This window comes from Notothenia rossii (assembly GCF_949606895.1).
Source record: "Notothenia rossii genome assembly, chromosome: 10".
Classification (NCBI taxonomy): Eukaryota; Metazoa; Chordata; class Actinopteri; order Perciformes; family Nototheniidae; genus Notothenia; species Notothenia rossii.
In genome coordinates this window covers 43,315,342-43,387,430 of record NC_136908.1, presented here as the reverse complement: position 1 = coordinate 43,387,430, position 72,089 = coordinate 43,315,342, and the positions used below count along the sequence as shown (strand labels likewise).

Sequence of the window (72,089 nt, the reverse complement as noted above, 5' to 3'; positions counted from 1 at the left end):
GCTATCTTGTAAGCTTTCCATCAGTGTACTCAGGAGACTCCCTCAAAGCTTACAAAAGCTTGGAGGCTTACAAATGGTGTCATTCCGGCTTCGTAAACAACATTCAACTGTGGAGTCTTACATCCAAAAACTTCGGCATCATCACTGCAAGGGTAAGTATTAAATTATTCCAGTTTGATAGGCAGTGTCACGTTAGCATTGTTTGTTTATTAGCTTGTCTAGCTACGGCAGTGTCACGTTAGCATGTTTGTTTATTAGCTTGGATAGCTACTGCAGTGCGTCTGAAACTAGTTTGTATTTTTGAACGTACTCAACCAAAGTGGCTGGCGTTTTTAACCTTTATTTATCTATTTTTGAATTTCATATATAGGTTAATCACTCCCAAAGGCTTAATGAAAGTCAACTAAAGCCATGGGTGGTGGTCAGGAACGACGGTGTTGTGCTGGGAGCCCACTGCAACTGCACAGCGGGACTCGGGGAGAGCTGCTCTCCCCGAGTCCCGAGGAATATTTTCAACACGGGTTTGTTTACCACTAGCTTGCTACAAGCTAACTGGCTAGGCTGCACCAGAGCCACACTTGTTGAGTTAAAAAGGGACATCACAGAGTCCGTTAGCTATAATAACTGGGTGCTAGATTCTACTTCGGTAAAAATTAAACTGACCAGAAACTTTTTGTAGCATTGTACTGTATTCCTTCACCCACCTGATATGAAGTGATCACTGCATAAGCGAAAGCAAACGGCCGGGGGTTCCCATCTTTCAGTCTTGTTCAGACGGCTCCTGGCTCTTTTAATCGCTGCGATCCACTTTTCCCTCCTCTCCGCGTCTTTTGGAATGCGATAATAAGATACACCTTTCTTCTTCCCACGCCTATTTGTGCAACCTGGTGCACAGCAGTTATCCACCATCCTCGACAGTCTGCCAGTGCCTGCCAATGAATTTACTGACGCGATTACTGCCAAAATGGCTGCCCCCTTCGTTTCTCGTCACGTGACCAGCATATGTGACATCATCCGCAGGAGCTCTATATAAGGTATATGTATATGTTTCTGTTTTCAAAATACCAAACAGATCATGCATTTTAGCCATGCCTCATTTCGCTCCATTTGCTGTTCTCCTGCCCTGTTTTTGCAGGGGGCTGATTCTGTGAGCTGCAGCTGACCACGCCCCCCTACAGGAGAGGGGAGCGTGCTCTGATCAAGTCAGAAGAGGGGGAGGAAAATTGATCTCCGTCCTCCATGTTTTATTATATTATTATATAGAGTCGTTATTCATTTGTTTTAAAGCTCAATAAATAACAAAGAAGACCTTTGTCCGGCACTTTTCTAATTTTGTCCGGAAGATTTCAACTTTAATGGACATCTTGACCGGCGAAAGAAAACCTAACTGAAACTCTGCCGCACGGTCCCCTCGTTCCTTGGAAGAGGCGGAGAGGTGGGTGTTTGTCATCTGCTGGTGGACTAACCTGAGAGAATTACAGTGCTTGCCTCGACGGGGAGGGATTGCATTTAATTACAGCAGCGGGAGCAAACGCTTGCCTCGGGGAGGGAGAAAAAGAGCCACAGCGGAGAATAAACAGAAGGGCAACCATGGCAACGATGCGCGGGAAGTCTTCTTCGCTGCTTTTGTGGCAGACTACAGCGCCACTTACAGGCCTGGCATATGTACTACAGCGTCTCCAGCGCTTTCGAGCGGCAATGGCCGGCCGTGGCCCAACCCCACATTCCCCTGATAGGTGGAGAGTTGGCCCAATAGCCGTAGCGCCACCGTCCTGACGTCAGGACAGTGTTCAAATCTGGATCAGTCTGTATCAGATCCGTTGCAGCCCCTTTTTTTGAGATTTGGGTATGGAGGAAAATAGAGAGGGTTGTGTTTTCTGAGACTTGGTCAGTTCCCCGGAACACCGGGGACACATATTCATGTATAAAAGACGTACAAAAGTGCATTTTGCACTATAGGTCCCCTTTAAGTTAAAAACCAGGAATCATTTCATACAAAGTGTCCTTCTAATGCAGGGGTATCAAACTCAAATACACAATGGGCCAAAATAAAAATATTGCTACTAGTCGAGGGCCGGACTGGTTCAATGTTTATTGCAAAACTTATTGAAATGAACTTATTGCACATATTAAACTTTAAATTATTGCCTATAAAAACAACATTAAATAATCAGTTGCATTCATTTCTTATGGTTCTATCTGCAGCTTTTCCTCAGTCATTTCTTATGATTACATTTTTCCACAGGCCAACAACAGCTTCAAAAAAACTGTTTCCCTCAAAGAATAAAACAAACATGCCTTGCTGTCGTGAGAGAAAAAGCGCAGAAGGAAACATCCATTGAAACTCAGTTTGCTGCTCTGTGATGCTAGTTCAAGCCAGATACTTGGCTTTTCGTCTTGGATGAAAAGTTCATCAATGTTTGGGGTCAGGCTCTGAGCTGAGGAGATCCTCAGGATTGAGTGAAGGTGTGCGTGCAATAGACCGGCTGGCCAGATCTAATAGTAATTTCAAATTATCCTGCGGGCTGAAATTAAATCCACTAAGGGCCTGATTTGGCCCCCGGGCCTTGAGTTTGATACATGTGTTCTAATGGCTGTGATTGAGTGGATATTTAAGCAATAGCTCACGACAGGCCGTGGTATATGCTCATTATATCACAGCTAAGGGGCGTGGTTCGGCCCGACGCGAAGCGGAGGGTCGACAACCCCCTTAGCTGTGATATGAGCATATATCACGGCCTGAAGTGAGCTATTGCTTTTATAAAACGGTTACCAAGTGTGGCAATATGAAAGAAAAATACACACTCTAATTTAAATAGTTTTTATTAGTAAATAATGATGTTCAAAATGAAATAGTCCCTCCGTTGCCTTCTGCACAAAACATAGTGCAAGGTGGTTGCTATGCAACAACACTAACAGCAAGCGAACATATTAGACAGAGAGCGTTGATCCATTATTTGGCTGTTTATTTACATTAATGTGTATGTTGCTGTTTATTGTGCATCCACTGAAAAACTGTCCAGCATCAGTAACATGGCTTACGTGGTCACTTGTATATGTTGAGGTTGTTCGAGGCTGTTGCTTGGTGTGGCGAGAATATTGCTCCACTTTCTCCAGTCCCCGAGATTGGGCTTCCAGTAGCTCTGGAGAGAGCTTTCGCACCTGTGGCCACTAACGGTCATAATTTCTCTGCTTTGTTTCAAGACCCGCATCAGAAAGCTTTTGAATGGTGATACTTTTCCAGTTGGTTTACCTGCTTTACCTTTTTCTGGAGATAGGCACTGCTCAATCCACTCATCCATACTATAGTAAGACCCCCCTGGAGGTCGAAGTTAATCTTAAAAGTTTCCATTTTATGCTTTGTAAGTTTGTTTCGTAACGGAAGAAATTTAAATATATTTATAAAACTGACAAGTCAAATCAAGCAATCTGATTGGTCGATAGCGTTTTTGCGGACCTCTTTGATTACAGATTTGAAAACATCGTTGCTTGCTTTAAAAGTAGCACAAGTCATTATGTTAAACCTTCAAAAGTATCTAGATATCCCTGCCCTAATGCCAAAGGAACTGCACACTGAATATGTTTTGCCGTTTGATGTCTATGTCCAGACCGCTGCGTAAAAAAGTAGGGCTTCTGCCCCGTTACTTCTCCGCTGCTTTCTTGTTCCAGTATGAAAAGCAAACTGCATGCAGTTTGCCCAACGGTATACTGTTTTTCTCAGAGGCGGGGGGATACTGACTTGTTGTGAAAAGTAACTTACAATTCTACCCGTGGTATACGCTCAGTATATCACGGCTAAGAACCAATCAGATTGCTTGATTTGACTTGTCCGTTTTATAAATACTAATAACAATGGAGGATAATTATTAATATGTTGTTTGAAGGAATGTTAATTTTGACTTGTCATACAGAGATACTATATACTAATAGAACAGCTTTCAGCATTGGCGAGGACTTTTTTTATTTTCAGGCCGTCTCTACAGGTTTACACTGAGAATAAATAAGAAAAAACATTCTGTTACGTCAAAGGGAAAATCAGTAAAGAAATCTTATGTTTATTTCACAGAAACCGTGTTGCAACAAAATTGGACTTATTCTCCAGAGTTTAACAATCCCAGTTGTAATCAACATCCCTGCAAACCAAACATCCCACATCTAATTTCAGCAAATTATGTGTTGACAAATATTACGCTGGGAACAAATGCATTTACATATAAATTCGAACCCTAAACCTGCATACAAGTGCTGCAATATGACTCAATAATTTAGACTAATGACTGCAATAATAGCCGAGTTTCTGTAAAACAGCGTCAGTGGGATCTCATTTCCCAGTGGCATGTGTTCCCAACATGCTGACAGACGGCATCAGTCTTGTGTTTATTTCCTAACAGCTTACAGCAAATGTGTGAAGGACAATCTTAGCGCTGACTACTGACTGCTTTTTTCATTTAAAGCACATTATTGATCCAACTTTGGAAAGATTTATATGGAGTTTTTTGTGGACTTAATGCTACATGTTTATTTATATGTTATATCTGGCTATTGTAATGAATTATAGGATTCTTCTTCATTAGTTTAGATTTATAAATCTAAACACATTGTATTTCCATTGAGATAATCAGATTATCCCTTGTGTTATGTTCACATTTAGCACCCTTTGGCAATGTTCAGGTCAAATTGACCCGGGACATATTTCAGGGTTTAAAAAAAATACAGAACTAAATTCAACATGCACAATTCCTTATATATATTGTCTAAACTCATTCCCCAACACTATACATGAAATATATGATTAGTTTTTGAATATACTCTTTGCTAGATCAAATTTATCAATGGAAGTGTCCATCGTTTTTTGTGATAAAAATGTAAGTTATGTAAAAAAAAAAAATACACTGTAATAAAAACTAGGTTTACACATTTACAAATGTAAATGAAACATGTTTTCATTAAGGTTTATTATTTTTAATCTGTCATATAATAATCAAAGCCCTGAAGGAAATAAAGCAATTTAACAGCAATTGAAAAACAAGAACCACACATCCAAAATTATTTGCCTGTGAAATATATAGAGATGATGAAACATCCATATAAATGAGATAGAACAGATAAAAACACAAAGCAAATAAAAACAATTAACAGTCACTATTCATAAAATACAGTATATCCGAAAAATATATTGAAGAAGGGACGCTGCAGAACATCATGTGAGTCAATGGGCAAGTCCGTTTAGGAAACACATGATGTACAGAACGTCTTTGTGTGTACAGCACAGATGTACTTGTTGCAGTTGCTGCATGTAGTCTGTGTCTTGGAGTCCTTTGAGGGTCCACAGACCTCACAGCGCTTCCTTTTGCCGGCACAGGGTGCAATCTAGAACAGTAAAATATGTATTAGTTCAGAAATTGTTTTCACCACATCTCCTAACACTGGAAAACACACACACGCACGCACGCACGCACGCACGCGCGCGCGCGCACACACACACACACACACACACACACACACACACACACACACACACACACACACACACACACACACACACACACACACACACACACCACTTACTTCAGGCACTGCAGGTTGTGGTTGTGTTAGCCGTGCAGGTGTAGCGGCAGGAGTTGCCACCATCTTCCTCAATATAGCAACAGAGGCTGGGTTCCTGGGCATGTGTTGTCTTCGCTGCATGTGAGTCGCCAGTGCCTTGCCAAGCTCCTCCAGAAAAATGCGTCTTCTTTGGAGCTTCTTTTGGTTCCATTCTGGGTTTATTGCCATCCAAAGTGCAAAGGCATTGTAAGCAGAGACATCCAGGATGTTGTAGAATATCACAAGTGGCCACCTCAAGGTCCTTCTTTGGCAGCTGTAGCAGGACAGCAGCTTGTCCAAGTTATCTACTCCTCCTTTGGTGGCATTGTAATCAAGTATTATATCTGGCTTACGGTCCTCATGGCCACTGATCTTTGCATCTCTGTGTAACGTGCTCATGAGAATGACATTTCTGCCCTTTTTTGGTATGTAGGATACCAGGGCAGTGTTGTCTGTGAACACAAAGTCTGAGGAATGAACTGGCCTTTTCTTCACCGTTAGAAGATGAGGAGGAAGCTCTGTCTTTTTTTTTCGTACTGTTCCAATCATTGTGACTTTTCTTCTGAGAAGTTCTTGTCCCAGGCTGTGCGATGTGAACAAATTATCGCAGGTGACATTGTAGCCACTGAGGCCCTGCACCATGTCAAGCACCACTCTTGCCCCCTGGTTTTTCTCAGGCACTCCTCCCTCTGGCTTCCTTGTATAAGTTTGCATATTCCATGCATAGGATGATACAGCATCGCAGGCAGACCAGATTTTTATTCCATACCTTGCTGGCTTGGAGGGAATGTACTGCCTGAAAGGGCAGCGGCCTCTAAACCCCACAAGCCGTTCATCCACAGTAACATTAGGCCCAGGGTTTTAGAGAGATGGAAGCCGCTGCACCCACTTGTCCCACACTGTGCGGATTGCTGCCAACTTGTCCCTCCGTCGTCTAGCAGGTCTGGTTTCCCTGTCATCAAACCTGACGATCCTTGAAAAAATATGAAAAGTCTTAAGAGACATTGTTGCCCTGAAAATGGCTCTCCCTGTTTCAGCATCCCACAGACTCTCAGTGGACTCCCCTCTTGACCTATACACACCTGCAAGAATAAGGATGCCAAAGTATGCATGCACATGTGTAATATCCAACTCTTTCCATTCCTTCCCAAAAACCTGTCTCCCCTCAAGGTTGGTCATGTCCAATATGATGTTTTGTATTGAGTCTGGCATCAAAAGCTCGAATGATGACTTGATGTCATGAACATGCGTCACTGCCATTCGTGTCGGCCCGGGTACCATCCTTATTATATTTGCAGACAAGCGAGTGGGCTCACTTATTGGGGATGAACACCATTCAATCCTGCCGTTCTTTGACATGTACGGTATGTCTTCACCTCTTCTCCTACTGTGGCTGGCTGTGGGGGTCCTTGAGCGGCTGGCTGTGGGGGTCTTCTTACGACTGGCTGTGGGGGTCTTCTTGGGGCTGGCTGTGGGGGTCCTTCAGCGGCTGGCTGTGGGGGTCTTCCAGCAGCTGGCTCTGAGTCAAGTTCATCTTCCAATTCGCTGTCAAATTCTGAGTTTACCTCCACATTATCCTCATCTTCAGAAATGTCTTCCTGTTCCACTTCACCATGTTCTTCTAATGCATTCCACTCACTCTCATCCATTATTAGCTCCAAGGCTCTCTGAGCAGAATATCTTTTGGCCATTTCGCTGGTAGATAATTGTAGTTCTGCACTATACTGTAATGTGAGGTTATGTCTCTGTTTAGTCCCTCCTCCGGCCGTGCAGGTGCGAGGGGGACTGTGCGGGAAAATGTGAAATGTTTATACATTTCTGGAAGATCTAAAATGTTTATAATGTTTTAGGATAGTTTTGTGTACATTACATTGCATTTAGCTGACACACACTACAAAGGGTAAAGATCAAGGGAAAACAGGATCAAACAGCTTCTCTATGCATACAATTGTGTGTGTGTGTGTGTGTGTGTGTGTGTGTGTGTGTGTGTGTGTGTGTGTGTGTGTGTGTGTGTGTGTGTGTGTGTGTGTGTGTGTGTGTGTGTGTGTGTGTGTGTGTGTGTGTGTGTGTGTGTGTGTGTGTGTGTGTGTGTGTGTGTGTGTGTGTGTGTGTGTGTGTGTGTGTGTGTGTGTGTGTGTGTGTGTGTCTTTAGTTTCTGTGTTTCTGTGTGTTTTTCTCTGTCTGTTTTTCCTGGTATTGTATCCGGGTCAGATTGACCCGAACCTCTTATGAAGGACATAAATGCGGGTGGGTATTTTTTCACAAGTGGAAAAAAATAAAAACAATTCCACATGCCCTTTACAATAAATAAGCCCCGGCCATTGAGTTTCAAGTTGAACGAAAATATCCTTATATTTTTTTGTTATTCATTGAAAATGGAAATCGGGTCAATTTGACATTTAGTTGCACAAAAAACAAAGCAATTGATAACATAGAATTTGTAACTATAAAAACATATATTTCAGGTAAATTACTTGCTTTACCTTTAGGAAAATGTTGTTTATATTCTTATTAAATACTTGACAAACGTATCTTAACCCAACTAACTGTGGAGGTGTCTCAGAGCTTGATGTATTAGTCATTTTAAATGGCCAACGTTTTATAATTAGGTCTTGACAACTGAGCCACTTTCAATTTTCTAATAAAGTCAGAAAAAAGCTGGTAAGTGGACTTTGATTAAACTTGATTGAGTCCAAATGTGGTAAACTGTTGTAAAACATAGTTTTCGGCCTTTGTTGTGGATATTAGCAGCCTGACATCACAGAGCTTCTGACAGCAGAGTGTCCTGGCAGTGAGTGTGTGTCGGCTCAGTGTGTGATGTGAGTCCACGGGTCACTGTGAGGCTCTCTGCTCCTCTAATGAAACTGTAACTGACCCCTGGGGATCTCTACACCTCCATTGATTGCAATTTAACCTCCCCTGAAAATGTATGCTACGTTAGATTGCCCCCTTGTATGATCAGGTTTTCTTTAACAAAAAGGGATTAAAAAATAACAGGATCTGTTGGACATGTGAGCGTGGAGCTGAGGTGTAAAACTGTCAAACATATCTCAAACTAAGAGTCAAACTATCTGACAGCAGATCACTTCTTGTTCCACTCTCTGGACCAGATGCTACAACATATGGTTTCTCAGGCTTGTTGATAGCGCCAATTATTTGTGTTTTGTTTTGAAGCCGTCATCTTATCACCCAGCTCATTATTCTCAGTACAGTACATGGTAAATGTTTGGTGACAAGTGTGTTGCGGAATTCTGAGCTTAATCGTTTATGTTCCTGGGATTTTGGGGAAAAAACTGCATTTGCAAACACCTGGACATTTGATTTGCAATCATGATTTGGCTATCCAGTAAATATTGATGATAAAAAAACTGCAGCTATTTTCAGTGAAAAGGATCTGATACACCTGTTGTGTGCTAGCAGCCCAGCACCTAACATCTCAAACAAAAAACGACCTTATGAACGATAGTGATGCGGTTTGCAGTTCAAGAGCTGGCTACAGGAGTTGCTGAGGATTAAAGCATAGTTTGTGGTTATTTGAAGCACCACGGGTTGAGGCTCCACAGATGCAGAGCCGGGAGCACTCAAAAAACACCAGGAGCCTCATTTATAAAGGGATATACACTCAAAAAATGGCATACGCCAGTTTCTACGCAATGTTTGCGATTTATAAAATACTAACTTGACGGGAAAATGTGCGGTCCTCCACGCAAACTCTAACCCATGCGTACGCACTAAGCACAAAAACGGGAGAGACGGGAAACTGCGACACCATTGGCAGAAGGAAGAATGGAGAGAAATATGTGGAAATAATACCATAAATAAAATGTTACCTCTCATTTATCATATATGAAGAATTCATTTTCACACAATGATTAAAGCCAATCTTTGGGGGGGGGGGGTAGGGGGGTGTCCTGTCCCCGTTACAAACACAATGCCTGAGGAAGCTTAAGCTATGTGTATTTTTTTTGTCATTAACCTTTTTTCGGACCACTTATTTATTTATGTTGGTGACGATCCGACCTCCATGCTGCTACTCTGGTTCAAACTGCATCCACCAAACAATATGATTTTTCTCGACCTCCCCAAAATAACAAAAATCTGACACAGTGTGAGATGTCTTTTTTAGCTGTTCTGTCATCATTTCCTGCGATCTTCTTCCTGCAGTCAGTCAAAATGAATGAATGAATGGGCGTTTCTTTGACTATTTATAGGCAAATATTGGCGTTACGTGAAGCCCGCAAAAGCTGCGCCGTATTTCGAGTTGATTGTGATTTATAAATGGAAACAGGCGTAGGAAGTGCCGTACGCACTTCCCTCGCCGGTACGCGATGTTTTGTGAATCGGAAAATGTCAGAACATTTCTGTACCTATTTTTTTTATTTCTACTACGTGAGCAACCTTCCCACGTGAATCCTACGCACGGCGTTATAAATGAGGCCCCAGAGGTCATATGAAGAACATTTAAAAGATACAATAAGATACAAATATAATAAAAATGAACAATATTGGCAAGTATATATATATAGTAAGGCTACAAATTCAAAATACAAATTTAAATTGAGACTAGCATCATACAAATTCACAAAAGAAAACACATTGAATTGAATTACATTATAATTGTGAAAATAGCTATTGTGTATATATATATATATATATATATATATAGTTTTTTTGCTTATGGTTGAATGTTCTAAGTCGCTCTGGATACAAGCCTCAGCTGAATGAAAGGTAATGAAAACCACTTATGTAACCAGCTCATTTCCATGGCCAAACATGCCGAAAATGAATCCAATATTGATGGACCCACTTTATAATCCAAGTCAAATATTGGCAACAACAAATGTATATAATGAAGAGACTGCAAACTGGAGCACTTTGATATAGCATTACAACAAATAATTGAAGATCTGAAAAATTATTTATTATTTTACATCTTAAAATTATTTGATTCACGTAACAATTTGCCTCAGTCATGTCGGAAAATAATGTGCCTGTCAAAAATTCCCAGGTGCTGGACCAAGCGTGGTGAAAACAGAAAATGAGATGATATGACTTTGTCTTTGCTGGTGACATAGGGAGCCCATGCACCTGGCTGGAACAGAAGTAAAACAGAGTGCACTTCCATTCATTAGGTCACACACCACACGACTAAATTAATGCTTATGTTTCCCTGTCTGCTCCCTGTTAAATATCTACTGCATGATAAACCCTTCCCTCCTACTCCTCTCATCAACAGCTGTCCATTAATCCTCTAAAAGCTCGCTCCCCCCCTTCCCTTCAAAGTGCCATACCAGCATCTGTATCAGATTTTTTGGAGGAAAGATGTTGCTTCAGGAAGTCATTTGTTTCCTTTTTGCAATCCACCCCTCTGCAGGACCTTCACATGCCCAGCAAAGGCAATCGTTAAGAGCTTCTTTTTTTTCTGCTGCCATTAAGGTCTAATATATCAGCTGTGCAGTCAATTGTACCTGACAGGCAGCTTCTTGAACTTGAACTGGGTCGTCTGGTGACAGATAACATGACTGTTTGTTCAATTTCCTCCTCTGCAATGGCATCGCTCTGACGTGAGTTATTATAAATCACTGTGGATGCGTACATCATGTATCTTGTCAGCGCGGGGAGAGTGGTGCGCTGTGTGTGTGTGTGTGTGTGTGTGTGTGTGTGTGTGTGTGTGTGTGTGTGTGTGTGTGTGTGTGTGTGTGTGTGTGTGTGTGTGTGTGTGTGTGTGTGTGTGTGTGTGTGTGTGTGTGTGTGTGTGTGTGTGTGTGTGTGTGTGTGTGTGTGTGTGTGTGTGTGTGTGTGTGTGTGTGTGTGTGTGTGTGTGTGTGTGTGTGTAAGAGACAGAGCAACAGTACAGTTCGGGGAAAATAAAAATGGGAAAGGACAAATAGGACAGGTAACAACTTGAGCATGTGTGCACTTTATTTCAGTCTGTGTGTATTCATGATGGTTTCCTGAGTTTCTTCATGCTGTGTATGTACATCCAGGTGTTTGTGAGTGTGTGTCTTTGTGCCCCTGGTGACCTTACACATTTATACAAACTGGCAGATACATGTAGTGAAGTACAAAACCTCTCACTAGTGAAATGAAATGTCTTAACTCAGGTAAGGTACTGATACCTTTAATCTAAATGCAATACAAGAGTAAATGTACTTAGTTATATTCCAGCACTGGAGAAGCACATCTGGAGCTAATAACAATATCGCTGGATGACTGGAGTTAATAATCAGATTCACACGGTTTCAATGAGTCTAAATACTGCTTTTATTCCATGCTTACATCACATCATGCAAAGCGATGTGGATAAGTATGTGTTTCTGAGGAGTCATTTGACCATTTCTCCTGTTTTTAAGAAACATTTGAAGTCATTGTACTCAGGTTTCCTGCAGGTTTCACCAACTCAAATGTAAGACTTTTTAAGAGCTTTATAAGACCACTTTGAATAGAATTTAAGACCTACTTCACGGCAAGAAAGTATGAGGGAAAATTGCTATGAAAGAAGAAATACGTCCCATAATTACTTTCAAAGTAAATGTATTCACGTTCAACATAAGAACGATGACTGAACATAACAGCATAACAGTACACAGAACTGTGTTAGACATTGAATGTGTGTGTGACAAGAGCTGTCTTCTGAGCTCTGCTGCCTTGGCTACAATCTTTCACCATTGCTGTTGTAGGATTGGTGTTTAGCTACGGTATTTAGCGTCCACAGCACCTCTGCTTTTAGGGTTGACGTAGACCCAAACGTCGCCCAGCAGCAGTGGCCGCGTTAACCGAATATTTTCCGTGTGACATTTTTTTTTAACAATGACGGAAAAATCTGAAAGGAGTCTGTCATTTTCACGGATTAGAACAAACTCGTAACAGCGCAAAAGCTTCCCCGCAGCGAGGCTCCGGTGTTACGCCGTGTCATACATGCCCTCCAAAAAGGAAATTATATTGTTTCCAAACCGTACTTTGCCATACAAATCATTGAAATGTCTGGGAGTTTTGCTTTATGCTGAGCGCGCTCCTCCTCCTTACTGGCTGGGTGTTCTCCGATAAGGGGCCGGGGGATGCAAAGTTAGTGATTACTGGTTCCATGTTGATTTATTTCAATACAAATAATTGGGGGGAACTGAAAGGCTATTGTTACAGATATGGGCATCTGTTAATGCCTGTTATATAGTGACGCCTGTTGGCGCTTTAGTAAACAGCATGCTGACACAGGCTTACACTGTGATGTACTATATCCGCAAGCGCGGGAATATACATGTGATGGAGTTGTGAGTTACGGAATAAAGCTGCAGACTGAAACATGGTGTCAGAAGCAGTCTTCTTGGACTAAAAGCTCAAGAAAACTCACGTCATGACGACAAACAGTATTCCGGCACCCGAGGGCATGCATATGTCTGGTGATATAGCCAACAACTGGGAGGTTTTTAGAGCAGAATTTGAGGACTTTTTGCTCGCTACGGGTTTGACCGAAAAGACGAATGCGGTGCAGGCAGCCACACTGAGACGGCTTATGGGGAATGAGTGCCGCATATATATATGCACAACGTCACGCTGACCGAGGAACAAAAGAAAGACCCCAAAACAATTTTGGATGCGTTGAGGGATTATTTCAAGCTGGCAAAAAATGTGATTTATGAGAGATACACGTTCGGGTGCTGCAAACAAGGACCGGACGAGCCGATAGATTGATAGCTTTATAACAAAGCTGAGGGAAAAAGCATCATCATGTGAGTACCATGACCTGAAAGATGAACTGATTAGGGACAGGCTGGTACTCGGTATTGCCAGCGAGAGCACTAGACGGAGACTGCTGCTTGAACGGGACCTAACGCTGCCAACACCTGTGGAGATTTGCCGCCTTGCAGAATTGACGGAGTCACACATGAGGCTTATTGAGAGCCCGCAGGCACAGGCGGACAGTTAAGCCCGGCGGGGACCCTGTTGTTTTTTTTCACGACACTGTGTCTCAGGGGATCTTAATATTTAAGAACCTATTAATGTCTTATACCAGATTAACGGAAATAATCTCAGCTAACTGACGATATAAACCATTTTTACCAAAACAAAACACAAGTCTCAGAAGAAGCATCTAAATGACCCCTTCGCGAAAAATGCAAACGGACATTGGCACAGAACTCAAGATAAAAGTACCCTTATTACTTATCGTAGCTGCACATACAAGATATCCGATTAACGATGAGGTTCCACAGATTATTTAGGTATATAGTATCATCACTGAGTGATCCGAACTCAGTGTTTCCCCTAGGTTTACTGCCTTGGCAGGGTGCTGCTAAATTAGGATAATTTTTGTTATCCTCTGGAGCAGAGAGAGGAGCTGTGGATTATTGTTATTGATATCGTACAGTAACAAAGTATTTGTACATTAAAAAGTAATAAAGTACAGTGTTACACTGTACTGTATTACTTTAATTCAAACTGTATTCCCTTCTTATCATGTAGCCTACACTTCTTCCTTTCATTTATACATTTAAATCACCTGACTACATCATATAACATACCTGCAGCAACCCTGTGCTGCTGCTGCTTCTCTCTGACTCATCCTCTATTGCTGGATGCAGCTCCACCTCATCTGATCTCTGATATGAAAGCAATCGCGTTATGATCATATTGAGCTATTGGTGTGAGTCTAACATTAAACAAGCAGTCTGCTTGTCATACATTGCTGACGATACATTGTAAGTGGCAATTTGTTGAGTCACTGCCGCTAAATGCCGGTAGCATCAGGCTAGCAAATCCTGCATTAGCCTCACATCATCAACAAGTGACAGAACATCTAATTATCCTGAGCTAATTTACTGAATAAACCAACTCACATCTCCTGTCTTTTTTTTCACCCAACTCATTAGACTATTCTTCTGCTGGCGTTTCATTGTTGTTTTCTGTCAAATTCAATACTGTAGTTCAAAACTGCGGTACCTGCTAACCATCTGAGAGCTATTTTTAGAATGCGCACGCTACATTCGTTGTCGCGTTCGAGCGCGTCCACCTGGGCAGGCTGTGTGTGTCCTTCTCCCGTGACGATAAAGGCTTGCGGTTAAAAAATAATAATAAACAAATTTGAAACTGGGGGGGACACACAAACGGGCAGACAACAGAGCTCGGCACAATAATGCAGATTTGTTTGACTTGTTTACACTTTGTTGTTCTCCTCCTTTCCTCCGCTCTTGTCTCTGATTGTGAGTGTGTGCATTCGCATGTGTGTGTGTGTGGGGGGGGGGGGGGGGGGGGGAGCGGAGCCCCGCCCTTCAGAAACAGAGCGGAGGGAGAATGTGAATACGCAAGGCAGTGGATACTGAAACATGCACATTGGATAAATAACATAGGCGTTTAGTTTATTTAATAAAAGAGCACATGTTCAATGAGAAAAGTGACCGTAGATAGATTACTTCAGTTGCAATTTTGTGCTTTATATATATATATTTTTTAAATAATTATAAATTTAAAAAAACACCTTGAATTTCAGGCAGGCTCCGTTGGCAGGGCGCAGCAATGGTAGGGGAAACACTGGAACTTGCGACAGGGGAAGCAAAGATAGACATCACAACACGTACCTTTACGGAGCTTCTAGGGAGATCGTCTCACCGTAGCTGTTAATCTGATCAAAAGACGTGTTCAATGGCATTAAAACGAGAAAAAACACGGCTGAATCGGTTAATCCATAGGTTGATAACGTTTCTGGGAAATAATTTGTCTTATTTATAATCCATAATTCCATTTTTATGTAAAAATCGCAGGGCAAAAGTTAGCTGCTAATGGTAGCCACCAGAGTGGCTGCTGCTTCCGGTCTTGGCTATGCGTCAGTCTAACACACGCACATGACCAAATAAGGACTATGAGTTCCCCTCGATTCCATTGGCTCTGATGGTTAGAAAGAGATGTCAAAATCCAGCAGGGGGAGCCAGAGATATGAAAAATCCACCCAAATGGCCCCAGAAGAGGTTTTGTTTTTGCTAAATCTGTCTAAAAAGGTCAAATATCACTTGTTTTGCATCAATCTTGATACAGGGTACTTAGTATATGTTGTACTTTGGATTCCAAAAGCGTTTAGTCTGCTAACCCATCATCCAAGGTTAGTTTTCACTATAAGTACAAAATATATTTTGGACGGACACTATAATTTACAGTTTTTTACCATCTATATTGAATCTGACTTTTCTACATCCAACTGACAGGTTTATCATTACGTTGAGAAAAAAGATTATTAATTTAACCCTTTTAGAAGGGAAGATATGGTCATTTGTTCTGGGAATGTCATTTTCGAGCCTGAAACCTGAAAAACAGGCTCGGGGCTTAACAGGTTAATGCAGAGCTAAACGCTAACTTTTAAAAGTGGTTGCCAGGCTGGCAACCAGCCATCAGCTTTTGGTTGCCAAAACTGAAAATACGGTTGCCCTTTTTATTCACCTTATATTTTAAATAATTAAGATACTATACAGTTATACATCAACTTAATAATGAAAATGTGACACAAAAGAAGGTTCAAATGCTTTACAATAAGTAATTAGCACAATTATTTTAAACCTAAGTGGTAGTAAACTTGTCCACCCTCAATTGCTGGTATACTAAATACCAGTAGTGCAGCTGTTCTGTTCTTCGAAGATCCCTCACAAATGAATTGAGCAAGTCACTAGTTTCTTGGTCATCCGTTGTCTCCCTTTCAAATGTGGGTTTTCTTGACCTTTGTGCTGACCCCCACCAGGGGCGGATCTAGACAAATATTCATGGGGTGGCAAGAGGGTGGCAGGAGAATTTCAGGGGTGGCATCCCCTGGCAGAAGTATATGCTGATTTAATCGCAGTCATATCAATCAATTTTAACTTTGAAAGCCACAATATTGATATTTTAACTCAATAACATTAGGTGACATTATTGTGGCACATCAGTAAAGCCTTAAATATAAATATATAAGGTGGCACACGTAATTTAATGAATGAATGAATTTTAACTGAATGAGTTGGTTTAATTCTTAGACCAGCAGGGGTACCAAATATGCAGACTGCTGCAATAAGTACATTAATTAACTGTCTCATCGATGTGTGTCTGTATGAATATGATAATATTAACAATCATATTATTCCTATCAGCTGTCAATCACTGTTATGATTCACATATTCAGTGTTATTATTAAATAAACTATATTTTTTGGAGGAGTTAATGATGAACGTTCCTCAAGATGCTTGCTCACCCTCCTTCAAATTTGAAAGACCAGTAATTACTATCATAATTCAAAAGAATCAAAGGAACAGTTCAGCGCCCCACAACTTCATTGCAAACAGTTACAACCTTGACTTTACATCAGAAAGAACAAACATTAAAGAAATGACTAACTGCATCAGTTAGGGTTAAAAAAACGCGTATTCAGCTAAAACATACATCGCTGCAGTTATTATCCAGTGGAATATCCGTACCTACTGGCCTAGTTAAATCAAAATGGTTAACCCTTTCTTGGGGTCTGGTCTGGAGTTTGGGGGTCCACGAAGCCTCCAAAAAACTCCTAAGAGACGCAAGGCCAGGGTTCCGCGCCCAACCGCCATGGTTCCGGCTCCAGCGCCAGACCCAGCAGCCGTGGCTCTGTGCTCCAGTGCGGACCCACGCAGCTTTGCTTCCATACTCCATTACCTGGCTTACACAGCCAGGGTCCAGGCTTCCGCTCCGCTCCCAGCAGCCATGGTTCCGGCTCCAGAACCGGACCTTACAGCCATGTTTACGGCTCCAGAACCGGACCTTACAGCCATGTTTCAGGCTCCAGAACCGGACCTTACAGCCATGTTTCCGGCACTAGTGCCGGCCCACACAGCCATGTTTCCGGCTCCAGAACCGAACCTTACAGCCATGTTTCCGGCTCCAGAACCGGACCTTACAGCCATGGTCCCGGCTTCAGTGCCGGCTCCAGTAACCATGGTCCCGACTCCGGCTCCTCGTCACCTGCTGACTCATCGGCCAACGCCAGCTCCTCGTATCCTGTCGGTGTACCGGCCAACTCCAGCACCTCGTCTCCTGTGGTCTGTCCGTCCGACGCCAGCTCCCCATGTCCTGTCGGCAAACCGGCCGACTCCAGCACCTAGTCCGACGCCATCTCCCCGAGTCCTGTCGGCGTACCGGCCGACTCCAGCACCTCGTCTCCGGTTGGCTGTCCGTCCGACGCCAGCTCCTCGTCTCCTGTTGGCTGTCCGTCCGACGCCAGCTCCCCGTGTTCTGTTGGCGAACCAACCCACTCAAGTGTCGTTGGAGGTCCCGCAGACTGCCTTTCTGCCGGGGGTCCTGCCAACTCCATGTCTGTTCCCGTTGGAGGTCCCGCAGACTACTCTTATGCCGGGGGTCCTGCCAACCCCATGTCCTGTCCCGTTGGAGGTCCCGCAGACTACTCTTCTGCCGGGGGTCCTGCCAACCCCATGTCCTGAGCCATTGGAGGTCCCGCAGACTGCTCTTCTGCAGGGGGTCCTGCCAACTCCATGTCCTGTCGCATTGGGGATCCCGCAGACTGCTCTTCTACCGGGGGTCCTGCCAACTCCATGTCTTGCCACGTTGGAGGTCCCGCCGACTACTCTTCCGCTGGGGGTCCTGCCAACTCCATGTCCTGTCGCGTTGGGGATTCCGCCGACTGCTCTCCTGCCGGGGATCCTGCCGGTCCTGTGTCCTCTTCCATGGGCGATCTTGCCGACACCGGCTCCTGACCGGCCTCCGGAGCTGTCTGGTCTTCACCCCTCCTCGGACTCTGCCTTGCCCCCGGGCCGTCCGCCCGAGATTCCCTCCATGGACTCTGCCTTGCCCCCGGGCCTTCCGCCCGAATTCCCCTTTTTGAACTCTGCCTTGCCCCCGGGCCGTCCGCCCGAATTCCCCTTTTGTGAACTCTGCCTTGCCCCCGGGCCGTCCGCCCGAGACCCGTCCTCCAGACCCCCTCCACCCACCCTGCTGGATTTTTGTTTTTTTGGGATGTCTGGAATCCGTCCCTTGAGGGGGGGGTTATGTCACGATTCTCATGTTATGTCACGTTTATAGTTTTGTAGGTTTGGGTGTTTTTGCTGTTTTCCATGTCATGTTTTCCTTTGGGTTATTGTCTTGTCATTAGTTTCCCTGGTGTGTCTAATTGTCTGATTATGTTCACCTGGGCCCCTGTGTTTTCTCCTCCCTCCTCACCTGTGTCTTGTTGTGTGATTGAGTCTTGTGTGTATTTAAGTTCTGGGTTGTCTGTCTGTCTTGGTCGGTTCGTCTTGTTCCCTGACTAGTTCTGCGGTGAGTGTTCTGTTTTGTCATTGTCTATATATATCATAGCCTTGAAATAAAGGAAGTTTCAGTCTATATCTGCATTTGGGTCCTGCTTGTTTCACAAACTGTGACAAAGAGCCCGATTCCAATGGCCAGACAGGCAAACAATTGCATTAAGCCATTAGAAATAGACGATCGGGCTCGATATATGGTTAAATATAGCAGTAGGCTATCGATTTTCATAGATGAGAGTAACATCTACGTCACTTTACGGCCCCGCCCACTTTTGGGGGAAACAACGGCTGTCATTTGAATGGCGATCGAGCCTGAAGCCACAGAGATCTTCTGTTACTGTCCTTTCTTCTTAGAGGAAGTACAGAAACACGTAACTCTGGATTTGTTTTAATGTTTGAGATGCAATAAACGACACAGCAGCTTTTTGGCATGATAAAACTATTATGTTCCGCCTTACTCATGAGAGTAACAGCTGGAGAAATTACAGCCTCGCCTACTGATTTTAATTTAACCATATATCAAGACCGATTGTCGATTACCAATGATCGAATGTAATTGTTTGCCTGACTGGCCATCGTAATCAAGCTCTTTGAAGATCCAAAAATCCACGGTTTTCCCCAAATTTTTATCGGATGGGCAAAAACTTCAGAATTTGTATTGACCACCATTCAAATGACAGCGTTGTTTTCCCCCAAAAGTGGGCGGGGCCGTAATTGTTGACCGGAAGTGACGTAGGTGTTACTCTCATCTATACAACGTGCTTTTGACTGTTTTCCGAAGTGGGGGCTGGCTTGACCACAGTCTGTTTACCCAGTGTTTCCTGACACAAAACGTTTTATTTCACCTTGCTATGTGTTTTTAACGTATATTAAAAAACGGGGACATTTCCGGGGACAGTTTCAACCGGGGACAGGCCTATACAAACGGGGACTGTCCCCGGAAAACGGGATGTCTGGTCACCCTACCAGAGAGGAGTGATGATTGGTTAACGCGGGGTAACATTTCAGGGTAAGCCAATCAGAGACAGAGTTGGGCGGATCTTGCCTTATGGGGAAAATACACACACACGAACACTTGCTAATGCTAACACACACGGCAACGCTCACCACCAGCGCACACAATGGCAGATGCAAGTATCAGTGAGAGCAGCAGCGCATTTGCAACTTGGAAATATAACCACTATTTTCCTACTATTTGTGGGGGTAAAGGACGCAAACATATTACGGTAAAATATAAACTGTGTGCAGGATAGAAAGCATTGTCCACATCGAATAACAGCAATGCCAATCTCCTGAAACACCTAACTAATGTACATGTGGGGAGTTGTCTTTTACTGTGCCACAGAACAACACAAAAACTTGTATTTTTATTGTTATTATTTTTAAAGTAAAGTAAAGTAACTTGTTACTAGTTACTTTTATAATTTAGCAACTAATAAAGTAACTAGTTACTTTTTTGAGAGCAGTAACTAACTTTGACTAGTTACTTTTTAAAAGTAAGTTGCCCAACACTGCTCTTAATACAACAAAATATTTAACATTTATCTATTTTGGGGTGCACATTTAGCTGTTTGCTGTCCTTATTTCTTTATGTTAAAAACTGGTTGCCACTGATGGCAACCAAAGGCCAAGAAGTGGTTGACATTTTTTCTGAATGGTTGCCAATGGCAACCGTTGATCCCTGTAATGCTATGGTGGACAGGCAAGGCTGACGACGCAAAATACAGTGGAAAGAAACACAGCGGCTGAGAGAGAGCAGCAGTGGATCTGCAAATACTGTGGAAATGGACACAAACGGGGTAGAGAGCAGTGCCGAGCCTATGGTAAGACCTGCCGAGCATCTGGCGTTTCAAATCACTTTGCAAAAGTATGTCAAGCCAGCAGCAAAGAAGAGAAAACAAGAAAAGTTAATCTTGTTGACGATGTCCAGCAAACTGAAGGGGACTCAGATACAAGTGCAAACCTATACCATGTCACTGAATATGTGGGGAATGTGAAAGTACCTGGACGCAAATGGTTTGTGCAGCTACACCTGAATAAGAAAAGACATCTATGCCAGCTAGATACAGGGGCCACTTGCAATGTTATAGGCCAACAGTTTAGAGAGAAACTGTCACCAAAGACAGCCTTACAGCCGACCAGGACAAGGCTAAAGCTGTGCTCTGACACATACATGCCATCCCTGGGGAAATTTCACACTGACTGTGTGGTCAGGGGGAAAACACACAGACTTGTGTTTGAGATAGTGAACACCAAACAAAAGCCCCTGCTAGGTGGTGCTGCATGCACTGATCTGGGCCTTGTGAAATTCACTATTCCAAGAGAACTACTGCCAGCGGAGGTGAACACTATTGAGGCAAGCCAGTCTATGCCATTCACAAAATAAATGCTACTGATAGACTTTCATGATGTTTTCCATGACCCGATCGAGTCAGTCCCAGGTAATATTCATTTCGATCTGAACCCTGAAGTGACACCAGTCCAGTGCACACCACAAAATGTTCCTGTAGCGCTAAAAGCCTGGGTTAAGGAAGAGCTGGACAAACATGTGAAAGCAGGCAACCTTACGCCAGTGACAGAGCCGACAGCGTGGATAAGCAACATGGTGACAGTAGCTAAACCGGACAAGATAAGAATCTGCATTGACCCAAAGCCTCTCAACTACATGCCAACGCTAGAAGACGTCTTGTAGAAACTGCCCAAGGCTCGTGTCCTCACACTGGTTGATGCTTGTGATGCCTTTCTCCAGTGCAAGCTTGATGAGGAAAGCAGCCGCTTGACGACATTCTGGACCCCATGGGGTCGGATGAGATGGCTCAAACTCCCGTTTGGAGTCTCAGTGGCGCCAGAGATCTATCAGCGCAAGCAACATGAGATGCTATCAGGCCTGGCTGGCATCGAGCCTATTGCGGATGACATCCTGGTGGTCGGGTGTGGCGATGCGGACGCAGAGGCTGAAGAGGACCACAACACCAACTTAAGAGCTCTCATGCAACGGTGCAGGGCTGTGAAGCTTAGATTGAGTGAACGCAAGCTGCAGTTCAAGCTCAAAGCTGTACATTTGCCAGAAATGTCACCAGTACCTATACGGCTGGGACACAATCACTGCAGAAACAGACCACAAACCACTGATCACCATCTTTAACAAGCCCCTCATGCGTGCGCCTAAATGCCTTCAGGGCATGTTACTGCAGCTCCAGGGGTACAATCTGGATGTTGTTTACAAACCAGGCACGGAGATGTATGTCAGTGACACTCTAAGCAGGGCCACTCCACCGTGTCGTGGTTCCGACACCCCCTATGTACGACAGGCGGTGTGTTCCATGGGCAGCTTTCAGGCGCAGGACTCAGAGCTGGATCAGGCACAGCATCTGGATGTTACTGACTTCAGGTTTTGCCAAATTGTCCACACTGTAAAAAAAGATCGGAATTTTACAGGAAATAACTGTACATTTTTATAGTAATTATCATGTTTTTGTTAAATAATTTGTAAAATCCTGTAAAATGACAGATATTAACTATAAATTAACAACTCAAAACATTATTTTAAGTATTTTGACAATAACAACAAATAACGTTTATTTCCTTTTTTTTTTACAGTAAATTTACTATATAATATTTACAGTATTTTTGCACTTTTAGAAAATACATGCAGATGTACGTAAAATAAAAAGTATTATCTGTAATTAAATATGTAACTCGTAATATAAAAGTGTATTACTATTATAAGACTTTAAGATATTTCTTTGTAATTTTAAGATAAACATAAAACTGTAAAAAAAAAGCGTCAAATAAAAAAAATGTAAAATGTAAGTAAAACATTTTTACATAAATAATTTTCTCAATATTCGATTGAATCCACCACAAACACACAATATCCAATGTTAAAACAAAAGTAAATAAATATGTTTTCATAAAATTCCTAACTTACTATATTGTAAACATCTACAGTTAAAAATATCATTAAAAAAAAAGAAAATCATAGAAAGTGGAGAAATCCAAGGTTTAAAACACACACTGTTATTTACTCAACAATAAGTCACAGTTATCCTTGTTTTATTTATGTGTTCTGTTGCTGTTTTTTTTCCATAGGTCAATATATACAGTAATAAACCTTAGTTTTACAGTATAATGTATGGTTTTCGGATTCTGGCCGACAGCCAGAGCTACGGCACTTGAAATAGAATTCAGCCAGAACACGGCAGGCAAGTCAGGCATGTTTGGAATGAGTCCACAACACTCCTGATTGGTTAATATAAACGCAATCGAAGAAACCTGCCAATGAGAACTGTCCGCGCCTGTCGTTCACATTTGAAACATCCACGTTAGTTTGAGCGGGTCTCCTCCTGCTGGAGCTACAGCTGTCTGTCTGTATGTTTGCTGCAGGAGTTCATGGATTAATATCGGGATCGTTTTACATTTACACGTTAAATATGAGTATCAGGACGTCAACAAAGAACAGAAGACTTGAGATCTGTTGAGTCCTGCAACTGTAATGGAGTGAAACAGGTATTTAGATAATCCTTAGTTTGTGAATGTTTTATTTTTTATTTAAGGTTACGTTTCTGCTTCTAGTTAGCTGAGTTTCTTCCTGTTAAGTTGGTATGCATCATTAATAGGTTGTTAAATGTTAAGAAGCCCTGACATGCTGTTTCTTGCAGGATGTTGTGCGGGAAACCTAGCTTAACATGTGGCTGCTAACGTTAGCTTACAGCTTATTGCAGTGATGCCCCCCCACCCTCTGGTCTCCAACACGGGAGAATTACACATAAACATGCAGCGGGGTGTCACAGTGTTGCCGCCAAGTTTAATGTAAAGTTTCACAGCTTTCTTACAGCGGAATCTAGTTTGTTAATGTTCAGTAGCCAACAGCTAGCATAGCATAAACAGCTAACCGCTAACGTTTGGCTAACTTGCTAGTTAGCTCTGCTCTATATTACAAGCTAACATGACTAGCTAATGTCACACTGTGAACTAAAATACTTTGCTGCTAAAATTAATTATTTTTGAGAATGTATAGTAAAGAAACACTCAGCCATGCATGAAATAACATAGCAAAAGAATACGTAATGTTTGACCCATGTTGTGCTTTGGAAGTGTAGTGATAAAAACATGATTTTTATTCAAAAAGTAAGAAAGGGAAAAATAAAAATTAGAATTGGTGTTGATCCAAAACAGGTTAATTGAGGAATACCTAGAATCCTGAATGGTTAAAGTAATTTATTGCAAAGATATTTACAATTAAAACTAATTCAGGTAACTTTTGACACATGTTGGTTGTATGTTGTGTAACAAAGGGTTAACATGACAGCTGTGATGTTCACTCTTTTGACCAGTGGAAAGTGAGGACTATGGAAGAGAAGATGTGATGGCTTTGTGTGGAAAGCCACTGACGCCAGCCCGTGTCCCTCATCAGTCTCTCCAGGCAGCACCCAGCTATTCTTCCATCTTGCAGATGGAAAGACTTTGATATGTGAGTAATAACTAACTTGTGTCTAACATAATATTGAATGTGGTTTAGTAAAGTATTTAAAAATACCCCACATTTAGGGCTGTCCCGAATACCATTTTTCGGGCTCCGGATATTCGGTAGTAATCAGCAGCGAATATTCGGTGCGGAGAGATTTGTATTTCTTTTTTATAAAAAAAAAAAAGATTCAACAAAACTTTTTGGGAAAAAAAGGTTTCATAACACGCTCCAAATCCGAGACATCTGACAGCACGCTGTTAAGCAGAAGCGCAGAAAGAGCATACTATTACGATTTATATTTATTTACTGGCCTACAAAGTTCCCCCTGCTACGGACCCGGCGCCACGAGGGGGCAAAAGGGGGCATTGCCCCCTCAGTTGTATTCTTTGCCCCCTCACTTTGAGCGTCATTCATCCATCAAAAAGTACGATAAATGTCACAATTATTAAATAACTTTAAATAATTATTTTCCCCAATATACGTTACTATGTTTGGATCAGATATGTGGGCAGGCTGTCAAGCAACGTGTAAAAAAGCCTCAACCCCAAGTGAGCTTGTAGTCTTAATTCATGTTAGCGTGTGTGCTTAGCTGTAAACACAGTCCACAGACCAAAACGTCCGTTTTCTGGGCAGAGTGCCCGTTTTCGGTGGCCGGTACCCGGTTGAAACTCCGGAAAATGCTCCCGTTTTTGAATGTGCATTAAAAAAAATAAAGCAAGGTGAAATAAAATGTTAGATGTCAGTAAAAACCAGTCTATGGTAAAAACAGAGTAACAGAGTTGTGCCTGTTTGTAGCGTTAGCGTATTTCTTTTTCTCCTACTTTTTCTTCTACTTCTTCTTCTACTTGTAATTCAATCTAGGCTGCCTGCCCGCGAAATATATTATAAATATTGACATAGTACTAAAACAAAGTTTTAAACAAGGTAAGTTACAAATGTATGTTCTCAATCGTCAAGTGTGGGATTCAATATTACATGAGTTTAGATTCCATTTTTACTATAATAATAATAATAACAATAATAATAATAATATGCTGTGTATGATATAAACCGTATTGGTACAATGAGTGACACATAGTGACGGATTGTGGAACATTGATTCGATTTTTCGGTACCACTTTACAATAAGACTACCCTTATAAAAGATTCATAAATAATTAGGCTATTCATTAAGTTGTAAACACTTTATTAATTATTAAGAACCATTTATAAACCAGTTCTAACATAGTTTTCATATGTCAACACAGGCTCACTATTTGGCAAGATGACTAAGCCTTATATTGGCTAGCTTACTTCGTCTTCTTCATCAGCCAGCATCCTTGGTATCTGTTGTTCAGTGAGTTTATTCTCCCCCTTCAATCAATCAATCAATCAATGTTTATTTATATAGCCCAATATCACAAATGTTACATTTGTCTCAGTGGACTTCACAGTTTGTACAGAATATCAGTATGAGAATACGACACCCTCTGTCCTTAGACCCCTTCCATCTTGATGTTTCTTGGCATCTCTTTATGACCATTTATTTATGAGTTACTAACATTTATAACTTCCAAAAGGGAGCCTTATTGTAAAGTGTAAAACACATTCCCATTTATTAATGAGTTACTAACATTTATAATACGGCTTAGCAGTACAGATAAATGTGGGCTCACTATTTGGCAAGCAACCGGTCACAGTTGCCCTGTTTATCTCAAATCTTATAAAAGCTTATTAATGATTTATAAAGTTTTCACAACTTAATTAATAAATGAATTACAAACTAGACCCTCCAGAAAAACGCGATTCTGCGATGGCAGAATTTACCGCATAATCAGCAAAATGGCGCAGATTTCTAAAAGGCCGCATATTTATCAAAAGGCCGCATAATCCCCGCATTTTTCCACACAAAGTTGAGAAAAAAAAAAGTTAACTCGTCTTGACTTGACGTCATCAGCTCGCGCATTACAGAATGTAAACAACACTGTATAGAGTGAACGTGTGGAGCTCACACGATAGAGAAAACACCAAAATGAAAATATCTAATCCATCTCATTTACCGACGAACATTTCTACTAAAGACCGGGCAAAAAGTGGGGGGAAACTATTCTGCACCCCGTGCAACTGTGTGTTGGAGCATAAGAGAAAATCGACGGTGACGACCCGCTTTGATTCATTCAAACATTCGAAAATGCTTTCTGCTGCTGCGGACAAGAAAGCCAAACAACTCACGTTCACGAGGCATCAACCTCCAAAACCCTTTCGAGGGCTACAAGAAACGAGGTGAGTAGCCTACAAGATTGAAGCTGGTCAGATAACGAACGAGTAAATGAAAACAGAATGAGGCGGAGAAGTGTGTGTGTGTGTGTGTGTGTGTGTGTGTGTGTGTGTGTGTGTGTGTGTGTGTATGTGTGTGTATGTGTGTGTGTGTGTGTGAGATTAAAATAGCCCAATTGCTTTTACAATAAATAAACATTGAATGTGTTTAATTCAATAGTAAAGGGGTTTAACGTTAGTGGCAGGTTGTGTGTGAGAGAGAATAAATAAGACAGCCCAATATTTAATAAAAACAAATTGATAATTTTTTCCCGCATATTTCGCAACTTCCCGCAGTTTCACCGCATAAAATCACATAAAACCCTGCATGTTTAATCGCATAATCAAGGATTTTAGCACGCATAATCAAGGAATTTAGCCCGCATAATCAAGGATTTTTGCCCGCGTTTTTCTGGAGGGTCTAACAAACTATTCGTAAACCCTTTATAAGGGTAGTCTTATTTTAAAGTGGTATCGATTTTTCTCATGGCAGTTTGACACTAGAGACAAACCAGGGGGCTTTGCTTTTAATCTGTGTCTGTCCATTTGGTGTAGTATTTTATCCAATATTACATGTGGTTTATATATTAGTCACTTTCTTATGAAATGCCAGATTTTAGGCCTTGGTTTGAACATTCAATTCTGAAAATAAAAAATCAACCCTTTAATGATGATTAATGATTCCTTTTTCTTTAATCCTGACGTGACTAGTGTAGATAGTAATCAAGTAAGTCAATCTGTATAGGAAGACGAGTTAAGGGATAGAGGAGAAAAGGTTATGGTATAATTACAGAGCCTGTCAATTTATGAATTGAGGAAATCAAAGTTAGTCTAACCAAAGTGCAGCCATCTAAAAATATACTATCTGTTATTAAAGATCAGAGGAAAATAACAGAATTAGAGGGGTAAATCCGGAATAAAGAAGCAAAGAGATTGTAGAGCAGTGAGAAGGAAAGGAAGAAAGAGAAGACACGTTTAGGTCAGGATGGATATCCGAAAGTGGTTGTCCAACAAGAAGGCTGGTAGTTCTCGCAGCAGCAAAGATATTGTGGAGGCCGAGCTTCCACAGAGGAATTTAGTTCAGAGCGAGTTAACTCCACCAGCCAGAGAAGATGTCCCGGCGGCGGCCAGAGCATCTTGTTCCACAATAAGCACTAGAACGGCTCAACAGCCGCCTCCAGCTCCACCTTTTAATGCCACTGCGCCTGACGATCTTGGGACAGAGGGGCCAGACCAGGTTATCTTGCAGTCCTACACTGTCCGAATAATTAATGGCCAAAAACGCACCTTTACCAAGAATTGGTTTAATGGAAGAAAGTGGCTGGAATATTCAGTTGTGGCTGATGATGCATTTTGCTTTCCATGTAGAAAGTTTAACATGGTGGTGCTAATGCAGACAAAGCCTTCACACAAACCGGCTTCTGTAATTGGAAATGTGCAACTGATAGCACCAAAGGTTTTTCAAGACATGCATCCAGCAAGGAACATTTGAAATGCAACGCTCTCTGGATCGAATATGGTGCTCGTAGTGCTACAGGATCTGAGGTCTCCACGCTTGTTAATGAGGGGCAACTGACAAGAAATCGCCAATATTTAGGTGCGATCGTGGACATCATTGAGTTCCTTGTGTCACACCAGCAACCGCTCAGGGGGACGTCGGATGCTGTGGAGTCAAGAGAAGACGTGGAAAGTGGACTGTTTTTGTCTATGATGGAATATACAATGAGGAAAGACCCGGCCTTAGCAAAGGCATTCAGCACTATTCCGAAAAATGCCACATACACATCACATGACATTCAAAACGAAATAATAGGGCTCATGAGTGAAATAGTGACCAGTGAAATAGTTGAAGAAATAGGAGACAGCTGGTACACTTTAATGGTGTACGGGACCAAGGATCCAACAGGTTGTGAAAATGTGTCAATCGTGGTCCGTCATCTAAATAAGAACAATGATATTCGTGAGAGACTGCTGGTAATGGCCACTACGAAGCATTGTGATGCCCTAAGTCTGACAGACCTTGTCATTTCTGAGCTAAGAAAGGCAGGCTTAACAACAGACACAATCCTCAGCCAGTGCTATGATGGTGCAAATGTGATGTCAGGGAAAAGAGGAGGCGTACAGAAAATACTGCAGGAGAAAGTTGAGAGAGAGGTCCCATATGTGCATTGCTTCAACCACCAATTACATCTGGTGGTTATTCATGCCATGTCCTCAGAGAACACTCTGCAAGTCTTTTTTGATGTGTGTGACATGCTTTATCGGTTTCTGAAAAAAACAACCGTGTCCGCAGTGTACACAGGACAACGCCTGAAAAGCTTATTGGACCAAAGGTGGACCGGTCACCTAGGTACCGTGTCAGTCATAGTCAACAGTTATGAGGCAGCTCCTCCACCAATGAAGAGAGTTCGCCAAGTCCCTACACACCTGAAGCAGTACGTGGTGGAGAGTAGTATAGGTCAGCAGGACATAGGAAGTGAGACAGAGTGCAAGCGGCTCTTCTTCAGCACATTGCACAGTGTCATTGGGGAAATGAACAAGAGATTTTCTGAGCGAAACAGCCAGCTGGTCGAGGCGCCTTGACCCAGAAAATCCTCACTTTTTGGATGTGCAGAAGGTGACACCGCTGCTTGAGCTCACGAAAACCACTTTGGTGGAATCTGAGTTTGCTGTAGCTCAAAACATTTTGCAGTCTGAAATGGCCCGCTCTACTGGGGATGTGTGGACCCCCACTTCCATCCTGCAGCGCTTCAGTGCTTACCGCACTGAAACATGGAGTGACTTTTGGGGAATCCTCGGCAACGTGTGAGAGCACCTTCTCAACGCTAACGAATGTCTTCAATCAGCACAGACGAAGCATGCTGCACCCAAGAAAAGCCTGCATGATACAATTGGTGTGTGAGGCGGATCTCACAAAACAATTTCGGGAAAAAGACTGGAAGGAGCACTTATTCAGAAAGTTCAATAAGCAAACAAGGAGGCTTCAACTTTACTGAAATAAGGTAAGATACAATTCTGCAGATTTATCTTGTTAAAAAAATGTGTCAATTAATTGCATTGCCAGTATTTTTCGTTGTTATGTGACGACCCCTACTTTACCTTTTGTGTGTGTGTATGTCCCTTTAACGTTCAGCACTGATTGAGGGCACCTGGCTGTCGGTACGGTCATGAGGAGTGAAAGGCCCGAGCCAGAGACTGGCTTGCTCTCTCTGTTGGAGGATCTGTTTTGGAGAGCAGCTACCTCACTTATGATTTTGTTTCCCTTCACCTTAGTTTGGCATTCAACACTTTGCACGACCACACCATGTTCACACACCCAAACATACACTACTGATCTTACTGATTAACACATCCCATTGTGGTAGCTCTGTTTAGTTTAATGATAATAATAAATATCTTTCCTTACATCGCGTCCGTTCCACGTTTTTATTATGGCCAAGAGCCAGGCCGTGACAGTTGTGAAAAAAAAGTTGCCCCCTCTGATTTTTTAACAGCCCCCTCAGTCATTTCATCCTGGAGCCTGGCCTGCCCTGCTAGCCTTAGCTTTGGAACAGTCAGTCACTAAAACCCAACAAGGACAGAAACCAACGGTAACTAACGTGACTGTGCTCGTACTCGCTGCCATACATAATTCCCCGTGCATTAACTCTACGTTATATTGAGCATGGTGACACAACAAACCAACTGCTTCCCCTATCATCCGAAACTACAAAGCACATACCCTCGTCCCGCTACTCCCAAACAATCAGCAGCACCAAGTGACAAAAGCTGTTCGTAGTCCGTTCCCAACAACGGACATCCATTCAAAAAACGTTTTTCCCAGGTTCAAAGCAACGAGCCCCCATGTTACGTTACGGCCCGGCTCTGGGGCTATAGCATAAACCGGAGAGTCGAGACGAGGTTTGACAATGTAACAATAGTTTATTTGATAATAAACTAAATGAGCGAAACTAGCAACATGTACCCCGACGCTGGCACGGAGAGAGTGCCCAGAGGAGTAAGAGTGAGGGACACGAATCAGGTTGGGGCTCGTCTAAAGTCAAAAGTCAAATTTTGACATACATTTTGTTGGTATGAATTTTCTGTGCTAATTTAGGTTGGAGTATCACACATGGATGTACAGTTGCAAGAAAAAGTATGTGAACCCTTTGGAACTACCTGGATTTCTGCATAAATTGGTCATAAAATGTGTTCTGATCTTCATCTAAGTCACAACAATAGACAAACACAGTCTGCTTAAGCTAAAACCACACAAACAATTATATGTTTTTATGTTTTTATTGAACACACCATGTAAACATTCACAGTGCAGGGTGGAAAAAGTGTGTGAACCCTTGGATTTAATAACTGGTTGACCCTCCTTTGGCAGCAATAACCTCAACCAAACGTTTCCTATAGTTGCATATCAGACCTGCACTGTCGGTCAGGAGGAATTTTGGACCATTCCTCTTTACAAAACTGTTTCAGTTCAGCGATATTCTTGGGATGTCAGGTGTGAATCGCTCTCTTGAGGTCATGCCACAACATCTCAATTGGGTTGAGGTCAGGACTCTGACTGGGCCACTCCAGAAGGCGTATTTTCTTCTGTTGAAGCCATTCTGTTGTTGATTTACTTCTGTGCTTTGGGTCGTTGTCCTGTTGCATCACCTGTTGAGCTTCAATTGGTGGACAGATGGCCTTAAGTTCTCCAGCAAAATGTCTTGATATACTTGAGAATTCATTTTTCCGTCGATGATAGCAATCTGTCCAGGCCCTGAGGCAGCAAAGCAGCCCCAAACCATGATGCTCCCTCCACCATATTTCACAGTAGGGATGAGGTTTTGATGTTGGTGTGCTGTGCCTTTTTTTCTCCACACATAGCGTTGTGTGTTCCTTCCAAACAACTCAACTTTGGTTTCATCTGTCCACAGAATATTTTGCCAGTAGTGCTGTGGAACATCCAGGTGCTCTTTTGCAAACTTCAAACGTGCAGCAAAGTTTTTTCTGGACAGCAGTGGCTTCCTCCATTTTATGACCAACTTATGCAGAAATCCAGGTAATTCCAAAAGGTTCACATACTTTTTCTTGCAACTGTAGTTGTTTTGGAGAGCTTTACAATAATCTAGTTTGAGCCAGTTTCCTTTGAGGTAAATATGCTAAAATGTTTGGTGTGGCATGTGACTGGTGTTCTCCTGTGTGAGGCCAAGCAGCAGGTTCTAATAGAGAGTCTGTTATGGGGGGTTTGGTTTAGTGTGACAGAGAAAGTGGCTAGAGCAGTTGTCTATTGATCACGTCCATGGTTTCTTGTGGGGTCGCTGCGTATACAGTTGCCTTCCAGTACCACTGGGTTTCAGTGAATAAATACCCGCCACAAGTATTTGTACGAAGACTAGGTAAGAGTTTAGTCAGATAAGGGACATACTGTAATGAGTTAGTTGAGCATGGGGAGTCACCAATTGTAGCCACTCGTTGCATAGTGTAATGGTTTGGTGTATGTTACCTCAATTTGGTTATCTAGGTTGCTAGATTTTTGTGGTTTGATATGGCTAACATTGTGTAAGATTTTGTTCAGTGTCCCTCAGATGAGTTGTTGGAGCAATGTACAAAGGAGCAGTTGGTGAAGATTGCTCATTATTACTCTGTTGATGTTGACTCCAAACAAACAAAGAAAACCCTGAAATGTATTATAAAGGCTCATTTGCTAGACTGTGAGGTACTGATGGACAGGGGAGGTAAGAGCATTGTAACTAATTCTGTGTCTAGCTTAACATTTGAACAACAGAAATAATTATTGATTCTTGAAAAAGAGGTGGACACAACATTATTATAAAGACCACACATGATTCATATCCAATTAAATTGCATTTATTTAAATAAATTAACTATGAAGTCAATTAATCAGTAATGTGTGTAGTGTGTGGGTGTGTGAACATGTATCACGTATATAAAGCAAAAACAAACAAACCAAGGTCCAGTAGAGTCAAGCAACCCAAGAGGAGAGAGAGACTGACTGCTCAGGCACCCACTCATAAGCCTTCAAAACAGACAATTTCACCGTATCAAAAACTGTACAGGCTTCAGAAGATAAAGCGGAGTAGGCTTCTTGTGCTTTACCCGTAAACACACACTGCAACATTAAAGTTCTGTCCTCATCAGGCCAGCCCCTTGAATCAGCAACACGCTCAAACAGAAAAAAAAAGTGTCTATATCATTTTCATTAAACGTTGGCAACAACAGTAAATGACTTAGTAAATGCAACATCAAAGCGTGAACTTACAAGTTCCTCATTCAAAGCCGATGCAGACATTTTACCTGCTTTAATCAAAGCCAATTTTTGCAGTTCCAAATCCATTTTAATTTGTTCCTTTTTGTATTTGATTTGTTCCACCTCTTTTTCAAGAATCAACAATTATTTCAGTTGTTCAAATGTTAAGCCAGACACATAATTAGTTACAATGCTCTTACCTTCCCTGTCCATTATTATTAACATTTTAGCATATTTACCTCAAAGAAAACTGGCCCAAACTAGATTATTATAAAGTACTCCAAAAAAACTACATCCATGTGTGATACTCCAACCTAAATTAGCACAGAAAATTCATACCAACAAAATGTATGTCAAAATTTGACTTTTGACTTTAGACGAGCCCCCGTGTCACGCCCTGGCTCAAGGACGGACAAAAGACAAAAATAATAATGTTAATTATATATATATATATATATATATATATATATATATAAATACAATTACATTTTGTAGTTAAACATAATGGTTAAACTGTCTACTCTGGGCTGTTTTATTAAAAAGCAACTATCTCGTGTTCCCAGGATTTAAAAAAAACAGTTTTACAAATTACATTACCTTGCATTTAGCTGACGCTTTTATCCAAAGCGACTTACAATAAGTGCATTCGACCAGAAAGATACAAACTTGAAGAAAACAGAATCATGTAAGTACATCAGGTTTCATAGAGCCAAAACATTTCAAGTGCTACTCAACTGGCTTTAGATAAGTCAGTCCTTAATTAGTGTAAGTGTTTTGTTAGCAATTATTTCGCTCGAAGTGGAGTCGAAAGAGATGAGTTTTCAGTCTGTGCCGGAAGATGTGTAGGCTATCTGCTTTCCTGATGTCAATGGGGAGCTCATTCCACCATTTTGGTGCCTGGATAGCAAACCGACGTTTTTTTGCTGATGGGAACTTGGGTCCCCCTAGCAGTGCGGGTGCAGCAAGCCATTTGGCCGATGCAGAGCGGAGTGCACGTGCTGGGGTGTAGGGATTAACCATGTCCTGGATGTAGGAAGGGCCAGATCCATTCGCAGCATGTGGATTCCAGCAGTTACTGGAAGCGAGTGAAGTGAGCAGAGGAGCAGCGTGGTGTGGGAAAATGTTGGAAGGTTGAAGACCAGACGAGCCGCTGTATTCTGGATGAGCTGCAGAGGTCGGATGGCACAGGTTTTTTTTACACTTTTTTAATTATTTCTCTGTTGTTTTCTTGGCTTACTGATCAAAGCAGAAAGAACCCTTGAACCTTTTTTCTACAAAAACAAGTTCTGAGAACAACCAAAGCGTATTTTCAGAAGAGAAACAACAGCCGACAGATTGTGCGTGGCAGATAAAAAAAACCTCACTTCCACTTCACTCACAACCAGAATCACAGCTACACAAGCCAAATTATGAGAAACACACGAGCCCGGACGCTCGGCGAATCAAAGCGCTCCTGGTTTCTTCTCATCAGTTCTTAGATTCCTGCAACAGAGCTTCCTGTACAGAGGGAGTCCAGGATGAGTGAGATGCCAATTTGTCTTGACATGTTAAGTTGTGACTTGATCAGATTACGAGGCGCAGCACCATTAAGCAGAGCGCTCGTTTTTCTACATGGAGGCTGAGACCAGATTCAGTTACCAACAACAGCCGGTGACCTTGCCGATGTCCATCATGCTGGGACTTATCGACAACATCATCACCAGATATCAATCAAGCATCAACTGAGAACTGAGGAACCACATAATACGATTCTCAGTGGTGTTGCTAGTCATTTTGTGTTCAAGGGACTCTAGTTTTAGAAAACAACATAAAAACAATAACATGTGCCTGCCACAAGTCTCTAAAATTAAGAGAAATAAAATGTTGTGTATCCACAATACATGGACATTTATTTTTATTTTCCAAAATGTTTGGGTTTGAACTTTTAGATGTCTTCTGATGGTTACGATACGATATTACTTTATTAGTATAAGTATAAGTCTGAAATTTGACTTGCGTCACAGCAGCTCGATGTCCAACACAAACATAGACAAATATCCAGACACAAATACATGAAACACAAACAAACATTTAACATAACAGTTCAATCAGTGAGAGAAAACATGCTCAAAGAGCCTTCAGCGCGCATTTGATCTGAGATTTAGCTCTGTATTTACTGAGAGGATTGACTGATGCACAAAGGAGTGCTTCAGTCTGACTTTATTGAATCGTGGGATCCTGTATCTCCGTTTAGATGTCTGCAGTTCATATTCACTGTTCAGAACATGGTTTGGGTCAGAGATTATGTTATTGGACAGCCTCACTAGGTTGTTATGATTAGGGTTGGGTATCGTTTGAATTTCCACAATTCTGATTCCGGTTCTTAATTCCGATTCTTTGAGGGGCAGGGTAAAAAAATGATACATGCTCTTTCCACCAAAAAAATTAGATTTATTCGAGTAACTTTTACACAGGTACAGTAATATTCCCATTAATCAATCTGTTTATATTCACTGCTATGCAACTTTAACCTGAGAACCACTGAAGCTACAACAGTGCAACAGTCCCACTTTTAAAGGAAACCCCCCCGATTTAAAAACAGTTCTTGTTGAGAAAAACAAGCATATCTGCCTTCTCAGACATACCGGGAAGAAATGTTTGAACATTTTAAAGTAAAATGCTTCAATCTGGTGCACTTTAAGCAGAATTACTAGAGACTAGATCTAGGGGGTACAACTCTAAACACCCATATGAAAAAGATTGGTTTATATTTTAAGAATTAAATAAGTATGTGAACATAAACAATAACCTACCAGAGCCAATAAGAAATATATCTAACTTTTTTTTTTTTTTTTGTTCATTCATATCTTATTTTACTATTTTATTTATGCATATTTCTTTATCTCCAGTTTAAAACGATATGTCTGGTTTACTGTCCTATTGTCAAGTTTCCTGGGCTTTTTGTGTGTATTTCCCACTTGAAAGGGATGTGGCGTCTACCGGACTTTGGGAACAGAATTTCACTCCAATGACACAGCTTCTTTTCAATACTTTTTATTTTGATTGGCAAGTTCACTTTATGCAGTCACTTTATGTAGGTGAAAAACCTTTGAAAACAAAAGAGAACATTTTAGAATTTGTAAATATGTAAATAAAGCAGATTATTTTTACTTGACTTTTTTGTGGAAATGTTGACAAATTAATTATTATTTTTAAACAAGAAACTATGATGTCCTCCTTTAACAGAGGTATTCAATGAATAAAATAAGACTTCACTATTAATGCTTCGACTAAACAAATGAAATCTTTATGACATGACTTATTTCTGAAACAAGAAAGCTTCTTTCTAAGCTAAATAAACAGCACGTCTAAGCTCTGAATGTGCCGCACAATTAACGCACCACATTGAAACCACACAAACAATGCTGCGCAGCGCCGCTCGCGCTCTAACAAGACACGTGCATACACGCAAACAATTTAACGAAACATTCACTAGCGGCTCTGCGGAGCTCTCACAGCATGATGGATGTGACCAGCCGCCGGACGTCTCTGTGCAGAATGGTGGCAGGGATCTTTTCCCTTCCCCTGTTAGAGGTTAGATTTAGTGTCTTCTGCTAGGCTCTTGTCACAGGGACAGGACAGCTTGGGAAAATCCTGATGTTGACATCTCTTACTATTCATTTGCTGTCCGGGTTGGTATCAATGACTCTCCCAAGCTTAAACTGGCCTCTTAGCGCGTTCTGGTCACACAGCCAGACTACGTCTCCAACAGTGACATTTCTCTGTGAAGTGTGCCATTTGTTCCTGACAAAAAGGTTCGGACCAGCCAGCTGGCTCCAGCTCCGCCAGAATTTGGCTACCTCTTCTTGCATTGCTCGGAGTCTCTTGTAGGGATAGCTCGAGAAGTCGAAAGTCCTGAAGTCCCCGCTTTGAGATCCTTGGCCCAGGAGAAGAGAATTTGGGGTGACATAGCGGATAAAGTGTTCTCTGCTCTGTACTCTGGCGTCGATCGGGCGCTCATTCGCCAAGTTAGCCGCTATGCTAAGGGTTGTTTGAAACTCACAATACTGTAGCTGAGCCCAGCTCCCCCTCCAAGACTCTGGAGTGCCCTCTTCACAGTCTTTACAGCAGCTTCTGCAGCACCATTCCTGTGTGGTGAGTCAGCCGGATGGATTTTCCACATCCATTCCGTTCCATTTCCTGCTGTTGTTTCTTCCAGGGCAACTTTGTTCTGGCTTTTTAGGAACCTGTATAGCTCTTCTAAGATCGGCTTTGCTCCAATGAAGTTGGTTCCTGGGTCTGACCAGATTTTCTTTGGGTGTCCTCTGATTGCAGTAAATATTTGATATGCTATGAGGAACCCTTCAGTCGACACTGTGCTTACTAGCTCCGTGTGGACTGCTCTGCTGGCCATGCAACAGAAGACAACTCCCCAGACCTTCAGTGTTGTTCTTTTCTTGACATCGTCTTTCACATGATAGGGTCCTAAGAGGTCGACTGTTGTAAACTCAAATGGAAAGGCAGGCTCTGTTCTTTCTGTTGGCATATATCTCCCATAATTTGTTGGCATATCTTTGCTTTGACTTTTCTGCAGTCTATGCAGCCATCAACAACCTTTTGAGCAAGTCTTCTTCCCCTTATGATCGATGCCGTCTTTCTCACTTTAAGCAAGGTTCCAGCCACGCCATTGTGTGCCTCTCGAGTCAGCAACATCGACACCCAGGAATCATAAGATAGGATGGGAACACCACTTTTATCTTCTTTGAACCCTTGGAATCTTCCTCCACAAAGCAAAAGCCCAGAGATGTCGTCCCTGTAGACTACAAGTCTGTCTGTGGTGGTGTTTGAGAATGATACACCTGCTTGGGCTGACAGTAAAATGTCTTGCAGGGCATCTTCTCGCTCCTTTACAGAGATGACTCCCGAAGAGGATACCGCCTCCCACTTTTCACTTTCCACAGATTGACTGGGTTTGATGAACTTTTTTGCTGCCCTCCAGATCCATGCAACTGTCTTAACCAATCGGCTCAGCACATTGAACCGCTTGACATTCACCAGGTTCTGGATAGCTGACCCTGCAGGTGGTCTCCTCTCTGCTTGGATTGGGTTCTGCTTTTGCGGTGCTTGCTGTTTCTATGCCTTGGCCCTCGTTAGTGCAGCAACAAATGCCTTCTTTTGCAGCTTGTTGATGCCTTCTCTGGCAGTGTCAGCGAGGTTCCTTGCAGATTTGATTGGCCACTCGTTCGCTGGCAAGTTCAGAAACTTTGGCCCATTTTGCCACTCTGAGTTTTCGTCCAGGTCTTGAGGGCTTGCTCCTCTGGTGATTATGTCAGCGATGTTGTATGGACCAGGAATCCACCACCAGTCAAGTATGTTTGAGTTGTTCTGGATTTCGCCAATCCGATTTGCAAAGAAAGTCTGATATCCATAGCTTTCCCTTTGTATAGTACCAATGACTGTTTGGCTATCAACCAGATGATACCGCCTTTGCACTTTGATAATACTGTGTAACTCAAAGTACTTTTTCAGGCGAGTGGAAAACACGGCTCCACACATCTCTGCTTTGACTGCATCACCTCTGTGGTCCAAAGGAGTCAGTTTGGCTTTGGATTCCACCAGCCTGACAATCGGGCCTTCGTCCATGTTCCAGCTCAGATATAGTACTGCTCCGTAAGCATGCTCGCTTCCATCAGATAGTGTGATTCCACAGGGTTGCTCTGCAAAGCCTGGGGGGGTTAGTGCACCTGCTGAACTTGAGATTGCAAAGTTGGGCATACTCCTCGAAAAGCTTGATTGCATCTTCCCTGAGCCCATCTGAAAGTGCCATGTCCCATGTGTCCTTCACTGCACAACTTTTGCTTCTTGCCTCCTGGAAAGCCCGCCCCACCAGAATAGCTCCTTTCTGCTTAGCAGGAGTTACCAGTCCAACTGGGTCATATAGTCCTGACACTTGGCTCAGCAGTTCTCTTCTCGTAAGAGGGTTTGGTGTCTGGGCTCCGATTTCCTCCTGTAGAAGGTTTTGACCAAGTCGCATCTTTTTCTTTGTCCTGGAAAAGTGTTTTCCGACCATGATATGGAGTTTGTCCTCTTCCACCATGTAGCCCAAGCCTAGCGCCTTATTATTTCCCTCACACATTTGGTTTGGTAGAATCATGGTCTTCTGCATTTCTTCCTCCCACTTTGACCAGAGAACACCCATGGCTTGAGCTCAAACCCTACGGCCTTTAGGATCTGCTGCACATTTGCTGTGATGGTATACAGCTGCTCACGATTGTTGTGTGAGGTGAGTATGTCATTGACGTAGCCGTCCTGATGAAGTCCCTGCCGCTCCTTTTCAAGGTGGGTGAAAGGAGGCAGGTTAGCTTCTCCTGGCCTTGATGTTGGGACATAGGTAGAAGTGATGGTCGGGAACATGCTCATTCCTCTAGTCTTGATTCTTACACAGAAAGCCAGGTTTGCAGTATGAGCTTCCATCATGGACCTCAAGACATCTCCTGCATGCTCCCAGTTTCCTCACTGCACTCTCCTTCTCTGTTAGCTCCAGCGCTCTAAACTTTCTGCAGAAGCAGAGCTTTCTCCTGTGTTTCTCGTCTCCACAGATTACACACCCTGCCTGGTCGTCGGTCATTTTGGTAGACTTGGTCCTGGCATGCCTAGGATCAGCCTTGGCCTCCATTCTGCATGGTTCCTCTTCCCTCAGTTGCTCGAGCTGCTCATATATGCTCTCTTGCTCTTTAAGGAAAGTCAGGAGAAAGTCAAAGCGATTATGTGTCGGACCAGAACGTTTTCTCTCAGTGGCATAGACAAGCCATTCTTTCTTGAGGGTATCTGGGAGTTTACTCTGAATGGATTTGGTTACTAGTAGTTTTTTTTATAGCACCTGTGTCCCCAAGGTCACTCAGATCTTGAAGAGCTTTTTCAACAGTTTGGATCAACTCTACAATTTTACGTGGCTGATATCCTCTGACAGCTGGCATCTTCTGTAACTCCTCCACTATTTCGATGGATGTGTGATTCCCATAGCGGTTCTCTAGGACACGGAAAACATCATCTGCAGTGTTGTAGGCAGTGAGGCGAAGATCTCTCGTCATTCTGCCTTCAAGACTGTCCAGCAGTTGGATCTTTTTCACCTCTCTTGATCCAGTAGGTTTCACCTTGCTTCTGAAGTGCCTCCCAATCCATCCTTCATCTGTGGAAACGTCTGTTGCCACTGGGTGAGTTCCTCCAACAGTCTTACCCAGAGGTCCGTCCCATAGGACTAGGTCTCCAACAGCTCTGATTCTTTGAGGTGCTAGTTGACCTTCTCTGTGGCTTATCAGCAGACTTATTTCCCTGTCTTTTCTGCTGCTCCACAGCCTTTCCTTTCGCTTGATCCGCCATGATTTCCCCTCTTTTGGGCATTCTGCCCTTTGCCTGGGGAGTGGTGTGATTCAAGAACAAGGAACCTTGGATGATCAGGTCTCAGTTGTCTGCTTGAGTTGTAGTTCAGCGTCTCAGGAGTTCTTCCAGTTCCTGGTCTCCCGGTTTTTCACTGTCAAGTTTCCTGCGCTTTTTGTGTGTATCCCCCACTTGAAAGGGATCAGGCGTCTACCGGACTTTGGGAACAGGATTTCACTCCAGTGACACAGCTTCTTTTCAATACTTTTTATTTTGATTGGCAAGTTCACTTTATGCAGTCACTTTATGCAGTCACTTTATGCAGGTGAAAAACCTTTGAAAACAAAAGAGAACATTTTAGAATTTTGTAAATATGTAAATAAAGCAGATTCTTTTTACTTGACTTTTTTCTGGAAATGTTGACAAATCAAATTAATTATTATTTTTAAACAAGAAACTATGATGTCCTCCTTTAACAGAGGTATTCAATGAATAAAATAAGACTTCACTATTAATGCTTCAACCAAACAAATGAAATCTTTATAAGACATGACTTATTTCTGAAACAAGAAAGCTTCTTTCTAAGCTAAATAAACATTGCGTCTAAGCTCTGAATGTGCCGCACAATTAATGCACCACATTGAAACCACACAAACAATGCTGCGCAGCGCCGCTCGAGCTCTAACAAGACACGTGCATACACGCAAAGAATTTAACGGAACATTCACCAGCGGCTCTGCGGAGCTCTCACAGCATGATCGATGTGATCTTACCGGCTGCCTGTCCTGACTCGGTAGAAAAGCCTCCTGTCTACACGCTTCCGTCTACTAGGATCGCACACAGCTACTATTTAAACCAGGGGTGGGGAACCTCCGGCCCCCGGGCCGTATACGGCCCGCGAGACCATTTGGTACGGCCCTCGAGGTAATTTATAAGCACACGCAAAAAAGAAAAAAATTAAAGAAATCTAGACCGCAAAAAAACAAAACAAGCCAGTGCCTGTTTTTCCTGGCCAAGGTCAGGGTCCTTGAACACAACACGAGCCCTACGTGTCATTACGTGGTATATGTCTCGTCTGACAGGGGTGCAGTTCTGACGGAGAGCATCAGAACGTCGCTTCAGCACTTCCAAAAATTGCAGTACCCATAAGGAGCCGTACACATGCCGCCGTTTTTTCGTGGCTGTGTCTTTAGTTGAAAGCCCAGTGGCGATCTGTTCATCTGTCATACTGATCATACAGTCAATAACGTTGTTGTTATTAGCATCCGGTTAGCTAGCTATGCTAACGAATATAAGAAGCTTTTTCTCCAACCAGTGAGGTAAAGGCACATCTTTATATGATCATTATAGTTATAAAAAAAACAAGAGAAAGTAAACAGGTATAAAATACTATATGACAATAAATAAAATAAATAAAGTTGTTATTAATAAACAAGAATACAGTTTGAAAGGAGTGATTTGTAAAATATCCATAAAGAAAAATAAATCTGCTTACAGTTCTGTTTCATATGGATGTTGAGAGATCTATCCATAGATCTCCTAATGTTGCTCTCAAAGTGCACCAGATTGATGCTTTTAACTAAAAAAAAACCAGGGGGAGCATGCCCCCCGGACCCCCCTGGAGGAGGTTAGGTCCCCCCCCACTTAAATCACGTCCATATGGATAGGAAACTAAATACATTTGCACATATCTTGTGTCCATATACTTTCTGTTTTGGTGGTCATGCCACACCGTGCATGCATTCACGGTAAGATATCTGGATTAAGAGGTTGCTTTTTCTTTGCACAGCATGAAAGAAAGGCGAAATGAATGGGCTGTGATTTTAGTATTTTTAAGAAGAGGTCAATAATTTGTACGGCCCTCGGAGGATGTTGAAAAAATTGAAATGGCCCTTGAGAGGAAAAAGGTTCCCCACCCCTGATTTAAACCCTTCTTGAGCATGCAGCACTGGGCTCTGTAATTAGGGTGATTACACCCAGCTTGCCAGAGGAGGCAGGACTGCCTGCGATCATTACACCTGTTGTCTATCCTATTAATCGGTGGTTTATCTTTAAATGAAACATATTTGTAGCGTTTATGATTTAAATTCTGAATAAAGTTGAGATATTTTGTTATTCTATGTATCCATATCTGTTAATATTCGACTACTTGTAATCTGTTTTTTATTTTATATTTATTAAAGCCTTAGTCTCTGTTTGACTTTACACCTATAGTCAGTGGTTGCGTTAGACTTTTTCGTTGTCCGTCATTTTGACGGACAGGATCGTAAAATTTCCGTCATAATCCATTATTACCCATCATTTTATTTTTCATGTTTTAATGATGAGATGAGACATATTTAATATTTATGTTTGGGTAATGAGCAGCAAATGTTCATTCATTCATTGTTTTTTTATGATTCATACAGAACTTTTAAGGGCATGGAGAAAAGAAAAGATGAACAGAGACACCGACCTTGTGCTCACTTTTCATGTCAACACGAACATTAATGATTTATTTTTTCCTGCACTGACAGCACAGCAGAGGGGGGCAGAGGCCGCTAAAAACACTGCGACCATTGTGCCTAAACAGGCAAATATGAACAATGCCATAGTTTTAAATGAGACAATTAAAATCAAAATATGAACAAAACATTTACAAGAACAACTCAATTGATCTGCTGTAGCTCATCTTAGCTTTTCTACAGATGTCACAGAACATTTAGCATCTTCCCTCCTCAGCCACTTAAACTTACTGGCTTGTCCTTCATCCTCCACCACATCAATCCCTCTTTTTTCACCTTGTTTTCTCCACACCATCACAATTACTGGGCTTATTAAAAAAGCTTTGGACGATCAGCTGCCGTGACATTTTGCGATTGCTAAAGCCGGTTAAACAACGAGGTAATCAACAAGGTCGAAAACAAGACTAGACAATAGCTACTTAATATACACACACTCACCACCAACTGGACAGGGGTGTGAATGACTAAATAATAGTTACAGACTACAGTAGAGTACAGTAGATCGCCCTCAGTCTACCTGGCCACTAAGGATGTAATATAATGTGGGCCGCTGGTGGAAATGTTGGCGCTGTTCCGAGTTGTGTTCTAATCTGTCAAAATGACGGACTGCTTTCAGATTTCAAAACTAGGGCCACCAGGGTGGGTGTAGGGTGACTGGAGGACGGGTTTTGGGCTGACAGCCCAGGAGCACAGCGGAGGGCCCGGAAGGGATCTCGGGCGGACGGCCCGGGGGCAAGGCAGAAGCCGAGAAGGGGTCTCGGGCGGACGGCCCGGGGGCAAGGCAGAGTCCATGGTGGGGGTCTCGGGCGGGCGGCCGGCTCGGGGGCAAGGCAGAGACCATGGAGGGGGTCTCGGGCGGACGGCCCGGGGGCAAGGCAGAGTCCATCGAGGGGCGAAGGCAACAGTGGGTGAACTCAGGGGGCCGAGCATGAGGGCGAAGGCAGCGGCAGGAAGAGTCAGGGGGCCGGGCTCGAGGGCGAAGACCGCGGCTCTCAGGGGACCAGGCTCGAGGGCGAAGACCGCGGCTCTCGGGGGGCCAGGCTCGAAGGCGAAGACCGCGGCTCTCAGGGGGCCGGGCTCGAGGGCGAAGCAGGCGGTGGACCCCCGGCAGAAGAGTAGTCGGCGAGACCCCCAGCGGGACAGCACATGGAGTTGGCAGGACCCCCAGCGGAAGAGTTGTCGGCGGGACCTCAAACGGCACAGGACATAGGATTGGCAGGACCCCCGGCAGAAGAGTAGTCGGTGGGATCCCCAACGGGACAGGACATGGAGTTGGCAGGACCCCCAGCGGAAGAGTAGTCGGCGGGACCCCCAACTGGACAGGATATGGAGCTGGCATGACCCCCAGCGGAACCTCCAACGGCACAGGACACAGGGTTGGCAGGACCCCCGCAGAAAAATCATCGGCGGGGCCTCCAACGGCACGGGACATAGGGTTGGCAGAACCCCCGGCAGAAGAGTAGTCGGCGGGGCCTCCAACGGCACGGGACACAGGGTTGGCAGGACCCCCGGCAGAAGAGTAGTCGGCGGGGCCTCCAACGGCACGGGACACAGGGTTGGCAGGACCCCCGGCAGAAGAGTAGTCGGCGGGACCCCCAACAAGACAGGAAACGGGGTTGGCAGGACCCCCGGTAGAAGAGTAGCCGGCGAGACCTCCAACGGCACAGGACATAGGGTTGGCAGGACCCCCTGCAGAAGAGTAGTCGGCGGGACCCCCAACGGGACAGGACATAGGGTTGGCAGGACCCCCGGCAGAAGAGTAGTCGGCGAGACCCCCAACGGGACAGCACATGGAGTTGGCAGGACCCCCAGCGGAAGAGTTATCGGTGGGACCCCCAACGGGACAGGAAATAGAGTTGGCAGGACCCCCAGCGGAACCTCCAATGGCACTTGAGTAGGGACTTGAGTGGAGACTGGAGAGGGGACTTGAGATGGAGCTGGAGAGGGAACTTGAGAGGGAACTCGAGAGGAGACTCAATAGGTGACTTGAGAGGGACTCGAGAGGTGACTTGAGAGGGGGCTCTAGAGGGAACTGGAGAGGGGGCTCGAGAGGGAACTTGAGCGGGAACTTGAGAGGGAACTAGAGAAAGGACTAGAGGAGGGACTAGAAAGGGGTCTAGAAAAGGGACTAGAAAGGGGACTAGAGAAGGGACTAGAGGAGGGACTAGAGAAGGGACTAGAGAAGTGACTATGGCTGCTGGGGCCGGAACCAGGGCCGGAACCATGGCTGCTGGGGCCAGAACTGGGGCCGGAACCCTGGCTGCTGGGGCCAGGACTGAGGCTGGAACCATGGCTGCTGGGGCCAGAACTGGGGCCGGAACCGTGGCTCTTGGGCCTCGGGCTGCTAGCCTGGACTTGCGACTCCCTCTCTTAGGAGCCTTTTGGAGGCTCCGTGGACCTCCAAAAGCCAGACGAGTTCCAGAGAACGGCTCCTGGACAGGAGCTGGAACTGGGGAAGAAGCAGATGTTGACTCCAGACGGAACACACAGAGGCGTATGGTGTCAGGTTGGGAATTGGGAGGCAGGGAGCTAGCATGCCTGGGGCTAGCAGGCCGGGAATCACACACCGAGAGGAAGTCCAAAATCCAGCCAGGTAAGAATTTCACTAAACCTGGTTTCTCCATAGCCATCTGGTGCGCCTCAGCCTGAGCAGCCTCTCGTTGCTGAACTCCGGATGCTACCCTCCACTTATCAGAGCAGCCAGCCAAAGAAAAGGAAAAACTGAGTAATTACAGCTCAAAAGGATCTGCTGGGCCCATCCTTGGTTGGTTTCTTCTGTTGGAGTGAGTGAAACAGGCAGGACCCAAATGCAGATTGAACAGAGAAAATACCTTTATTTCAAGGTTTAACGCGGACAAACAGAACACTACCATGTGAACACAGTCACAGATAAACATGAAACCAACAATGACAGACAGCAAAAACAGAACTTAAATACACACAAGACTAATCAACGAAACACAATCAAGTAAACAGGTCGGAGGGAACAGGTAGGAGAGAACACACACAGACAGGAAACCAAGGAAAGATCTAAACAAGACAAAACACAACGCAGACAGAAAACAAAAGACAGATCTAGACAAGAAAAAACACAACACAGACAGATCGTGACACTCAGAGTCCTTTACCTCACTGAGCTGTAGTTATCAGCCTCTCAGTCTGACTGGAGAGGACTCTCCCTTCACATTATTGTAGAAAGATCTTCTTCTAATATCCGTTAGAGCAGCTAGCACTAGATGCTAATAACAACAGCGCTGGTACCGGTGCACCCTCCCTTTCTCCCTCGCTCGCTCCCATGCTCACTCGCACTTTGGTTGTGAGCTGCGGGTGCCAGATAAGCCAACATCCCCCATTTTCATCACTTACAGCGCTTATCGTACAGGGCAAATGAAAAGTGTAACTGGGATGAAAAGGGTGTTAAATGTACTTAATTATGAATGTTGTTACATCAAGGCCGAAAATTAGGATGAGCACTAAAGTCAACAGATATTGTTGTAAACTGTATTAAAGTGAACATGTATTATTTGGGACTGTTTTCAAGTAATCCTATATACAGTGGGGCAAAAAAGTATTTAGTCAGCCACCAATTGTGCAAGTTCTCCCACTTAAAAAGATGAGAGGCCTGTAATTTTCATCCTAGGTATACCTCAACTATGAGAGACAAAATGAGGAAAAAAAAATCCAGAAAATCACATTGTCTGATTTTTAAAGAATTTATTTGCAAATTATGGTGGAAAATAAGTATTTGGTCACCTACAAAGAAATAAGATTTATGGCTCTCACAGACCTGTTAATTCTTCTTTAAGGGCCTCCTCTGTCTCTCCACTTGTTAACTGTATTAATGGCACCTGTTTGAACTCGTTATCAGTATAGAAGACACCTGTCCACAACCTCAAACAGTCACACTCCAAACTCCACTATGGCCAAGACCAAAGAGCTGTCAAAGGACACCAGAAACACAATTGTAGACCTTCACCAGGCTGGGAAGACTGAATCTGCAATAGGTAAGCAGCTTGGTGTGAAGAAATCAACTGTGGGAGCAATTATTAGAAAATGGAAGACATACAAGACCACTGATAATCTCCCTCGATCTGGGGCTCCACGCAAGATCTCACCCAGTGGGGTCAAAATGATCACAAGAACCTAGTCAATGACCTGCAGAGAGCTGGGACCAAAGTAACAAAGGCTACCATCAGTAACACACTACGCCGCAGGGACTCAAATCCTGCAGTGCCAGACGTGTCCCCCTGCTTAAGCCAGTACATGTCCAGGCCCGTCTGAAGTTTGCTAGAGAGCATTTAGATGATCCAGAAGAGGATTGGGAGAATGTCATATGGTCAGATGAAACCAAAATATAACTTTTTGGTAAAATTTCAACAAGGCGTGTTTGGAGGAGAAAGAATGCTGAGTTGCATCCGAAGAACACCGTACCTACTGTGAAACATGGGGGTGGAAACATCATGCTTAGGGGCTGTTTTTCTGCAAAGGGACCAGGACGACTGATCCGTGTAAAGGAAAGAATGAATGGGGCCATGTATCGTGAGATTTTGAGTGACAACCTCCTTCCATCAGCAAGGGCATTGCAGATGAAACGTGGCTGGGTCTTTCAGCATGACAATGATCCCAAACACACCGCCCGGGCAACGAAGGAGTGGCTTCGTATGAAGCATTTCAAGGTCCTGGAGTGGCCTAGCCAGTCTCCAGATCTCAACCCCATAGAAAATCTTTGGAGGGAGTTGATAGTCCGTGTTGCCCAGCGACAGCCCCAAAACATCCATGCTCTAGAGAAGGGATTCCCAAACTTTTCAGCCCGCGACCCCCAAAATAACAGTGCCAGAGACTGGCGACGGGGGGGGGGGGGAAGATAGTTTTAATCAGGGCTGAATACAACATTTTAATTGTTTTTATTATTATGTTTATGGTTGTTATTTGTAGGGCTCTGTCCTAATATTTATTTTTGTTTTAAACTATGTTGAAAGATTAGTTTAATATAATTGTTTTATTTTGCTATGAAATTCTGAATGAAAGGGTGCGCGCGAGACTGGTTTTTCGCTGGGTTGAGTCGTGTGGGTTTTTGAGTGACATGCGGCACAGCAGCCTGTCAGTTTACTCTTGCTAGGTTAGTTTGGCTATTATCATTTATATTTATCTGCAACAATGGATATCAGGAAGTGGTTCATGAAAGGAATATGGCAACTCAGCGCCAGATGCAGGCAGGCACATTAGAAGAAATCAGTTACGTTACCAACGTAACTGATTTGCCAGGGACAAGGGAGGCTGGCAATCAATTATATTTTGAAGAGAAATTGACTCTCAAGCCGTCTCTCTCACAAACTCCGGCTCTGTGCGCAAGCAGACCGCTGCACACGCTATCTGCCTCGCTCAATCTCTCTCTCTCCCTTTCTCTCCATCGCTCAACCTCACTACACCCTGTGTGCGCTCCTCAAGTTTGCCTGCATGCTTGCCCAAGTTGGCACAGCGTTACAAATGTGCCACAAAACCAACCAATGGATGCAGCCTATAATAAGACCGTCAACAGCCTTATGGCAACCTAAAACCCCTCTGTTTCCGTAAAAACTATTCACGAGCGCCTCCCTCACCCCCCCCCCCCCGTTGACAATTCATATTTCCTGGGAAATGTAAGTTTCGGGGTGGGCCCGCCCTGGTAAATCAAATGCCCGCCCAGAGACGTATTTCTGCCGTCGGGTTGTTTGTACCCTTTTCAGGCGATTTGTAATCTGTTCTAGAAAAACGATGTGTTTTTTAGGATTTCAAGAAGCATATAGAACAAACAATGGATGTATTTTATGAACATTTATCCATGCTGAAAGTAGATTTAGATGTGTTAGGAGTGAGATAGAGATTATTATCTAATATATGCATCTGATGAAGCATTGCATGAAGTCTGTTGATGATCAGAGGCTGTTGTTGGGGCTGCATAAACGTTTTTTTATTTTCGTTTTGTAGGCAGACCATGCAGGCCTCAGAGAGTTAAACTTGGGCCTGCGACCATAGTTTTATTGTATTTTGTTTTGAAAATCCACAGCGGACGTTTGTGTCGTACTACATGCGGTGTATTTTGCATATCTCTCATTAGCCAACAATCTGTGAGTCTGTTGGCTCGGACATAAACTTGTGTTTAAAATAATACTACATCATAAATGTAGTCTACATTTCATAATAAGAGGTGTAAAACCTGAGAGGATTTTAAATCGCATTTGAACTAAATGCAATCTGTATTTGTATTGTTGATTTAATGTGTGAACGAGGCAATATAGAGAAGGTTAAGCTGTCATTATTAGGCTGTAATTTGTTATATACTGTTGGAATGGGTAAGCAGGCCTATTGTTTTTGGATATTTGTGGAGTTAGGTGGTCCATGAGCGTTTGTTATTGGTTAAGTGTTCCTTGGTATGAAAAAGTTTGAGAAACACTGCGCTAGTGGATTGTCAAATTATACAGATGGCTAGTCCGCCCCTGAAAATGTCTATGCAAACGTTATTATTAATAATTATTAAAAATTATGAAAAAAAATAATCAATTTTTTTTTATAATTTTTTTTTTTTAATTTTCCATTTTTATTTTGTAATCATCTCGCGAAACCTTGTTAAGACTTACAGAAAACGTTTGACTTCTGTCATTGCCAACAAAGGGTATATAAAAAAGTATTGAGATTACCTTTGGTTATTGACCAAATACTTATTTTCCACCATAATTTGCAAATAAATTCTTTAGAAAACAGACAATGTGATTTTCTGGATTTCTTTTCTTCTCATTTTGTCTCTCATAGTTGAGGTATACCTAGGATGAAAATTACAGGCCTCTCTCATCTTTTTAAGTGGGAGAAATTGCACAATTGGGGACTAAATACTTTTTTGCCCCACTGTATATATAACCTTCTCACTTACACTCACTGACCCAGATACCAGCACACACTAGGGCTTTCACAACTACCAATATTTACTAGTCGACATATTTTTCAAAATAGCAGTCGACTAGTCGTTTCGTCATAATAAAGACACACAAAGAGAGATGTAAAACTGTATTTTATATTGGAACTCATACAGTTACATTAATTACTGCATTTTTATTTGTGTTACATGGCTGAGTAAATAACAAACAGTAACTGGACTCACCAAAATCTACAGCAAAAAACTGTTTACATAAATGCCACGTAAATCCAGTGCGCATTGCGCAACACTTTACTCGCTGTCCTCCACGATAACGTCCACCTTTCCAGATTTTTGGTTTGCGTTGAGGAACACCAACACATCAACATGTGAGGGAAGGAGGCTTTACCGCTGTCGGGTGACAGTGTGGCCTGCCAGGGAAAAAACCCTCTCACTCGGGGTGCTTGTGGCTGGAATAGCCAGGTAGCTCCTCGAATGCTTGGCTAAACGGGGGAATCGGTGCGCGTTTTCTGCCCACCACTCCAGTGGGTTATCCATTGTGGGGATATGTGGTGTCCGCTGGCAGTAATCCCGTAGCTCATCATCAGCATCACTGTTGACCCGTTTTTTCTTGCTGCTGCTCTCGAAATGAGCTCCAAACAGCTGTTCAAAGTCACTCTCCAGTCTCGCCTTTTTGCAACTTGCTTCCGCCAGCTCCACTCCAACGTTGTCTGCGATCTCCTCTTCACCTACAGCAAAAATGAACCACATTAATGATAAACACATTGTTTTACAATTTGGCCGGTTTAAGTAGGACTTTTTTGTGAAACAATTATCGCTAGTTCAACTCTATTTACCTGTAGCTCCCGGCTGTTCCACCTCTCCGTCTTCACACACTAATTGAGTCAGGCGCGCCTGGGCTTCCTCTCTGACATCGTCTGGAAGGAACTTCAGATGCTTAAATCGTGGATCTAGCATGCATGCCGTGATCGGGATGGATTCTGCCAGCAGGCGAGACAACAGCTTGAATATATAGGGTGTCTGTGATGTAGTGGGCAGTTATGGTGATGTATGGATCCATGGTGCAAGATGTCCACAGATCAGTGGTTAGTGAGACACTTTTATCTTTCATCTCATTGGCAATCCTCGATTTCACAGTGTTTTACTGAAGCATGATGTTGCTCTAAAGTGTAGCATGTTACAGGAACTTATAGCCTGGCTCGAAAAACTTCATAATGTCCCTGAAGCCTTCTCCGGAAAGGGCAGAAAGTGGTCGAACATCCTTGACGACAAAGTTGATAAGCAAGTCTGTTATCTGCTGTCTTCTTTTGTCCGTAACGGGGCGCTTGGAAAAATCAATAATGCTCGTCTGTCTCTGTCCAGTGCTGACGGCGGCCGTTGCTCACTGGTGCTAGCATTACTGCTAGTGCTAGCTGTCGGCAGCGGGTGTTTCATTTTAAGATGGTTGCGCATAGCAGATGTATTTTTGTTGTACTTCAGTACAGCTGTACACAACTAACACTTCACTGTGGAGTTGGTTACATCTTCGTTGAAGTACTGCCATACATATGAATGTCGGACGTTTTTTGGAGCATTTTGCAGCACCTCGTTTACCTCCATTTTGTTCACGACTAGTTGACTAGGGCCTACAGCGCCGACTAGTGGTAAAGGTAGTCGACTAGTCGATTAGTTGGTGAAACCAGTAGCACACACAAATATTCTTTTCAAGGTTCTTTCTGGGACCAATATAATCTCAGGCACCAATATATCTGTGTACAATGTTTGATTGTCTGGGAAAGAATAGTTTGTGTGAAATATTCCTTGGGAAAGTAAAGGAGTGAATTCAGGTGCAAGATAAAGATTGACTCTGTCCTTGTTTACTTCCGAAGCTCTCACGCTCTGTTCAGAAGTAAAATACTTTTCCCAGAACTCTGATTCGCTGTATTGGGCCCGACCAGAAGTGAATCCAATCAGTAAGAACACCTAGGGGAGTGAGCAACCGACACAACTCCTCCCCACGGACTCTCTGATTCGCTTAGGAGTGAAATCGACCAATTAGAGATTTGGGGGGGGGCGGAGCAACCGACACAACTCTGCCCCCAAATCTGTCTATGTATACTGATGTTTATTCATGCACGATGCCCCCTGTTTCTGACTGGCTGATCCCGATATCTGTATCGCACGGCAGTAGAGCTGGGAGTCCAGAGTACTCTGTAACTTGTATTGTTGTTTTTTTACCATTTAAAACAGATAATTGTTTGACCCTTATCCTGGTGCTTTGAGGTCCTTCTTTTGTGAACCAGCCATCAAGGGACGGCACGGAGCAGAGGTGGTGCTCCAACAGCGCCAACGGTCAAAACATCTTTTTTTTCTCCCAGAGCTGTCAGCGCAGCGCCTCCACAGATCTGGCGCCCTAGGCGAACATCTATAACGCCGGTGCGACGGGCCGGCCCTGGTCTCAGGTTACGCTGTAGGAAGTGAAGGTACAACGCTATATTTCCCGCCCCGCCGCAGTCATACAGTAGGCTACGGAGAGCGGCGAGAAACATTTCCTCAGGCATCGAAAAGCGGAACCGAAATTCACGTGTCTAAATGATGCCGTTGGAATCTAAATGTTGGAACCGGTTCTCGGTACTGATAACTTTGTTCGTTATTCTCGCGTCCAGGAGAGAAGCTTTAAAAAAGGAGACTGATGGAGTCTCTGAGAAGGTTCAAATGGGTACTTTAATTAAAAAAGGCGCGGTAATGTTACAAGCAGAATATTGTTCAGTGAGAAAAACAGCTGTGTTATCGGGCTCTAAGAGCGAATGGAAGAGGGCCAGAAACCCTCCTCCAGCTGTTAAATATCCTCTGCTGGCTCATCCCTGTGGGCCGGTTGGCGCTGCTGGGGGCCGGCCCTCCAGTTCTTTAATGTCCCTTGTTGCGCATAACAGAGGATTCAGACATTGTACATTCAATATATAGCTAAACACGCCTTTCCTCCTCATATTGTCTTTCATGACTTTTCATTTAATACATTTTAAACGCTGTAATCAATACTCCAAAAATACAGGAAATACTTCACGCCAGTTATCATTTCCGGTAGTTCCGGATGTTGTCATATGCTACCCACATCTGTAAACAAAACTTATTAAAAATAAACTGTACCTTCATTTTAATATTCAGCAATAATAATATCTCGTCGTCTATAGTTGTAGTGTTAAAATCAATAGGTTTCGGTGTGCATCACTCCATGTCATTTCACTTCGAAATTCACCTCTATAGGGAAAGGAATATTAGCCACATGCTAAATGCTAACCGGAGATGAAGGTTTTTCAGAAAAAAAGCTTTACATCAGACATTGTGCGCGAGAACTTCTGATATTTCAGTATAAAACAGCATTTAAACTGACGGTATGTTTAAGCTACATTATGCCTTCAAAACATTCATTTTAATTTTAACATTGATTTTTGGCATAGGCGGTCGCCTAGGACCCCAGATCTGGGGAGCGCTGCGCTGGTAGCTCTGGGAGGGGAAAAAACATTTTTGACCATTGGCGCTCATCCTAATCTTCAGCCTTGATGTATCAACATCCATAATTAAGTAAATGTAACATCCTTTTCACCCCGGTTACACGTTCAATTCTCCCTGTATGATGGGTGCTGCAAGTGATGAAATTTGGGGATGTTGGCTTATCAGGCGCCCGCAGCTCACAGCCAAAGTGCGAGCGTGGGAGCGAGAGAGGGAGAGAGAGAGAGAGAGGGCGCACCGGTACCGGCGCTGTTGTTACTAGAATCTGGTGCTAGCTGCGCTAACGGATATAAGAAGTAGATGTTTCTACAACCAGGGTGGAGGAGAGCTCTCCTGTCAGACTGAGAGGCTCAGTGAGGTAACGGACTCTGAGTGTTTAGATAGTTAATTTTAGTCTAAGTTATCTCAGTGGGTCTCAAACGTTTTGACCACAAATTATGTACACATATTTCCAAGGCACTCCTTTATAATTATTAGGATAAATAAAAACAGGTTTGACATCATTCCAATATATACTATAGGACAAACCAAAAATATTGTTTAAAGTTGGAGAGATACAAAAATATGCATTTAATAAATAAATGTTAACTAGGTCAAATAAGATATGAATGAACAACAAAAATAAAATAAGGTATGGTAGGTTATTGGTTATGTTCATATACTTATTTGATTATTAAAATGTAAACCGATCTTTTTCATATGGGTGTTTAGAGTTGTACCCCCTAGATCAGGGGCCTCATGTATAACGCCATGCGTAGGATTGACGTGGGAAGGTTGCTTACGTAGTAGAAATCCGAAAAATAGGTCCATAAATGTTCCGCCACTTTCCGATTCACCAAACATTGCGTACCGGCGAGGAAAGTGCGTATGGCACTTCCTACGCCGGTTTCCCTTTATAAATCACAACCGACTCGAAATGCGTTGCAGCTTTTGCGGGCTTCACGTAACGCCCATACTTGCCTATACAGAGTCAAAGAAACGCACTTTCATTCATTCATTTTGACTGACTGCATGGAGAAGATCGCAGGAAATGACGACAGAACAGCTAAAAAAACATCTCACACCGTGTCAGATTTTGGTTATTTTTGGGAGGTCGAGATAAAACATTGTTTGTCGGATGCAGTTTGAAACAGAGTAGCAGCATGGAGGTCGGATCATCACCAAAATAAATAAATAAGTGGTCCGAAAAAGGTTAATGACAAAAAAATACACATAGCCTTCCTCAGGCAGTGTGTTTGTACCGGGGACAGGAGACCCCCCCTTGATGAGAAACTGTAAGAAATGATTGGGGAATCCCTCCGGAGTGGAGTCATGACGACTGGATCTGAATTATGTTTTTGTATTTGGTGGTTTGTGTCCCAGCTGTCGATCAGCTGGGCGCAGCGCACTGCAGCCTGTGCATCTCAACCCCCCCCTCCCCCCTCCACAGCAACTCTATATCCACCAGTTAAAGGAAATACAACTAATGTGTTGTGTTATATTAGCTGTACAATTTACCACATATGGTGTTCTTAGTTTCTATACCTCCTGTATTTTACGAGCGACTTATCAAGTCTTGGTAAACGGCATACAACGTGATTAAACATGTATTAAACATATATAAAACCATGCTCGTATCTACAACCTATAGAAATGCAAAACGGCGTCAGTTTAGACGTAATTCTGTCCTCCTGCTTACCGCATCATTTATGAGAAAACATTTCATAACATTAACACAACATATTCGAGGTGGTTTTAAGTAACATATCCGTATTTATTTATTTCTCCCAGTTATGTTTTTGTGTGCACTGAGGAGTCTCAAACATTACAATACATTACATTACATTTAGCTGACGCTTTTATCCAAAGCGACTTACAATAAGTGCGTTCGACCAACAAATTACAAACTTGAAGAAAACAGAATCATATAAGTATCAAATAATCAGGTTTCATAGAGCTAAAACATTTCAAGTGCTACTCAACTGGCTTTAGATAAGCCAGTCCTTTATTAGTATACAAGTGCTTTGTCAATAGTTCTATCGCTCGAAGTGGAGTCGAAAGAGATGAGTTTTCAGTCTGCGCCGGAAGATGTGTAAGCTTTCTGCTGTCCTGATGTCAATGGGGAGCTTATTCCACCATTTTGGAGCCAGGATAGCAAACCCACGTGTTTTTGCTGATGGGAACTTGGGTCCCCCTCGCAGTGCGGGGGCAGCGAGCTGTTTGGCTGATGCAGTGCACATGCTGGGGTGTACGGTTTAACCATGTCCTGGATGTAGGAAGGGCCAGATCCATTCGCAGCATGGTACGCAACTACCAGTGTCTTGAAGTGGATTCTAGCAGTTACCGGAAGCCAGGGAAGGGAGCGGAGGAGCGGCGTGGTGTGGGAGAATTTAGGAAGGTTGAAGACCAAACAAGCCGCTGCATTCTGGATGAGCTGCAGAGGTCAGATTGCACATGCAGGCAGACCAGCCAGGAGGGAGTTGCAGTAGTCTAGGCGTGAGATGACGAAAGCCTGGACCAGAACCTGCGTCGCTTTCTGGGTCAGCTGGGGACGTATCCTCCTGATGTTGTAAAGAGTGTATCTGCAGCAGCGGGTTGTAGCAGCTATATTTGCAGTGAAGGACAGTTTGTTATCTAGGGTCACACCTAGATCCCTTGCAGTCTGAGTCGGGGAAACAATCGAGGTGCCGATGTTGATTGTTAGGTCAAGAGTGGGACAATCTTTTCCCGGAAGGAAAAGCAGTTCAGTCTTGTCAAGGTTGAGCTTGAGGTGGTGAGCAGACATCCACTGAGAGATGTCAGCTAGACAAGCAGAGATGCGTGCGACGACCTGGGTCTCTGAGCGGGGAAAGGACAGAATTAATTGGGTGTCGTCAGCGTAGCAGTGGTATGAGCCATGCGGGCTAATGACTGATCCGAGCGAGTTTGTGTACAAGGAGAAGAGGAGGGGGCCAGGAACAGAGCCCTGAGGGACCCCTGTAGTTAATTGATATGGGTCAGACTCTGACCCTCTCCAAGTTACCCTGTAGGTGCAGTCTTTGAGGTATGAGGTGAGGAGGGAAAGTGCAGAGCCTGAACCTCCAAGTTCTTGGAGAGTGCGAAGGAGGATCTGAGGATTCACCGTGTCGAATGCAACAGACAGGTCCAAAAGGATGATGACAGAGGAGAGGGAGGCTGCTTTAGCCGTGTGCAGTTCCTCAGTGACAGCAAGGAGGGCAGTTTCTGTTGAGTGACCTGTCTTGAAACCAGACTGGTGCGGATCCAGAAGGTTGTTCTGATGGAGATAACAGGAGAGTTGTTTAAAGACAGCGCGTTCAAGTATTTTAGACAGGAACGGGAAGAGAGAGACAGGCCTGTAGTTTATAACATCAGACGGGTTGAGAGTGGGTTTCTTTAGGAGAGGGTTTACTTGTGCCTCCTTGAGAGTGTTTGGAAAGTGACCAGAAGTTAGAGAAGTGTTGATGAAATGGGTGAGAAACGGTAGAATATCAGGAGCGATAGTCTGAAGGAGGTTTGAGGGGATAGGGTCCAGAAGACAGGTGGTCGGACGGGCAGAGGTAATGAGGGTAAGAACCTCACTTGGAGAGAGAGGGGAGAAGGAGGTCAGTGTGTGGGTGAAGGGAGGGTCTGGTGACCCAGCGGTGAGTAAAGGTGAGTCAGAAAAAGAAGAGCGAATATCATCAACCTTTTTTTCAAAGTGGTTAACAAAGTCGCTTGACAGAAGGGAGGAGGGGGAAGGGGCTTTGGGGGGGTCCAAGAGGGTGGAGAAGATGGAAAATAGTTTTTTGGGATTGGAATAGGAAGATTGGATCTTATCTTGAAAGAAAGTCCTTTTTTCCTGAGAGATGGAAGCAGAGAAAGAGGAGAGGAGAGCCTGATAGGTTAGGAGGTCGTCATGGTGTTTGGATTTCCACCATTCCGCTCCGCTGCCCGAAGGATGGTTCTATTAGCACGCAGTGCGTCATTTAGCCAGGGAGCCGGAGGGGACTGACGAGCCTGCCGAGATGTGAGAGGACAGAGAGAGTCCAGAGAGGATGAGAGAGTAGAGAGGAGAGTTTCTGCAGCAGAGTTTGGAGGCAGGAGTTGGAACGAGTCAGAGGAAGGGAGGGCTGAGAGCACCGATGAGGCAAAGGTAGAGTGGGTGAGGGAACGAAGGTTGCGGCGGACAGGTGCAGGATGAGAAGAGATTAGTTAGTTATGTTTGGAAAGGGGTAAAAAGAATGAAATTAAGAAGTGATCGGATGTGTGAAGCGGGTTTACAGTGAGGTTAGAAGTAGTGCAGTTCCTTGAGAATATGAGATCAAGGACATTGCCAGCATTATGAGTTGGTGGGGATGGAGACAGTGAGAAAGCAAAGGCGGTTAAAAGAGATGTTAGTTCAGCTATCTTCCCTGTCTGGAGGTTGAAGTCTATGAGAAGTACAGCGGGAGGGCCAGTTTCAGGGATGTGTGAGAGGAGATTATCTAATTCCTCCAAGAAGTCCCCCAAGGCGCCTGGTGGACGGTAGAGAACAACAATGGTTAATTGTATAGGATGGGTTACTGTGACGGCATGGAATTTAAAGGTGGAAGGAGTGAAGTTAGGTAGCTTGAAGAGAAGCTCCAGTTGGGAGAGAGCAGGAGACCAGTGCCACCTCCTCTGCCAGAGGGTCTGGGTGTGTGGGTGAAGGAATATGCTGTGGAGAGAGCTGCTGGGGTGGATGTGTTGGATGGAGTAATCCAGGTCTCAGTGAGAGCAAGGAAATCCAGAGACTGCAGGGAAGCCAGAAATGAAGTCAGCCTTAGGAACAGCTGACTGGCAGTTCCACAGGCCACCTGAAACTAGATGTTGGATCTCAGTGGAGCATGTGGGATAGACGAGAGCAGGCCGGTTATATCGATTAGGAGATACACGGGGCCAGTGATAATTGCGGGAAGACACATAAACAGGAATGGAGAAAATACACATGATTATAGCATGAGGGGCTAGAAAACTAAATAAAATAGAGATACTTAGCTCAATCAAAGTAGGATTTGCCTCCCTCGTGACTCCAACAGGACTCTAATGTCTTTGTCAGTCTTAGACTCCAACAGGACTCTGATGTCTTCGTCTGTCTGACGCTCCAGGAAAGTGCTGCCTAAAATGGACTCCTGATTGCTGAGTTCTCACAGCTGTGGGGCCACGCCCCTTTAATTAGTTAACTCTCTGCAGCTGGTGGCCCTCAAAAGGAAATCTAGACTGGCTTCTTCCTGAGTTGTTATTGTATTTTCAGTGTCACAATGGTTTTCCAATTACATTAAACCCTAAGTTATAAAGTTATGAGTTCAACCCTTAATACAGTTACACCTACTCAATAAAGCTCTTAGTATTGTTTAAATCAAAGTTTAACCCTAGCAGTCAGTTAGTTCAGTTTTAAGGTTTCAGTCAAATTACTTGTCCCAAGTTTCTGCCTGACAGATACTGTAGCGGTTTTGAGATTTAAAATGACAATTTCAGTCAGATCAACTACAAAGCATTTATACAGAGTACACACACTGAAACAGAGAAGTCTAAAAACAGAATGTTACTCACACAATTCTAGAAGTCACCAGTTGTTATTCTGTCAAAATCGAGTTGCACACTTGTTTGTTAAATCATTTTAAGATTGGCTTTAATCAATGTTTGAAAATGAATTCTTCATATATGATAAATGAGAGGTAACATTTTATTTATGGTATTATTTCCACATATTTCTCCATTCTTCCTTCTGCCAACGGTGTCGCAGTTTCTCGTCTCTCCCGTTTTTGTGCTTGCTTAGTGCGTACGCATGGGTTAGAGTTTGCGTGGAGGACCGCACGTTTTCCCGTCAAGTTAGTATTTTATAAATCGCAAACATTGCGTAGAAACTGTCGTACGCCATTTTTTGAGCCTATATCGCTTTATAAATGAGGCCCCAGGTCTCTAGTAATTGTGTGCTCAAAGTGCACCAGATTGAAGCATTTTACTTTAAAATGCATACCCCGGACCCCCCTAGAGGATGTGACGTCCACCCCCCAATTCAAATATGTTCATACATTACTGAATAGATTTGAAGCCATTTTGACATATATTATGTCAATAAGTTTCTGTTTTTGTAGTGTATTGTCTTTAGTAGAGATTTTTCATTTATTCTTTATATATAAAATCTCGCCTAAAATCTCGCCTAGAGCAGAAAATTCTCTAGAACTGGCCCTGGTACTAGGCCTCAAGACGAGCATTTCTTGTGCTGGCAGACACATAGAAACAAATTGGCAGGGCGCACTTCGCACGTGCACACACTAAAAAATTCCACACGGTCCGCGCTCACATTATGCTGGGCACACGTGTCTTAGCACCGCTGCTATGACTCCATCCTAGGGGAAACACTGGTGTGTGTATTTAGGCTCTGTTTTCCCTGTCAGTGGACAGGTAGTGTGTGGGAGATCTTTGTGGCTGCTGACTGTGTTCAGGGAGGACAGTCATATTGAGGCTGGTGACTATGTGCACATGAGAAATAAATGCCCACACCGGGTTATATTTGAACTCTCTGCCTCTGCCTCCTTGCTTGGTCGGGCCGCTCAACGGTCAGTCTCCTTGCAGTACCAATACTATTTCGGCTGACCAATTAATCCAATTGGTAGATAGGTACAGCTAATAGACAGGGACTTGTCGTTTTTAAAGATATTATTGATTTTCTTTTAATTAAAGAATGTAAATACTGACTTGAGAGAATAGTGAGGGTTTTTGGGTGATGGGAGACACATCTATGGATTCAGAATTTCAATAGCTTAGCATTAAATGACGGATATACCTTTCTGTCAGTGATTTTTTACAAATCAGATATTAATGTGTAGAAGTAAAACATGTCAAATAATATGGCAATATCCTGAACAATTGTGAAAACATGAATAAAACTACACATCTTCAGATGGTATACATACATCAGTGTCCTACACTAGTAATACAAATTATAATTTGTTGTGTTAACACTTTAAACTTGGCCGTTTTTCAACCCGCTTTAACCTAGTGGTTAAAGCACGTTATTGGATTTTTTTGTTGAATATGTTGTATTTGATGAAAATATATATTAAGAGTACATAAAAAACAGGGGGAAAGTAGAAGGTCAATGATAGAAATATAAAATATCAAGAAGATACTGTAAGTGATCTCTACAATAAAACAGTTTAGTGCCGGATATTCATTTTTATTTAATCGTTTATTTGACAGGGACAATACACAGTAATGAACACTTCAAACATTAAAATGTGTCAAGCGTAACAGTGCCAGATTTAGCTTTGAGCTAATTTCCATCCGCAGTCCCTCACAAAACATTCAAGAAAATTACATTTTACAAACATAGCAAAAACAAAATACATGATATGCAAAAAGAGCAAGAGCAGCATACACAAGTATTTATGACATGGTAATACAATATGGCAGCAACGAGATATATAGAGTGCAAGAGAAGATACAAGAGCTACCTAAAGTGCAAGAGGAGATACCCCTGTGTTACGGCTCCTACAGTACACACGGCGGCGTGCGTTGTCGCTTGCCGGCGGGGGGGGGCTGAAACTTGACTAACAACCAATCACATGAATCTGACACACAAGCACGCGGTTTGTTTGGCTAGAGCTTGTACTGGCATATGATTCGATTGGCTGACGCCTCCGTCGAGGCGGCAAAAGTAGAACATTGCTCTACTTTTGCAGCGAGCACCGCGAGAGAAGCTACGCTTTGCTCCCACAATGCAGTTCGGCAAATCGTGACGTCACCCCATTCAAAGTGAATGGGCAGAAGCGTTGAAGCGGCAACGCACGCCGCCGTGTGTAGGCTCCGTTAAAGTGCATTTAACGTATGTTTCTCAACCATTCTTTGAGTTGACCTTTAAAACTATTGAGAGTGGGACAATCAATTATATCAGTTGGGAGGCTATTCCACAATGAGCTGCCTTTAACACACCCAGTGGGATGTATTTGATCACCAACACCAGGACCTGGCAGCCTACACAGAGACGGTACTGTCCTACATTAAATACTGTATCGACAACGTCACTATGATAAAAAAGCATCAGGGTTTTCCCAAAGCAGTAACATCGGATGACTGGCCGGGTCCGCATGCTGCTCAAGGCCCGTGACCCAGCCTTCAGGTGAGGGGACAGAGCTCTCTACAGTGCTGCTCGAGCCGACCTGAGGAGAGGAATCACAAAAGCCAAGACAGACTACAAAACAAGGATTGAGGACCACCTCACAAGCAACAACCCTAGGCAGGTGTGGCAGGGCATTAAAAACATTACCAACTACAGGGGGTGAGACACGGCAACTGGGGACTCAAGCGTGTCGCTAGCAGAGGAACTGGACTGCTTCTTTACTCCCTTCGAGACACCACAGCAGCAATCAGCAACTCCACCCCTGCCCCCAACCGCCTCCAGCACCCCGCCACTCACTGTGGAGGAGCATGATGTGAGACGTGTGCTCAAAGCAGTGAACCCCAGGAAGGCTGCTGGTCCAGATGGAGTACCTGGGAAGGTGCTCAGAGCGTGTGCCAACCAGCTCTCACAGGTCTTCACCAGCATTTTTAATCTCTCCCTGAAACTCGCTGTTATCTCACCTTGCCTTAAAACTGCCACTATCATTCCTGTTCCTAAGAAAGCCACCACAGACAGCCTTAATGACTACCGCCCCATTGCACTCACACCTGTGATCATGAAGTGTTTTGAGAGTCTGGTGTTACATCACATAAAGGCCTGCCTTCCTCCCCACCCACTGGTGGGTGGGGTGCACTGAGCCACCTGGAGCATCGTGGGAGCTATGTCAGATTGCTCTTTATTGACTACAGCTCAGCGTTCAACACAATCATCCCGGACATTCTAGTTTGCAAACTGTCAAACCTAGGCTTTCCCCCACCCACCTGTATCTGGATCAAAGATTTCCTCACTAACCGCCCCCAGCGTGTGAGACTTGGCCCCCATCACTCCTCCACCCGCAATCTCAGCACCGGCTCTCCTCAGGGCTGTGTGCTGAGCCCTCTCCTGTAGTCGCTCTACACCCACGACTGCAGTCCAGCCCACCCAGAGAACATCATCGTCAAGTTTGCTGACGACACCACTGTGGTGGGGCTCATCTCAGGAGGAGACGAGTCGGCCTACAGGAGTGAGGTACTGAAGCTCTCAGCGTGGTGTTCAGTGAACAACCTGGCACTGAACCCCACAAAACCAAAGAAATCATCGTAGACTTCAGGAGGAATACTACCGACCTCGCTCCCCTCGACATTAACGGCGAGTGTGTGGAGAGGATCCACACCTTCAAGTTCCTTGGCGTCCTCATCACCATCAACCTTTCCTGGAAGGACAACACCACAGCTGTCATCAAGAAGGCCCAGCAGCGTCTGCACTTCCTGAGGGTGCTCAGGAAGAACAACTTGGCCACTAAGCTGCTGGTGACCTTCTACCACTCTACCATCGAGAGCCTACTGACATACTGCATCACAGTGTGGTACGCCAGCTGCACTGAGGCCGACAGGATGAGGCTCCAGAGAGTCGTAAAAGCAGCACAGAGGATCATCGGCTGCCCTCCCCCCTCCCTGATGGACACCTCCCGCTGCCTCAGTAGAGCCAAAAACATTATCAAGGACAGCTCATACCCCGGCTTTCACCTGTTCAACCTGCTGCCCTCCGGCAGGCGCTACAGGTGTATCAAATCCAAAACAAACAGACTCAAAGACAGTTTTTTCCCAAGAGCCATCATTGCTCTTAACAGCTGACATGTGAATCAATGTGACTATGTACATATATACATATATATCATTACAATTATTATTATTATTATTATTATAAATACACACTATCCGCGGGTACAAGCGGCCGAGATGGGTTTTCTCCGCAGGGTGGCTGGTGTCTCCCTTAGGGATAAGGTGAGAAGTTCGGTCATCCGGGAGGGACTCGGAGTTGAACCGCTCCTCCTTCGCGTCGAAAGGAGCCAGTTGAGGTGGTTCGGGCACCTAGTTAGGATGCCACCTGGGCGCCTCCCTAGGGAGGTGTTCCAGGCACGTCCAGCTGGGAAGAGACCAAGGGGTAGACCTAGAACCAGATGGAGGGATTATATCTCTTCTCTGGCCTGGGAGCGCCTTGGGATCCCCCAGTCAGAGCTGGTTGATGTGGCCAGGGAAAAGAAAGTTTGGGGCTCTCTGCTGGAACTGCTACCTCCGCGACCCGACCACGGATAAGCGGGAGAAGATGGATGGATGGATGGATAAATACACACTATTATTATTATTATTATTTATTACATTACAGATTTTATTTTTATACTCCTGGAAATAATTACTGCACTTTATTCTTTATTCCTTTATCCCTTATTCCTAAGTATGTATGCTGTGTGTATTTTGTTGTCTTATGTTGTGATGTTTTGTTTTTGTTTTGATGGCACCCTTGAAAGGGAGAAGCATTTATCTCATTGTACATGTATAATGACATTAAACTATTCTATTCTATTCTATTCTAGAGGACATTTTGTCCAAAAGTGGTCCGTCTATGGTGGACCGCACAGTCTCCTCTGGTTTCTGACCTAGTGCAGTCCAGTGTGTTTTTTTGTGGATGAATTCCCTTAAGCGAGGGGGGGCCAGTCCATGTAAACATTTATTAAAATAACACATACTTTTAAAAGACTTAAAGGTCCCATGTCATGCTTTTGCGGTTATTACCCGTCCCCTTGTTTGTTATGAAGGTTTTTATGCATGTAAGCGGTCTGCAGAGTCAAAACCCTCAAAGTACACTCTGTAGCGAGTAAAACTCTAACACAGAAAATACCTCCCCAAAACGCCTCGTTGGAGATACGTCACTGTCCATTGATTCTTCCGGGTAACTCATGATGTCATGCGTTACCCGGAACCAAATGGACCAATCCGTGGAGCCGTTACGTTACGTCCACGGAGCCGTTACGTTAAGCCCCCGCTGATTGGTCCAAATTGACCAATCCACGGACTACCTCACACACACACTCAGTGCATGCAGCTCTGCTGATCTCTCCTCCCTGGCTGCAGGCTGATAACAGACAGTTGGGATCGCGGCAAAATTCTCTCTGCAGACCCATTCTCACAGCGTTTAACAACCTTTTTCTTACTCAATATCAAGCCACACTTATTGTTTTTCCTTCGGCTGTGACTTTGTGTGTGCTCAGGGTGAGTTTGGCTGTGTTTGGCTGCGTATCGCTAAACAAGGAAACCACACCTCCACGGAGCTCAGCGCGATTCACAACGTGAACCAACCAATCAGAGCACACTGTGCTCACAGGGAGGGTGGGGGCTGGAGCTATTGGAGCTACAACGAGCCGTTAAAGGCAGAGAGTGAAATTCAGTGAATACACGTAGTTCACAGAGATGCTTTATGAGAAACCAAAGTGATTTTGGAAAATTGCACAATATAAATATATTCTAGTAGACCTCAACAATGGAATTATGATCAGTGGAAATGGCCATGAAATGGGAACTTTAAAATTATCAAAACTTAACAAATTGTGTTTTCCAAGTGGTGATATGAATTTGGCTTTCTGTCAAAAACCTTGATAGCTCTCTTGTACAGCTGTTCTATTGGTTTCAGGTTTGTGGCACAAGCTAATGACCAGTTTGTAAAACAGTATTCAATGTGGGATAGAAGTGGAGGTATGACTTTGCAGCATTGACAGTTAAGAAACGTCTAATTTATTTAAAATGTTGCAAGTTGAATTTAATGGTATTGGATACTTTCTTAATATGTTTCTTAAAAGTCAAGTTCGAGTCCAATATGACTCCAAGAGACTTGAACTGGGTGACTAGTTATATTTCTGCTCCGTTTAAAACACGTTGGATCATTCGATTTTAACGGGTCGTTTAGTGAACATCATGCATACTGTTTTTTTACGTTTAGCTCTAAGCAAATGTTGTTCAGCCAGTTGTCCTTGTCCAAGGCTTTTGAGAGATAAGATGAGATAATTTCAGTGTTCTTCCCGTGTACAAAGATGACCGCATCATCGGCATACATTTGCACATTCAACTCAGGACATACATTAGGCAAGTCATTTATGTACAGTGAAAACAGTAATGGTCCAAGAATGGAACCCCAACCGGGTTGACAAGGTAGGGCTGTTTGGCAACATTGACCAAAACACACTGTTGTCTGTTAGATAAGTTAGACTTAAACCAATGTATAGAAACTGCCGAAAAATAGAAATGAGTCAGCTTTGTAAGGAGCACTTGGTGGTCAACCGTGTCAAAAGCCTTCCTGAGATCAAGGAAGACAGCACCCACATATGGGTTTGTGTCCAACATACATTTAACCTTTTCCACAAAGACACAGTTAGCTGTCTCAGTGGAGTGGTGAGCAAGAAAACCAAACTGCATTGGATGGAGTGGAGCGAAACCTTTGTCTAAATGTTTGGTGATTAGTTTTGACACCCATTTCTCAGCTACCTTAGAGACACAGGAGAGGATGCTGATGGGTCTATAATTGGACATCATTGCCTTATCCCCAGATTTAAAGATCGGTGTCACCGTGGCCCCCTTCCAGGATGATGGAACTTCCCTCGTGCTGATAGTGATGTGTCATTTGTGGCACAATTCAAACGGGATCGAAAGATAATCTTTTTCTCTCCATTGACTTCAATACATACTATTTCTGAAATAAGGTCCCATGGAGGTCCCCCGGAAAGGGAGGGACTTTGCCTCTCTATAATGGCTGTGACGCCCATGTTTAAATATACATTCATGTAAATGCAATGTAAAGAAAATGGTCGAGATGACACTCAATGACCTCATCAACCTCTTCACTACCATGCTTGTGAAATGTAAACACCATACATTCAACATCCGACAACAGTACAAAGAACTGAAGAGGAATATGTCAGAGAACGAATGTATCATACATGTTGACTTCTCTGAGAATTATACATGTAAATATGCATCAGAGATCCAGGCAGTGCACTTTGGTGCATCTCATGAGCAAGCGATACTGCACACTGGAGTTTTATATGTAGGATCAAATGCTGAGCCCTTGTGCTTCAGTACCATCTCATTATCACGACTGAAGGGTCCCCCAGCCATATGGGAACATCTAAGCCCTATTTTGTCCTACATTAGGGATGGCTTCCCAGCTGTCACAGTGGTCAATTTTCTCAGCAACGGACCTTGTAAACAGTACCGCCTGAGGGGGAACTTTTACCTCTTTACCTCCCTACTCCACAAAAAAGAATTCCAAGCTGGGACATGGAATAGTTTTGAGGCCAGCCATGGCAAAGGGGCGCCGGATGGTGTGGGAGGTGTTTTGAAAAGGAGTGCAGACCGTTTGGTGAGCCATGGCTGTGAAATTAACAATGCAATGGGTCTGTTTGAGGCCTTGGTAAACACAGGCACCATTATTAAACTGTTCTATGTAACTGAAGAGTCCATTGTCATGGCAATAAAGAACATGCCAGAAAGCATCCCCCAAGTCCCCTCAACAATGAGAATACACCAGATTCTGAAAACCTCTCCTGGACAGATGTTGTACCGGGATGTGAGCTGCATGTGCACTGTAGACAAGATTTACCATTGTTCCCCAACACCAACTACTTTAACTTCTCATTTAAGTGGAGTTTTAGTGAAGTACTACACTATAGTTATCAATCAGAATACATTTTCCACCACTGTAAATGTGGTTGTAATAAAAGAGTTTCACACTGTGAACGGCTCTGGTTGTTCTTGAGTACACCCTCAGAGGATGGAAGCAAGACACTTATAGTAGAAAATAAAACTCAAGAGAAATAGAAATCATTTTCATTGTTTTATCACACAATCACAGCACACAGCAAATCAAAGCGCACAACAAACACAGCAAATCACAGCAAAGGATCAAAAACATCCTTTACTTACAATTAAAAACTTTTTATTTTACTTTTTAAACTATGTACATATTGTATACATACACCACACACCACAAAAGGAAGAATAGGGCCTCTTTAATATCACCAGTCTGCTCAGTTTTGTTTTTAAATATAAATAAAGAAGTAGTCTATACAATTTTACAATTCATAAAGAGAACACCTAATTAGTAATACACTGTGATTTTCCTTTAAAGGTGATACAACTGGTTTTAAGTGTAATAAGCAGTGGCGAACCGTGTCTATCACAACTGGACCTTCTGTAGACACACACACACACCCCCCGCCGCCGCATTTATTCATTTTATATACATTTTATTCATATAATTAAATCGATATTTTGTTTATTTTTTCTGAGTGTTCCAGGGTATTCTCTGAATAACTTGAAGGCCCTGACGGTTCACCACTGGTAATAAGCCAGGCTAGTCTGGTGAGGGCAGGTAGTGTACAGCCAGTTGATTTACCACTATGGTCCTGAATGAAATATACTGAGGTGGATTGACAAGAAGAGTAATGGTAACCAGACATTTTGATCCTGCCACAATGAGGTGACATGCGAAACATCCACGTGTTGATTGCTGATACTTGCAAAGCTGTGTCCAAGGACAGTCTCACAGAGAAACTAACAGGGTTTTTTTGTATTGTTATGTACACTTACTGTACGTCCTACTACAGTTGTAAGTCGAATACAAACATTAAATGTTTACAGGGGCGCCGTAAGGGGGTGAAAAGTTAGGATGATTCTCAGGGCCCGTGACTGACAGGGGCCCAAACAATTTTAGAACATTAAGAAAAAAATGTTTAAGTAACCAAGACCCAAAATCCCTGGCGGCGCCCCTGCATGTTTATAAGGTTTGTAAGGTATCTGTAAGTAACATAAAAAACTTGTACCTGTTCCTTAAAATGAACCTTGCTGTGTATCCTAAACTCACATGATAAAAAAACATAAAAAGGAATATATTCAATCATATTTGTTTGTGGAATGAAGTAATCCATCAGATCAGATGTGGATGCATCTTAAGTTTGTCCAGACACCATCTTACCTGAACAACAGCAGCACAGCATTAGCATGAATTAACTCGGAAAGATGATTTATTGCACAGCTACACAACGACAGTTGTGTGTTGGAGACAAAGCAGTTCCTCTAAATTATTCATGAGATATAATAAGAGGATAGTTGCCATACAGAGTGTTTGTGGATGAGGGAGCTGGTGTAGATGGACCCAGGCCTCAGAGTGAGGGAAGTGCATTCACTGAGCTCAAACCGTTCTGAACAGAGAAAGGTTTTCTGAGACCTCCGCTCTGGTGGCTTCAGGAAACCTGTTTTTAGTGTAATGTTATTATGGCCCGTGGACACATGGAGTTCTGCCAACAACAAAAGGAGACTGATTCCAGGGGAGGGGGAGACGGCTTTCAAACAGCATATTAAATGGCTTCTTATGCTGCCCCCTCCTTCTGTGTTTCCTGTCCTTTGAGTTTGTCTTGAGGGCTGCAGCACCAACAAGGCTCCCCCCCACGCTCTATGGTCACACTGTGTGTACCTGACCGTCACCACTGAGGGGGAGTACACCCCGCACTCTAGCAGCACATTCTGACACACCTTTAGCTATGGTTGTTAAGAAAAGGATGGATGGAATATGACAGTGACAGCAATTCAATGTCAACAGTTCAGTCTGTACTAGCAGAAATTGTGCATATTCAAATCATTCATCAGTGAACATGTCATCCCTGACCTAGGCAGTACTAATGATGTTGTCACTTGTTGAAGTGTTACTGTGGTTCAGTTCTTGGGTCAAGATTGGACAAACATAGATATCTGAGTATTTGAAGGATTTAACCATGCTGCAGCGCCTTCTTTAAAAGGGGACCTATCATGCAAAATGCACTTTTTGATAGGGCTGCTCGATTATGGCAAAAATCATAATCTCGATTATTTGGGTCAATAATTGATATCATGAAATCAAAAACGATATTCCATTTTACTTTTGTATTGGAGAGAAAAAAGTTTAACAGTATGTTTTTAACAGTTGATTACCCTGAACTTTAAGTGTAACTCAACTGAAAAACCAATAAAAAAAAATAAAAAAATTACTAATAAACAAATGATCATTTTATTTCAATTAAGTTGCTTTCAATGTTATGTTTCTTATTGTCTAAAGCATTTATTATTTTCATTTTCCCCCTCTCATATTCAGTGTGGACGGATTGAGACAGCGTGGTGTCCAGAAAACTGCAGAGACTTCAGGGAGAAACCTCTGTGTGATGGACGTCCTGTCTGTTGGTTTGGAGAGGACTGAGGGTCTTTCATCAGCGAGGAGGACCAGGCCTGATGGAGGAGCCCATGCTGGGCAAAGCTGATACCAACTGCACAGGCCTAGTCTGTCACTTTATTTGACTAAATGTGTTTACTTATACATTTAATAGTTTTACACCTTCTGTCCATATGTGCTTTTTATTGAAAACATTTGATTAAGTTTTGGTTCACATTTCAATAAATTGTATTTGTATTTATTTGCACTCCTTTTGTCCATTATTCTTACTGAAAATGTTAGATTACACATTCACATCTGACTGAAGATTGGCCCCATTTATTTGTGACGTTGCAAACTCTGCGGTACAAGGCACAAGTGATGTGAAGCTCATAAAGCGAGGCAAATAGAACTAATCAGCTGATGGAGTGTAGATGTGGAAATAGGTGCATTCGATCAGCTGACGGTTTTTACAATAAAAGTAGTTTCTTAGTGTACTGGTCTTAAAATCTCATAGCATCAGCTTTTAATTTTCCTCTTGGATGTTCTTCTTGACCCTCAGAGAAGGAGAAAATGTTGTGTCTTTCAGGCATGTCCTTTCCTAACAAAAATTACAGGAAATATAAAACATATTATTGCAGAACAAGTGTGTTATTTATGAAAGCGGTGTGTTTGTGTGTTTAGGGGCTGTAGATATGATTATTTTGTAATTGTAATGTTTTTTTTTATTTCAACAGTGAGCTACAAAGACAATCAGATTATGAATGAAAAGTATGAAGTTCATCAACATTGATATATGTTGTTATCAAAACGTAGTGCAACTTTAGAAGCTTGCTCTGTTGTCTCACTGAAAGAATAACTTTTACCACTTTTTTTACAGACAATATTGAGAGATAAATAGTAGCAGTTCTCCCTATGTGTTAAATATCTTTGCCTTTAATACATTAAATTAGAAAGCTGACAAAATCATATTGCTTGTTAACATCTAAATGTAACTTTTTGCACAGAAAAAACCCTCAACTTCACTGATGTGTAGGTGATCTAGTATTGTTTAATGGAATGTATATTAGTGTATTAAAGTCAATACTTAATTCATTTAAACCAATACCTTTCTTGATTCTTTGTACTGTATGAAAAAAAGAGTCTTTGTACCTGAGCTGAAGTTCACTGCTGTGAGGAGTCCAGTTCTGTCTCTCACTCTCTGGTCCAGCCTGTCTGCATCACCTGGACACCTTAAACAAACAGATATATGTAAAGTACCATGTGTACAAACAATATAACTGATTATCTTCTGTTGAACATGTTGGATTGTGTATTGTCCGAGTCAGGGTCCTTTTTATTTTACTGTAACTTTGGAAAATGTGTTACCAATGCTTACTGTTTATTTGATACCTATTTGGTAATGCAATTAATAAAAACAACAAGGTTTGGGTTCGTTCTTCAGATGACTGTGACGTTAACGTGTAAGCTCAATAATGAACTCCAGCTCAACCAACCATATTGTAACATCTAAGTAATCATCTTGAAATATGACATTAATAATTGTAATATACACACATCTTATTGTGAGGTTGATTTCACATACACTACTTCGACATTAGCTTGTCTACATACTTGAGCATAGCCAATTTAAATTAACTTTAGCGATGCATACAGTTCCTACCTACATATAAAACATCTCTCTAAGTGTGCCGTCTGTTTGTGTGCATGGGCGCGGGAAGGGGGGTGCTGAGGGCGCTGCAGCACCCCCTAGCGGCAGGCAGGGGTGCGGAGCTCCCCTGTCTGAATTATTATTTGACGGTTATTGCTGCTCCCGCTGTCCATAATCTGTGTAATATGTAGCCAATAAATTCCACATTGTTGGTAAAATAATATTTTGGCCTGCCCCGAATGTTTTTTCTGTAGCCCCGGATAATTCTACCTCAATAATATAATACATTAACCTTGCTTTACGTGAACCTCATCAAGACACTAGAAAGGACGGCAGGACTGTAATTTCCCGTGTTCAGTGAATGCAACAGAGGCAAGACACCACACCAATCAGAGAGTTGCATGGAAATAAAAGGGTGCTTGTGTCATTCAAGCTCGCGGCTCTGTGTGTGTGCGGAAATAGCGCATTTAGTGTGTGTGAGAGACGGGGAGAGAGAGAGGGACCGGTGCCAGCAGCAGGGACCGTGTTGTTAGCATCTGGTTAGCTAGCTGCACTAACGGACATACGGAGCTGTTTGTTCCACAACAAGCTGGAGGAGAGCTCTCCTCTCAGACTGAGAGGCTCAGGTGAGCTAAAGGACTCTCTGAGTGTTTAAATAGTTAACTTTAGTCTAAGTTATCTCAGTGGGTCTCAAACGGTTTGGTCAAAAATTATTCAAAAGATTATTTCCGCGGCACACCTTCATATGATCATTATAGTTATAAAAAACATAAGAGAATAAAGGAAAAACAGTTATGAAATACTATATGGAAGTAAAACAAGAATACAGTTGGAAAGGGGAGTGATTTGTAAAATATCCATAAAGAAAAAGAACATCTGCTTATAGTTGTGTTTCATCTGGGTGTTGAGAGATGTATCCATAGATCTCTTAATGTTGCTCTCAAAGTGCACCAGATTGATGCTTTTAACTTCAATATTTAAAAAAAATCTTCCCGGGGGAGCATCCCCCCGGACCCCCCTAGAGGAGGTGAGGTCCGCTCCCCACTCGTAAAAAATAGCACTTTACCCCTGCCTATATGCCGTGAGCTGATTATCGAGCCTTCATTGTAACAGTCGCGGGTTTACTGTGTGTTTGCGTGTGGGGAGTTTTTTTGTGCGTGCTCTATAGTGCCCGTAATAGTGTTCACTGGAGTCCAGCACCTCAGCACCCCCACTCAAAATACCTTCCCGCGCCTCTGTTTGTGTGTGTGGTT

The 72,089-nt window shown here is 43.2% G+C and overlaps 1 long non-coding RNA gene across 1 annotated transcript; it reads left to right on the top strand.

The window, feature by feature from the left end:
- The first annotated feature begins 22,987 nt into the window (after window positions 1-22,987).
- LOC307022724 lies at window positions 22,988-69,379 on the top strand. The gene is made up of 3 exons (XR_013803489.1): window positions 22,988-23,336; window positions 24,164-24,300; window positions 69,132-69,379. It is a non-coding gene; the product is annotated as an uncharacterized lncRNA (long non-coding RNA).
- The last annotated feature ends 2,710 nt before the right edge of the window (window positions 69,380-72,089 follow it).